This window comes from Bufo bufo, chromosome 3, assembly GCF_905171765.1.
Source record: "Bufo bufo chromosome 3, aBufBuf1.1, whole genome shotgun sequence".
Taxonomy (NCBI): Eukaryota; Metazoa; Chordata; class Amphibia; order Anura; family Bufonidae; genus Bufo; species Bufo bufo.
This window is the reverse complement of record NC_053391.1, coordinates 652,333,350-652,405,438: the sequence shown is the minus strand read 5'-3', so window position 1 is coordinate 652,405,438 and position 72,089 is coordinate 652,333,350. Positions and strand designations below refer to the sequence as shown.

General features: G+C 44.8%; 2 protein-coding genes across 2 annotated transcripts; both read right to left on the bottom strand.

Annotated features, from left to right (window-relative positions):
* Window positions 1-17,570: 17,570 nt before the first annotated feature.
* KBTBD3 (kelch repeat and BTB domain containing 3) lies at window positions 17,571-50,453 on the bottom strand. The gene is made up of 3 exons (XM_040426275.1): window positions 50,198-50,453; window positions 20,856-21,091; window positions 17,571-19,660 (listed from the first exon to the last, which is right to left on the bottom strand). Exons 1-3 carry the CDS (start codon window positions 50,324-50,326, stop codon window positions 18,058-18,060), a joined length of 1,968 nt encoding a protein of 655 aa, XP_040282209.1. The 5' UTR covers window positions 50,327-50,453; the 3' UTR covers window positions 17,571-18,057.
* A 14,098-nt stretch (window positions 50,454-64,551) lies between these two features.
* On the bottom strand, window positions 64,552-67,652 carry LOC120996389 (nicotinamide N-methyltransferase-like). The gene is made up of 3 exons (XM_040426274.1): window positions 67,462-67,652; window positions 66,981-67,188; window positions 64,552-65,432 (listed from the first exon to the last, which is right to left on the bottom strand). Exons 1-3 carry the CDS (start codon window positions 67,610-67,612, stop codon window positions 65,003-65,005), a joined length of 789 nt encoding a protein of 262 aa, XP_040282208.1. The 5' UTR covers window positions 67,613-67,652; the 3' UTR covers window positions 64,552-65,002.
* Between the last annotated feature and the right edge of the window lie 4,437 nt (window positions 67,653-72,089).

Below are 72,089 nucleotides of genomic sequence, written 5' to 3'. Positions count from 1 at the left end.
CAGATTTAGCTGAATATAAATTTGAGGCCTATTATTTAGGCGCTGGGTGACAGATATAGGTTTAATCACAGAATTAGACTTGGATCTGCACTGTAGCGTGTGTGTGAAGTTCTTGAGAATTACCCTATCAGCACCTTGAATCTAATATACCCTTTTAGGGATAGATTTCAAGTAGGCCTGATACAGCAGAAACCACTAATTTTGAGAATTGCAAATTTGGGAATTGTTTTTCAACCCAGAACAAAAACTGTGCTTTGACGGACACTAAATAACTTGACCAGCTAAAGCAGTAATGACAGATTTGGATTAATATAAATGTGAGGCCTATTTTTTAAGCGCTGGGTGACAGGCTCAACTTGCCCCTGATGTAGTATCAGGGCCGTCTTTACCAAGGGGCAAAAGGGGCAGCTGCCCCGGGCCCAGTTGCTCCTGGGGGGCCCAAGGCAGCTGCCTCTTGAGCCCTGCTAGCTACTGCCCCGGGTGTCAAGCTGTCAGCTACACAGGCATCGTACTGTGTTAAAGTTGTGATCAAGGACCTTAATGACATCATCACCATGTGACCAGTAACCTAGCAATTACTGGTCACATGGCTATGAGGTCATCACAGGTCCTAGCAGGAATTAACTGTGGAGCTTTTTTGTGTGAAGATTTCATCAGAAAAAGGTGACAGGGGCTGTTATGTTAATATACTGTAAACTACTGTATAGTGGGGTGCTGTATACTGTGTGGGGGCCTGTATACTGTTGGGGGCTGTATATTGTGTGGGACTGTATACTGTGTGGTGGGTTGTATACTGTGTGGTGGGCTGTATACTGTGTGGTGGGATGTATACTGTGTGGGACTGTATACTGTGTGGTGGGCTGTATACTGTGTGGTGGGCTGTATACTGTGTGGTGGGCTGTATACTTTGTGGTGGGCTGTATACTGTGTGGGGCCTGTATACTGTGGGGGGCCTGTATACTGTGGGGGGCTGTATACTGTGTGGGACTGTATACTGTGTGCTGGGCTGTATACTGTGGTGGGCTGTATACTGTGGGGGGGCCTGTATACTCTGTGGGACTGTATACTGTGTGCTGGGCTGTATACTGTGGTGGGCTGTATACTGTGGGGGGCTGCATACTGTGTGGGGGGCTGCATACTGTGTGGGGGCCTTATACTGTGTGGGGGCCTTATACTGTGTGGTGGGCTGTATACTGTGTGGTGGGCTGTATACTGTGTGGGAGGCCTGTATACTGTGTGGGGGGCTGTATACTGTGTGGGGGCTGTATACTGTGGGGGGGCCTGTATACTGTGTGGGGGGGCTGTATACTGTGTGGGAGGCCTGTATACTGTGTGGGAGGCCTGTATACTGTGTGGGAGGCCTGTATAATGTGTGGGAGGCCTGTATACTGTGTGGGGGGCTGTATACTGTGTGGGGGCTGTATACTGTGGGGGGCCTGTATACTGTGTGGGGGGGCTGTATACTGTGTGGGAGGCCTGTATACTGTGTGGGAGGCCTGTATACTGTGTGGGGGGCTGTATACTGTGTGGGGGGCTGTATACTGTGTGGGGGCCTGTATACTGTGGGGGCCTATATACTGTGGGGGTCTGTATACTGTGGGGGTCTGTATACTGTGGGTGCGGTATAGTGTGGAGTGCTATACTGCTGTACTGTATAGTGTGGGGGGCTGTATCGTGTATATTTTGGGGTGCTGTATACAGTGAGGTGTTGTATACTGTGAGGTGTTGTATACTGTGGGGTGCTGTATACTGTGGGCTGCTATACTGCTCTACTATATACGGTGGGGTACTGTATAGTGTGGGGTGCTATACTGTATACTGTGTGGTGCTGTATACTATAGGGTGCTATACTGCATACTGTGGGGTGCTGAGGTGCACTGTAACACTAGAGTGAGCTGAGCCCCGGTCTCCTTCCTGCAGAGCGGTGCCCACTTCCAGCCTGAGCCCAGCTGCCCAGAGCACTAATCCTGAGCCGCTGGAGTCTTCAGAACTGTGAGTATTTACAGTCATTCACTGTACTCTACCAGATGTGTGGATTTTTTGTGTGTGTGTGTTGTGGTGGAGGCCGTGATTGCCTGCTAAGGTGTGGGAAGGCAGGATCCAGGGGGCCCAAGTAAATTTTTGCCCAGGGTCCAATCAATATTAAAGACGGCCCTGTGTAGTATATGGCCAAAAAATAACCACACTATTGATGGTTAAATGCACTTGGGTGACACAGGCTCAGCCTGCACCTGATGTAGTATATGTCCAAAAAATAACCACACTATTGATGGTTAAATGCACTTGGTGGCAGCTTGTGCTGGCGCACCACAAGCCACAAAATGGCCGCCGATCACCCCAGAAAAAAGTGACTGAAAAACGCTCTGGGCAGCCTAAAAACACTAAGCAATTGAATAGCAGCAGTTCAATGATCCACAGCTGTAGATCGATCACTGAATGAAGTCTTTTGGAGGAGTTAATCTGCCTAATCTCGCCCTAACGTCGCAGCTGCAACCTCTCCCTACACTTGTATCAGCAGAGTGACGTGCAGCGCTACGTGACCCAAGCTTATATAGAGCCTGGGTCACATGCTGCTCTGGCCAATCACAGCTATGCCATTAGTAGGCATGGCTGTGATAGCCTCTTGGGGCAAGTAGTATGACGCTTGTTGATTGGCTGCTGTGCAGCCTTTCAAAAAGCGCCAAGAAAGCGCCGAACACCGGACCCAGACTTTTACGAAAATGTAAAAGTTCGGGTTCGCTCATCCCTAATCACTAGTGCTCATCACATGGTCCGTCACATGATTCATCACCATGGTAAAAGATCATGGGATGGACCATGTGATGAGCGCAGTGACGTCATCAAAGGTCCTATTCCTCAAAGATGAAGACAGAAGAGAAGCCGGGCTGCGCAAACAAGTGGATTAAGGTGAGTTAAATTATTATTTATATTTTTAACCCCTCCGGCCCCATTGTACTATGCATTCTGTATTCAGAATGCTATTATTTTCCCTTATAACCATGTTATAAGGTAAAATAATACAATCTACACAGCACCTAACCCAAACCCGAACTTCTGTGAAGAAGTTTGGGTTTGGGTACCAAACATGCCGACTTTTCTCACGCGCGTGCGAAACGCATTACAATGTATTGCACTCGCCGGAAAAATTGCGCATTTTCCCGCAACGCCAGTGTGAAACCAGCCTAAAACTACCTAGAAAGTGGCCATATTACCTTAGTGCTCCAGAGAGAAGGAGATTAGAAGGTCTAGAACCCACAAGTCCATGTACTGGACTCAGGCAGCAAGGTATCATGCACATTTATGGCAGAAAGGCTTTGCTGCTGTGGAGAGGGAGTATTGCTAAAGCAATGGTTTGGTGACCCGTATCTCAGCTTTTCCCCCTCAGTCCAGGAACTTCAGAAGGAATTAACTAGAACCTTATTGCATCGCTGTGGTTCTGCTGAGAGGATGTAAAGTGTCTTTGGAGACAGGGAGTACTGCTTTGCTGGTTTGAGTCAATTTTCCATCATAGTATACACTGCTCGTATCCAGTTCATTTTTCCATCACATAATACACTGCTCGCTTCCATGGGTTATGACCACCCTGTAATCCAGCAGTGGTGGTCGTCCTTGCACACTACAGGAAATAGCAGGGCGCTTTTTCCTGTAGTTTGCAAGCACGACCACCACTGCTGGATTACAGGGTGGTCATAACCCGTGGAAATGAGCAGTGTATTATGTGATGGAAAAATGAATCCAGCCAGCAAAGGAGGCAATATGGACAATCACAATACATTAGTAAGTGCCTTGTATTAACTTTTTCTACATGATAAATGTCACTTACAGAAGTGAGACAAGCCCTTTAAGGATAATTTACTGTACATACTAACAAGGTAATCTGAGGTTTGCACTGCACGGGTCACCTGGCAGTCCCTGGCACTACCGGTGAATAGGAATCTCTTAATGCCAGTTCACTCATTTTGGAGGAGGCGGAGCCGAGGCTGACTGCTTTCCGGCCCCGCCCCCCACACAGACCAGAGGTGTGGAGAGCCGGCAGGGGGGAGGAATGATGGAGCAGGGAGCCAATGCCGGTGTAACGTTACATCACCCTACTTCATGAGATTTCCCTACCTCGTAACTTCCGGTCGCACCGAAAATGACGTGAGGAGGCGTGCCGGAGTTGTGCCGATCTGCGCATGCGCAAAACAACGGTTTAGGGAAATCTCACAGCGGAGTTCAGCTGGACACCGGGACACTGCGCATGCGCCGGAGAGCCTCACCAGCCTTAGGGTAGGGAAAAATTACGGCCCAGTGCGCAAGAGCGGCTAACTACAGAACATCCATCCGATCTCCGCACCTGCGCAGTGTGGGGGTAGGGAGATCTGATGGCCATTTTTTCTGTTAAATAAATATATATATTTGCCGGGCCGCACCGGTACTTGAAACAAAGAGCACGTACAGGTGCCGGCCGGCAAGTACAGTTCTGGCACAACAAGTAGCAGTGAGCCGCATGTGGATCCTGGTGCCGACCTGCATCGTGTAGGTCATCTCCTAAGGCTACTTTCACATCTGCATTTTTTGCTGAATCCATCATGGATCAGCAAAAACGCTCACGTCATAATACAACCGGCTGCATCCGTTATGAACAGATCCAGTTGTATTATCTCTAACATAGCAATGACGGATCCATCTCTAAAACCATTGTAATTCAATGGGGGACGGATCCAGCACCATTTACTTACATTGTGTTTCATGCAGAGTCCGTCTTGCTCCGCATCCCATGTCGCACTCAAAAATGCCGCTTGCAGGTCTTGTGTGCGTCATGGGAACACAACCAAACGGAACACAATGCATTCTGGTGCACTCCGTCCCGTTCAATTCAGTTTTGTCCCCATTGAAAAACGGAAAAGCACTTTACTCCGGTATTGAGATCCTATGACGGATCTCAATAACAGAAAGGAAAAGCGCAGGTGTGAAAGTAGCCTAACGGCTGTAACAATCTATTAACAGGATTTTAAAAATGTAATAAACAATAATAAAAAAAAGCCTAAAATACTTTATCTTGTGCACACGTTACATAAAAACAAACCACTTATTTGGTATCCATAGGAGCAGAAGAAGCTGAACAATTAAATGCAGGTTATTTAGTGTCAAATGTGAACAATATAAAAATAAAAAAAATTATGTAATTCTATATTTGTGCCAAAACAGAAAGACATTACAATTTCCCTGTATACAATGGCCCCATGTAGTCACATGAATGAGCAAATAAATGAAATGTAGACAGACAAAAACAAAGCCATTTCACTGGTTATTAGGACCTAAAACCGGCATCTTCGCTACAATGGAAATGGAAACAGAACCACTAGGCTTATGTAACATACCAGGGACATTCATCATTTCACACTGGTCCTTCAAGTTGCTCTTTATGATCAAGGTCCTGAAAGAGGTTGTCCGGACCCTTAAAGGGCATCTGTCAGCAGATTTGTGCTAAGACAATGGCTGACCTGTTACATGTGCTCTTGGCAGGTGAAGACATCTGTGTTGGTCCCATGCAGGGGTGCACCACCAATGAGGCCAGGTGAGGTGATCGCCTCAGGCAGCATCAGGTAGAGGCAGCCGAAGGGCCATGGGCTAAAGGGAAGGAATTGGGAGTCACCCTTTCAGTTTTCGCCTCAGGCAGCAGAAAGGCTAAGTGGACCCCTGTCCCATGTTCATATGTGCCCACATTGCTGAGAAAAATGATGTTTTACTATAAGTAAATGAGCCTCTAGGAGCAACGGGGGCGTTGCCATTACACCTAGAGGCTCTGCACTCTCTGCAACTGCCACGCCCTCTCCACTTTAATCGACAGGGCCAGGCAGTGAAAACATTGTCACGTCTGGCCATGTCAAAGTGCAAAGGGTGCTGCAGTTGCAGAGAGAGCAGAGCCTCTAAGAGTAATTGCAACCCCCCCACACACACACACATTGCTCCTAGAGGCTCATTTGCAAATAATAAAACATTTTTCCCAGCAATGCGGGCATATATGAACATGGGACCAACACAGATGCCTTCAGCCGCCAAGTGCACATGTAACAGGTCAGCCAGTGTCATGGGTACAAAACTGCTGACAGATGCCCTTTACATATTTTTTTTTTTAAACACTCAGATCTGTGTAAAATAACAAAAGAAGTGATGCTCACCTCCCCGATCCATATTCCCACTCTTCCCAGACCCCACCAGTCTCTGTACTCCATGATTACCTTAGGACATGTGACTGCTACAGCTGGATTCTTTACATACTCAGTGTAGACGGCAGCAAATACACCAGAAAGTGAATATCACACAATAACCACAGAACAATTCGCTCTCAGCTGACTGGTACGGACTGTATACTTTAATGGGATATTTCACTTTTATATTATATAAATAGGCAACTTTTTTTTTTTTTTTTAAGCAAATAATACAACATATAGTAATCATAGAATAATCATAAAAAGCATACCAGTATATCAATACATTTATTGAAATATACAGTTTCTCATTTTACTAAATATATTTCATGGCTTGTAAAAGAAGAGCAGCCCATGAACTACCCGGAGATGCACTGTACACACACAGCTCGTCATGGACAGAAGCAGAGTGTAAGGGCAATTTAATAAGAGGATAAAAGCCTGGTTAAAGGGCTTGTCCACTTCTTTTATTATTGATTCATAGTAGCACTGGCACTGTGTAGTGGACACAGCTGGTTACTGCAGTGTTGCTCCAATTGCAGTGTTGCACTTACCAGCTCTGTCCACTGCACAAGGTACAGAGCTGTGTAGTTCTGACTCTGGAGCAACAAGGTAACAGCTGATCAGCAGAGGTGCTGATCAGATATTGATGGCCTATCTTAAAAAGATAGGCAATTAAAGAGGACCTTTCACCGCTCCTGACATGTCTGTTTTAATAGTTTCATGCATTCCCCATGTAATAACAATTCTGGAGCATCTATTCTTATGTCTCCATGATGTGCCATTCTTCTGTTCTTCTATTATTTCTACTAGAAGCTATGAATGAATTGCTAGCAGTCTGCAGTAAGGGTACAGAGGGGAGGTAACCAGTTGGGGGTGTATACCTGCACAGTCTGACTGTATCCGATCACTGCTGCCATTTTCAGACTGTGCAGGTACACCCTCCCCCCCCCCCCAACTGGTAACACCCGTCTGTGCCCTTACTGCAGACTGCTAGCAATTCATTCATAACTTCTAATAGAAATAATAAAGGAATGGCACAACATACAGACATAAGAATAGATGCTCCCGAATTGTTATTAAACAAGGAATGCATGAAGCTATTAGACCAGGCATGTCCAGAGTGGTGACAGGTCCTCATTAAAAGTAAAGTATTGGACAACCCCATTAAAGATCTTTCCAAGTATATTTTTATTGCTCCAATGCATAAAATTTAATAATGAGGCAACTTCATAAATAACTTTAAGAATGCCCTCAATACAAGAGAAAAGATAGGCACCACCTAACAAATGACTAGATACTGTAGGGTGCCACACAGACATACTAAACAAACACAAATAATGAATGTCAAGATTTGGGGCTACAAAAAATTAGCACACCGTACAGAGCCACTGTTAGCATGATAAACCTGTTAAACCAAGCATACAGCCTGGAAGGGTTGATCATGCTGATTATGCATATAAAGCTCTCAACATAGTAAGGATATAGCCTTTCATTATGCGTTAAATGAGGGGGGGAAACTAAAGGAAAAAAAAAAATCTAAATGTCCGTTCTAGGATTTGAACCTGGGACATCTACATGCAAGATTAACCTCTTGCCTCCAGGCTATAGCTTCATATTGAGAAGAGTTGCTTCTATACTTAAAAGGCTAATATACTGTATATTACTGTGTCTTTATAATCGTATATTGTGTCTGTGTTATAAACCAGTAATATGTATTAGCTTTCTAAGCATAGAAAACTTCTATTCTCAATATGGTAAGGCGTAAGTAGTATCTATGACATGCACATACTAGGACACAGTTCTGCCCTCACAAAGCTGATGTCTGGCCCTGTCAAACAAAAGGAGGCAAGAGTCTGCAAAGCACAGGGGTGTTACAAAATGCTCCAAGGATTCAACCCTGCCCCCTGGTGCTCCAATGTGCTCATTTTCATATAGATAAAAACATAGATATCTCTGCAGCCGTTTAACATAAAAAAATAAAAAAAATACCAGTCTTTTGCCTGTATCAGCATGATCAACCCTACTACCAGGCAGTACACCTGGTTTAATAGGGATGATCATGCTGACAGAGCTTCTTTAAGAATGTCCTACAGTTATCTGTTCCTATGCAGACCTATGTGTCTCCATGGTTACAGGCTACAAACAAACCCTGTGCAGTCTGATTCTGTAGTCCTGTATTACTTTCTTCCATCTGTTCTCACCCCACCTCCTTCTGCTGTTTAAAGATTAGCAAGAAGAGACTGCAGGATCCTCCTCAACAGCTTATCACATAGCAAAGAAAAAATGAGAGAGAGAGAGAGAGAGAGAGAGAGAGAAAATGGTCATAAAAATGATGCAGAGGTCAGCAAAAGACTCAAAAATGCAGGTCACACACAACATATGTGATTGCACTGGCTATAAACAGCTAAAGGAAGAACTGCCCCTCCCTCTCTTTCTTGATTCATAGGGCCAGGTTCCTGCATAGCCATTTTGTCTACCAGTGTTATTCAAGAAGGGGAGGGAGGGTCTGGCAGAGGAAGCAGGAGGAACAGAAGTTTACAGAGTGGACCTGAGTGTACTTAACATGCATTGATTTGCATGTGAATTAACCCTTTCCTGACATGGCGATTTTCCATTTTCATTTTCAATTCATGCCTTCTTGGAGCCATAACTATTTTATTTTTCCATTCATATAGCTGTATGAGGCTTGTATTTTGTGGGACAAGTTGCACTTTTTAATGTCACCATTTAATATTGCAGACGATGTAGTGGAAAGCTAGAAAAAAAAACTAATTGAGTTGAATTGGGGAAAAAACCCTTCACAATTGCGCCAGTTTTATAAGTTAGAGTTAGATTATTAAAATGTTCCATATATATAACGGACTTAAAACTGACTGATTTATTTAGTTTTTTCTTGTGTTTTAATGCTGAAAAAAATTAATTTGGGGGGAAAAAAAACTTTTTTTTTTTCTTTGCATTGCCATATTCTGACCCATAACTTTTTTACATTTCTATCTATGGAGATGTGTGGGGGCTCATTTTTTTTACAGGGCGATTTGTATATTTTATTGTTACCATTTTAGAGTATGACTTTTTGACCACTTTTTTGGGGAGGGAGATGGAAAAACTGCAAATTGGCCATTTTGATTTTCTTCTGTTACGGCATTTACCGCAAGGGATAAATAAGTTCATATTTTAAAAGTTTTGGCATTTTGGGATGTGGCGGTACATATGATCAATTTTTTTCATTGTTTATTTTTATTTTTGTTCTCCCCGTGTTTGCGTGGGTTTCCTCTGAGTACTGCCGTTTCCTCCCACACTCCAAAGACATACTGATCGGGAGCTTAGATTGTGAGCGCCATTGGGGACAGCTTGATGCTAATGTCTGTAAAGCGCTGCGATATAAGTGCATAAAATTAATAAAAAAGTATGGGGAAAGCGGGGTATTATTTTAATTTTTAATAATATTTTTGAAAACATTCCTCTCGGGGAAAGCTGCCTCTGATGCTGTGGTCACAATTCATCACAACATCTGAGGGGGTTGACTGTCTGGTATCGAGGTTATCAATATAATATATATATATATATATACAGTATATATATATATATATATATACACACACACACACTCACCTAAAGAATTATTAGGAACACCATACAAATACGGTGTTGGACCCCCTTTTTCCTTCAGAACTGCCTTAATTCTACGTGGCATTGATTCAACAAGGTGCTGATAGCATTCTTTAGAAATGTTGGCCCATATGGATAGGATAGCATCTTGCAGTTGATGGAGATTTGAGGGATGCACATCCAGGGCACGAAGCTCCCGTTCCACCACATCCCAAAGATGCTCTATTGGGTTGAGATCTGGTGACTGTGGGGCCATTTTAGTACAGTGAACTCATTGTCATGTTCAAGAAACCAATTTGAAATGATTCGAGCTTTGTGACATGGTGCATTATCCTGCTGGAAGTAGCCATCAGAGGATGGATACATGTTCTCATTCTGTTTACGCCAAATTCGGACTCTACCATTTGAATGTCTCAACAGAAATCGAGACTCATCAGACCAGGCAACATTTTTCCAGTCTTCAACAGTCCAATTTTGGTGAGCTCGTGCAAATTGTAGCCTCTTTTTCCTATTTGTAGTGGAGATGAGTGGTACCCGGCGGGGTCTTCTGCTGTTGTAGCCCATCCGCCTCAAGGTTGTGCGTGTTGTGGCTTCACAAATGCTTTGCTGAATACCTCGGTTGTAACGAGTGGTTATTTCAGTCAACGTTGCTCTTCTATCAGCTTGAATCAGTCGGCCCATTCTCCTCTGACCTCTAGCATCCACAAGGCATTTTTGCCCACAGGACTGCCGCATACTGGATGTTTTTCCCTTTTCACACCATTCTTTGTAAACCCTAGAAATGGTTGTGCGTGAAAATCCCAGTAACTGAGCAGATTGTGAAATACTCAGACCGGCCCGTCTGGCACCAACAACCATGCCACGCTCAAAATTGCTTAAATCACCTTTCTTTCCCATTCTGACATTCAGTTTGGAGTTCAGGAGATTGTCTTGACCAGGACCACACCCCTAAATGCATTGAAGCAACTGCCATGTGATTGGTTGACTAGATAATTGCATTAATGAGAAATAGAACAGGTGTTCCTAATAATTATTTAGGTGAGTGTATATGTGTAGGTATATATTAGCCCCTGGTGTCTGCTGTGTAAAACAGCAGGCACCCAGTGGCGCCATAATTATACATCTATAAAGGTGTATCTGTACGGCAGATGTTGAGGGGTTAATAGTTCTTTTTCTTCATAATTAAACAAAGGATTGCTAAGTGAAAGCTATCTTTACATTCAGATGAGCTAGTCCTACAAGGCATTGTGCCTTATTATAACACTGAATTTCCTGGTGACAAAAATCACTAGTGTATGGCCAGTAGCGTAACTAGAGGACCCCCTTCCTGCCAGAAACTTCTTCGGAAGCACCCTCCTCTCGTGGAGGCTAGTGAAAATCCCTCTCTCAGACAAGGCCCAACAGCCACTCCTTTAGTTTTCTACAGTGTCTCTGTATATAATGTCATTGTATAATACCGTTGAGTGAGCCCTGACAATAAAAAATTTAGTCTTCCTCCTGGGTGGGCCCCTTCTGTGTTTGGGCCCCAAAGCAGCCGTTTCTACTGCTTCCCCTATAGCTACACCCTTGTGTATGGCCACCAAAATATTAAAGGGGTCATGCCATGAAAAGTATTACTATGCAAAGGAAAGGGCATTTTAAATGAAGTATTATCGCAAAATACAGGCAATAAAAAGATTGTTCTGTTTTTTCTGTACATGATAGTTTCCTCTCTGGTAGTGCCCCCTACATTTTATCTATCAGATCCATCTTCTCCCACATTCAGAGGTGGACTAACATGCTCAGTAGCTTCCCTTCCCTCAGTGCTGGCGTAGTGATCTCAAAGTGCAGCGACCCAGACACCTGTCATTCATTCGTCTCTCTACTTCTAAGGCCGAATGCACACGGCCGTGAGCGGTCCGTGGTATCCCGGCCTGGCATCCTGCTGAGAGCAGGTGCGCACGGCGTCATTGGTTGCTATGCCGCCGCGGCACTACAGTAATACTCTGGTATGATCTATACGAGTGTATTACTGTAGTGCGGCGGCGCCATGAAGCGCACGGCGTCATAGCAACCAATGACGCCATGCGCTCCTGCTCTCAGCAGGATGCCAGGCCGGGATACCACGGACCGAACACGGCCGTGTGCATTCGGCCTAAATCCATAGAAACATGGCTATATCTCTCTCTAGACAGTAGAGAAAGAAATTGTGGGGGCATTAAATACCATATGTATCTCTGGGACTATATGTAAGGGACTATTTCATATGCAGGATAGGAATGAGTTAACAAGAGCTTATTGCAATGCATCCTGGGAAATACAGGCACTTGATGAGCTGCTACCCACCCACAGAAAGGTAAGCAAGTCCTCCAGTAATAAAAATCAGTTTTCAATATGTGGGATTATCCATTTAATTTGATGCAAATATGCCGTGTCTTTGCTCCTTATAGGAATATACTTGTGCGAGAACTAAGCAAAAATCATGTGTAAAAACATTGTTTTTGTCCAATCTAATATTTTTCAAATGGCGATATACTGTATGTGTATACGTGCGGCCCAATTTAGATCGGCTTAAAGGGCAACTGAGTTTCTAGAAAACTTTTGATAGGTCAGTGTCATATAAAATTTTTGATCATCAAGAGTCTGAGCACCGAGACACCCCCCACCGATCGCTAGAACGAGGACAGAGAAGCACTTACATATCGGTCTCTCACTCCGCGCTGCAGAGGATGGAATCGAGACAGGCCCATTGACGTTCAATGGCGTCAGTCTTGCCTCCGTCTCCTGCAGCGAGGATAGAAAGCGCACTATGCGAGTGCTTATCTTTGTTCAGTCTAGCAATCAGTGGGGTCTCAGCACTCAGACCCCTAATGATCAAAAATGTTGATGTGTCTCTATGTTATATTAAGAGAGATATCAACTGAAAACTCAGTGACCCTTTAAAGCACGTGTCCCTGAGGCACAAACAGGTCACTTGCTTTGGCCAGGTTATTATGAGGTCAGACTAATGGCGCTGAATTAATACTTTTCCCTAGGTGCAGGAAAGCCTAGCTACATCTCTGTATGTTCAGATAGCATAATCTGCATGAGGTAACAAAAATATATGAAAAAAGTCACATTGGACTTCTGATGGATAACAATAGAGATGAGCGAAGTGGAATTCGATCCAAATTTCAGGAAAAATTAGATTTGCAACAAATGAAAATTTCCTTGCGCTTTGTGGTAATGAATCGCAATTTTTCCTAAAATGGCGCCTACACTTGTGAGGACTGAGGACATGGGGTAAGGAACTCTGGGAAGGGCGGATCATCCAGATTGACATGCATGCAGCCAATCAGCAGCCAGCTAGCCCTGTGATGTCACAGCCCTATAAATACGGCAGCCATTTTAGATTCTGCCATTTTCCAGCGTTCTGAGTGCAGGGACAGACGTGAGAAGGCGCTAGGGATAGCAATAGGAAAAACTTCATTGCGAACAAAGAAACTGAAAAAACTATTTATAAGTGCAGGGAAAGAATAGGGAGGAATTATTTCACAGCATCTTAGTGCAGGGAGACACGTCAGAAGGCGCTAGGGACAGTGCTATAAAAGCAATTTACAAGTGCAGGGAAAGATAATTTGGGGGTCCAAATAGTCATTATACAGCTCTGTCATTCCAGCAATTTGTTTTTGGGGTGCAAGTGCTACATTGGAAAGCCTTTAGTGGCTTATATCTGTGGAAAAAAAATATATATATGCAGTTCACTTCTGCAGTTGTAACGCTCCAACGGGTGTGGATCCGCTGTGCCACTTACCGGTTTGGATTTGGGCCAAACTTGGGAGCGAAATCTAAGTGTTCCCCTGGTCTTCATCCTTTATCCCGCTCCAAGATGCGGAAGCTGGTCTTAGCTGCAGGGGAGACACCAGGTCGCTACCGCAAGAGTGGTCCCGGTTAAGTGGCAGCTGGTCGGGCAGGCCAGAACGCCCCAGTGCAAGCACTGGGGATACAGGCAGGTGGAGCGAGCCGTCACTGAATGGAAGAAACGCAGCAGCAGAGTCAGATGAAGTAGAGCTGAGTTAGTGATTTAGCAGAGCTGGATCCGTTAGAACAGCAAAGCTGAATAGCTCAGGTGCAGCAGGTGTAACGAGCTGAACAGCAGACAGAGGCGTGGTCGACAATCCGAATCATACACTCGAGAGCAACGAGGTACAGGAGGATCAGGCAGAGACGAGGTCAGGATACAGGCTAAGGTCGGAAGCAGGATAATAACATAGGAACTACGAGCTGGAACCTTCGCTGTAGAAAACTACAATATTGCTCAGGCATCACAGGAAGGGGGAAGCACCCTTATAAAGGTGGTGCCTGGCCGTGATTGGAGAGAAGACGGAATCAGGGGCGTGCACGAACCCTTAAAGAAACAGGACGCGTGCGGCTCCTACAAGGTGCAACTGAAGCTGTCGCCGCCCTCGACAGTGCAGGAAAGCAGATCCGGAGCCTGCAGCGGAGAAGAGGAGCCTTGTGTGCAGTTCGACTGAGGTACATAGCAGGATGCGCTGCACACTGGCGGCTGCCAGCTGCCATTGTTACAGCAGTTATATGTGGTGAAAGCGTCTAGTGGAGTATTTCAGTACCAAAAGAAGTTATTTGCGGTGAAAGAGTTTAGTGACGTATTTCAGTACTAAAAGAAAAATATATACGCAGTTCACTGTTGCAGTTATATGGGTTGAAAGCGTTTAGTGGCCTATTTCAGTACAGAAAGAAAAATATATACGTACTTCACTGGTTCATTTATTTCTGGTAAAAGTGTTTAGTTGCCTATTTCATTATAGAAAGAAAAATATATACGCACTTCACTTCTCCACACTATGTCACCTTGCCCTTCTGTGGTATCCTGATGCTGCTGCTACTGCCATCTCCACACTATGTCACCTTGCCACTCTGTGGTATCCTCCTGATACTGCTGCTGTCGCCACCTCCAGACTCTGTCATTAGGCGACTCTGTGGTTTCCTCATGCTGCTGGCACCTCCAGACTCGATCATTGTGCCACTCGGTGGCCTCCTCATACTGCTGCCAACTCCACAATCTCTCATCGTTGTGCTACTCTGTGGCTTCTTCATGCTGCTGACAACTCCACAATCTCTCGTCATCGTGCCACTCTGTGGCCTCCTCATGCTGCTGACACCTCCAGACTTTGTCATAGGTCCATTCTGTGGACTTCTCATGCTGTTCCAACCCTCCCCACCACTTCATGACTGGGCCACTATTTTGCCTGTCGGCCTGGCTGACATGATTTATTTGACCTTTCTTCTGATCTATCAGAAGGAAGGAAAAATTAGACGTATAACGGATCCTGTCTGTGTAGCAGCTGTAAGGCCTGTATGGTCCCATCAGAACTGGCTTATGATTTGGTAGTCAAAAGCAGGAGTGAGTACAAAACACAGAAGAGATGCAAATATTCCATTCACGTGTCATCTCTATCTCTATCTGTATTAGATCCACTACTGTGTTTTTTTGGCATTAGCAATACTGATGGATTATTAAGTAAATGCTGACCGAGTGAAGGTGTATGCTCCAAAGACAGGATCCGTTTTTTGTAGGTTATTGTTCTGACGGATCAGAGGAAGGGCAAATTAATCAGTGACGTCAACACAAACTTACTGCTGACGCCCTCTCCACTCTGTCCGGGGGGCTCTACTTGTATACGCGTTTAATAGAACAGGTTCTGTAGACATCTATGTGGAATCAGCTGGCGACGGTGTAAAAGGAGCGACGCCTGTCATCTGTATGTCATAGTATTATTTCACTACCAAAGCAGAGTCCCTATGCGTGTTACTGCAAGGCAAAGTGTTCTGCACCACTATAACGCTCTCAGCAGCCAGGAAATAGCCTTTTTTAAACATATTTCGCCGCAAATATTTTCGGATTAAACCAAATTTTTTCCCTGAAAAATTCAGCGAACTGGCAAATCAATTTTTTTTAAATTCGCTCATCTCTAGATAACAACCTAAATATATGTACTGTATTGTGTTAGGATTCTCTGAACCACCATGACTGGATGGGTAAATATGTGAAATAGATATATATATTTTTCTTATTAAATACCCTCAAAACTGTCACCTACAGTGTCGTTGAGTGACACCTGGCTTTGGCTGGTGCTGTTTCTTCTTTTATAGTGATCACGTTGGCTAGGATTCCGGATTCCTGGTATATGTCTAATGGATAAAAGGTACAGAATAATATGTCTAACAAATAGGGATGATTTGCTTATTGTAACAGATGCATTCTTATTTTTCTCACCTCGGTTTTAAAATTGATAATTGTCTAATTAGTTGCCATGGAGAACATCAGTCTTGTTATGTAAACTTTTTTCACAGAATTTTAAACAGTGTTTTACTCATTACAGTAGCAGTATGTGCTCCAGGGCTGTTATACCTACTATTCAAGGGGTTCTCCAGGTTTTTGACATTGATGACCCATCCTCAGGATAGGTCATCAATATCAGATCGGTGGGGGTCCGACACCTGGCACCCACGCCGATCAGCTGTATGAAGGGAAGGCGCGCATGCTGTCTCCCTTCTCTCTTTCTGCTCACCATAGACATAGCAGCAGCGGGCAAGAAGAGAGAAGCGAGATGGCATGCACGCACTGCGTGCCCCTTTATTTTAAGCAGCTGATCGGCGGGGGTGCCAGTTGTCGGACCACCGCCAATCTGATATTGATGACCTATTCTGAGGATAGCTCATCAATATTAAAAGCCCAGAGAACACCTTTAAACTAAATCAGGAAAATGTAGTCTGTGTCAGTAGAGAGGAGTTAAATGCTTAAAATTCAAGCTGGGCCAAGCAGAGAAAATTATTCTCGGGGCTCAAGCTCTAGCTATATCATCAATAAAGTCTAATAGGTTTTGAATGAAAGAAGTAGACCATAGTGGTAAATGATAAGCTTCAACGGCAGAACCAAATGTGTTTTTTTCTCCTGGACTTTTGGGGCCCACTATTGCCCCAGAGATTACAACCACCAGAAGATCCTCTGGTACTCTGGTGGGCCAGTCCAACCCTCTATAAAGCTTGTACAGCAGCACACAAAACACCTTATGCCTCGTTATGGTACCTCTCTGAACAGCATTGGTCAGTCTTCTCTAGAAGCAATACTTTCGGTAAAGAACACCCGCTTGTATAATACAGCACCACTGGAGCAGGCCACTTTCTTTCTGCATGAATGAGACAGAAAAAAAAACTCCATCTGGACAGTACAGCTCTATACAGACTTCTATGGGTGCCCGCATGTAAACAAGGAAAGACCTACACCAAAGTACCGTGACAGCACTTTGGGAACAACAGCAAAATCATTGTCTCAGGGTTTGTATTCATTTCAACAGAGGGCATAACCTAGGTACACAAACTATAAAATAGCCTAAAACATGCAATTTTCAGCATACCCTGAGGCACATCTCTCCCAGAAAGTTTGAAGTTACAGGAATAGGCCATGAAGTCAAGATGGACTTCTGGTAACCATATCAAAATGTTTCTTCACATTACCCTGTCTTTTACTTAGTGTTTTCTGGTTTGTAAGACTCATGTGCATGATTACTATGATTACATTCACTATATACTATGATATGTATATTCACCTTTTTTGCAGTACTTGACCCCAAATTGATCATGTTATCAATATCTTAACTTATTACGAGGTTCCAAGAAAGTACACAGAACCTCAGTGATGTAACTGGATCATTAAGAGCTGATGGATTGATAATCTTCCATGCACAAAGTAGCTCAGTGATGGAATTGGTCTCCAGTTGGTGGCTTGCAGTGCTAAAGTCCTATGTTCAAATCTGACCAAGCACAACATCTGCATAGAGTTGGTATGTTCTCCCCATGTGTGCGTGGGTTTCCTCCGGTTTCCTCCCACATGGCAAAGACATACTGATAGGGAACTTAGATTGTGAGCTCCACTGGGGACAGCTTGATGCTAATGTCTGTAAAGTGCTGAGGAATAGGTCAGCACTGTATAAGGTAGTAAAATAATTTTGTTTGGTAGACCAAAATATCTCATAAGTACACAAAATTCATAGACCATTCATGATCTTTAAGCATCTTCAGATACAACAGAACCAAAATAATGTATATCTGAAAAGACATCCCATAACGTGTTAAACTTCTAGTCCTTTCCAGGTTTGAGGACTTCATGCACTGTATGCATCCATCCCTAGCATTCAGTAACATTACATTTGAAATTCATTTACTGGATATTAATCATGTACATATGGCGTAGTCCCTAATGTTCATGAGCTTACAAATGGCTTACACCCCATGGATCCCTGCACTTATTGAACTGAATTACTTCACAGTAAAATTCTGTCAAAGCTCGGGGCATTGGAGAGACTTCCTCCCACTCTGATCGGTTGCTGTGGTAGACCTGAACTTCATCGGTGATTTCATCAGGGGCATAATCACCGCCCAAAATATAAATTTTGTCTTCAATACCCACTGCCCCTGCATTGAAACCAGCACACTCAAAAGACCCTTCTCCCTTCCACACGTAAGTCTCGGGGCAGAAGCTGTAAACTTTGTACGTTGAAAGGTCACAGATGTACAAGGTGCTGTTCACTGGCACTGCTTTGATTAAAGTTGCATGAAAAAATTGGCCAAACTCTGCGACAAGTTTACACCATTCATCAGTGTCTGCATTATACTTAAAAAAACAGTCAAGGGAAGGGTTAAATGCATCGGTTATCTCAACTTCAGAGCCTAGTACATAAATGACAGACTTGCACGCACTTGCCTCAGGGTAGTATATCCCTCTTGGCAATGGGGCGACTGACTTCCATTCCTTAGTTAAAGGATTATAAGCTTCGACACCTAGAAGACTTCGGATATTTTGTGCTCCTTTGGTTTTTCCACCAATCACAAACAACTGATTGAGGGCCATGACAGATGCATGCATGGTTCTTGGGTTTTTCATGGCTGGTACTTGAAAAGAGTTATTGCTTGAAGGACAGAAGCACCAGGTTTGGTCAGTGGCTTCATGGTGAGGCTCAGCAATATGAAGCCTCACTGCACGACAACAGCTACCGTTACATCCTCCTGTGATAAAGATCTTTTCTCCAAAACTAGACAAGCTAGAACCTGGAAGGTCAATGATGTGCATCTGTGGAAGCTCTAACCATTTATCAGTTTTGATATTATAGCAGAAAGTATACTGGGTTTCTCCATCATCGGCAGTTTTATGGACAAAAATATATTTTTCTGTAGTGGAAATGCGGGCATCAGGGAATAACCCTCCAGAACGTTCAATACATTGTATAGCATTACTGACCATCGATAAACAGTCCGTGCGTGTTAATAACTGCTCCTCAGTTTCTAGTATATTTTGAAGAACAGGTTGTGATAATTGGTGAAGTCTAACTTTACTTATCAATTGAGGGAAATATCTCTCTCTCTTTTCTGAGCTGTGTTTGGTCCATGCCAGAACGGCCAGGAGTACAAACTCTTCATCTGGAACATTCAAGTCATCATCCTGCAGACATTTTTCTAGAACTCCGACATTCAACATTAAGAAGTCTGTAGATTGTGTTAGCAATGAGAAATGTCGTAGGGCAAATTGTAAGGCACATTCAAACAAACGGGTAGACCCGTAGCTATCTGACAACGACAACAGTTGTAAACAATTACTGATGTCGATGTTCTTAATTAAAAAATCACTACACGCCTTTGCCAGTAGAGACACCTGGAGAAAGGAGGACATCTGGAACAGCATATCCACGTTTTCTTCTGTAATCTCTGCTTTTCCTGTGTAGGCGTAATCCAGAAATGCTTTTACAGCTTTTGTGGACAGATTGCTGATGGTGACACTTCCACCATCTCTTTCTTTCATATTTACTTCAAACATAGCCCTGTATATGCAAAATGAAACTCAATTAGTCATCATGAAACCTATCCAAACAGGGAAATTATTGTAGATCAGTGTTTTTCGCCTTCCTCTGGGTCAATATGCAGGATAGTCTGATTTGGATATCTTGTTTTCAGCCTTACAAACTATGCTACTGGAGAACCTGAAAGAAGTTACAGAAGTTACTGGAGAAATGCTACCTTGTTTATACCCCAATTTGCTCCTTAAAGAGGTTTCTGTGTCTATAAGGTTGAAGGTCCATCTTATATTTGTTGTTTCTGTAAAATCTGTTTTGTCACTGAACTTGGGCTTTAAAGGGGTTCTCGACAACCTCAAGGTACTGTGATAAGAAACTTATCCCATAGTTACCCTCCTGCTAGGATCATCAGCTGTAATCGGTGAGTAAACCGGACAGCTTCAGACAAGCGTGTGCGGCATCTGCATTTCCCAGACCAACCCCAGGTCAGCTGACCCAAAGTTACTGAATTGTAGTGCTCTTGTATGATGCGAGTTCCAGCCCGACCATGGGTCTACTGTCCTGTAATCAAATTATGTAGTTAGTACGGGATATTAGACCTGCAATCAGGTTGAAAGTCATGGCATCATAGATCACTATAATGTAGGAAATTCGAGTCAGCAGCGCTGTACTCAGCTATCTCAGCTAGAATGGAATGGAATGGATTGGTGGCATGCCTTTCTGACCAGCCACTCCATCCATTTCAATGGGGTCCACAGGGTACCAGGCACATGATCGGTGGGGATCCCAGCAATAGAATCCCCACCAATCTGATAGTTATCCCCTATCCTCTGGATAGGGGATAATTTATTCTAACCGTAATACCCCTTTAATATGTATGGGGTGCCCTGACTTTCCCTGAAGGCAGATGTCAGAATAATAAAAGAATGGTCTATTAGATTTCAACGTGTCTGATCTAGGCGTCTGGGAGCGACTTTTTCTCCTATCGCCATGCACAGCTGTGCTGTGATTATGGGGCATATGGGCCACCCTTTCCTAGACCTGTATAGAAGGAGGAGGTGAATCATAATGTGGTTGGCAGCACACCCATAGCAGAGGTGGCGCCAGAACTCCTAGCATAGCCCGTGAGGTTGCTGTATGTACACCCTTGGGTACGTGCACTGGAGGTTCAGAACCACTGCCCTAGATAAGCTAATGGACAAATATACCAAGAGGGTTGTACCTGAAGAAGTCACTGCTAGCTGCCAGCACACAACGGTGGCATGGAATGGATTCAGCATTCACGATTATGTTGAAATCAAAGAATATATTCTGTTCTCTGAAGTTCTGAAGCACAGTTAATATTTGCTGCCCATGACTTTCCACCACCAGAGAGACTGTCTTCTTTTCAGCAGGTAAAAATCCGTTGCACAATGCTCTCCCAAACGAATCCATAGTGAGCCAGGGGAGACGGGCAAGCTGTGGGGGCAAAAACATAAGTCAAATATGTTTCTACAGATTCTGCTTGAATAGTCAGAAACTGGATTTAATATAATGTGAAAGAGGACCTGTAATAGTGTTGAGTGAATCGAAGTCCACATAGTGGACTTCTCGATCCGAATTTCAGGGGAAATTCAATTCCCGTGAAGCCGAATTTCCTCATGCTTCGTGGTAGCGAATCAATTTTCCCTGAATGGCGATAAAAAAACTAAAATCTCTCATCCATTTGATCTTGATTGAAGATCTTGCATAAAATCCCATGTGTGGTGATGTAGGACATCATTAAGCCGCCCACATTTTGTGCTAAATCTTCAATCAAGATGGCGGCGGCCGGCTCGTCATGATCAAATGGATGAGGCAAGTATGATTTTTTAAAACATTATTACACTGTGTAATTACTGTCAGATTCCGCAATCAGCTATGGACATGGCATCTGGGAGGTATAATGACGGGGAGCGCCGCAATTGCCGCTCCCTGGCATTGCACCCAGTATTTACAAAGAAATGTGGTTTGTGATTAAGTAATTCGTCACAAAGCAGCCGAATCGAATTTTTTAATACTTAGCTCATCACTAACCTGTAACAATAAGGCAACATTCAGATGTAGCACAGTTTTCAGCTGCAAATGCCCGTATTACCTGTCATTATGTTTTACCCCCACAATCCACTGTTACGGCTGGATAAGTGAAAAATCGCCGAATTTAGAAGGTTATTTTTTTTCTCTTGGTACTGACCAGTGTCCCTGACCTGATTTCTGGTCATAGTAAAAATGCAGGTTACTATTAGAGATGAGCAAATTTCTCAAAAATTTCATTCGGCCGGTTACCCAAATTTTCTGAAAAGATTAGATCCGAATTTTTTTGTGGTAAATCGCTATTTCCTGGCTGCAGAGAGCCTGTATAGTGGTGTAGAACATTGTGCCTGGCAATAACATGCTTAGGGAGTCTGCTGTGTTAGTGAAATAACACTGAGTCCGTATGACACACAGATGACAGGCGTCGCTCTTAGAATCACTGCACACTTCACTTATTTGGGCAGTCACGGGGCCAAAACTGACCAAATTACTCAAGTGTGAACTCAGCCTTACAGGTCGTTGTTAGCGTCAAGAAGAAGTGCACTCCTTTTACGCCGCCATGAGCTGATTCCATATAGATGTCTACTCAACCTGTTCTATTAAACGCTTATACAAGTAGAGCCCCCCCGACAGAGTGGAGAGGGCATCAGCAGTAAGTTTGCGTTGACGTCACTGATTATTTTGCCCTTCCTCTGATCAGTCAGAACAATAACCCCCAAAAAACAGATCCTGTCTGTTGAGCATCCGCCTTCACTCGGTCAGCATTTGGTCAGTAATCCATCAGTATTGCTAAAGCCAAAAAAACAGTAGTGGATCCAAAAACAGAGATGACACGTGAATGGAATATTTGGATGTCTTTGTTATGTATCCACTCCTGCTTTTGGATACAAAATCATAAGCAGATTCTGATGGGACCATACAGGCCTTACCGCTGCTACATAGACAGGATCCATTTTGCATCTCATTTTTCCTTCCTTCTGACAGATCAGAAGGGTCAAATAAATGATGATGTCAACAAGGCCAAACATGGACACTAGTGGCCCAGTCACAGAGTGGGGAGGGTGGGAACAGCATAAGGAGACCACAGAGTGGTGATTTGGAAGCAGCATGAGGAGACCACAGAGTGGCACAATGACAGAGTGTGGAGGTGGCAGCAGCAGCATGAGGATGCCACAGAGTGTTGATGTGGCAGCAGCATGAGGAGATCACATAGTGGTGATTTGCCATAAGCATGAGGAGACCACAGAATGGTGAAGTGGCAGCAGCATGAGGAGACCACAGAGTGGCAAGGTGACATCACAGAGTGGTGATGTGGCAGCAGCATGAGGAGACCACAGACTGGCAAGGTAACAGTGTGGAGGTGGTGGCAGCAGCAACATAAGGAGACCACAAAGTGGCACAATGACAAAGTGTGGAGGTGGCAACTGCAGTATGAGGAGACCAGAGTACTGAGGTGGCACCAGCATCAGGAGTGACCTGGTGACAGAGTGGGGAGGTGGGTGGCAATAACAGTACCCACTGACAATGGTGGGCATAAGAAGGAGCACTTGGCATCAGATGTGTGGCATCGGGCGGGTGGCAGCATCAGAATAGTAGCTAAGGCAGGTACCCAGAATAAATCGGTCTCTTTTGTCAAGGTTTGGGTGAGGCAGCAAGGATTATTTAATCTGATGCATCAGGCATTGGTGGGTGAAAATCCTGACTGATCCACGCCTGATTTATCTTGACAATGGTCAGTCTCTCCACATTTTAGGTGGACACGAGAGTTCTCCTTGGGGTAAATATGGCCCCCGCCGCACTAAATACTCACTCTGATGCCACACTACTGGCTGGACAGGACAGCTTTTCCAGGGAAAACTCGGCCAGTTGCGGCCACTAATACAGTTTGGCTGCCCAGTAGTCCAGCGGGTCTTCAATGTTGGGTGGCAGGGTGCTGTCCAAGTATGCCACCACCTGCTGGTTCAGATTCTGCTCCAGGTCTAGCTGCTGCTGCTGGAGAGTAGTTTCTTCACTAGGAAGGTGAAGAAAGCTGCTCATCAGCGACTCTAGACTCAGGCTGCTGCTGATGGAACTGGTACTGCTCCTACACCGCCCCCCACAGCAGCCATGGCACGATAGCACAGAGGGCCCCCCCGGTCAGACCTGCGAGAGGATGGACGATGGCGCAGATAGGCAGCGGCCAACTGACTACATAGGATGTCTCTGTAGTAGTTCAGTTTGTCCTCCCTCTCAGCGGGTGTAAAAATGGCCCCCATTTTGGACTGGTAGCAAGGGTCTAACAAGCTGGAGAGCCAGAAGCCATCCCTCTACTGAATGGTGACAATTTGGCTGTCACTACCCAAGCAAGTGAGCATGCAGCAGGCCATTTGAGCAAGTGACTGAGGGACTCCCTGCCTCCATCTCCACTGTATACTGCCATGGTGTGCCTGCGTCATCTGCCTCGTCTCCCTCTTACTACTCCACCTGCTCCTCCTCTCCTGTCATCTGTGTAGAAAAACCACCCATTTTGCTACACATTGCTTGTTCTCCAATGTACTCAGCCTCCTCCTCCAGTTCAGCCCCCATGGGGCTCATGTGGCCCAGAAATGAAAAAAAGAGAGGAAAAAAAGAAACCTGTATATGGCATCAGATACCTCTAGAGAGGGAAACCTGCGGCTCTCCAGCTGTTGTAAAACTACAACTCCCAGCATGCCTACAGCTATCAGCCTACAGCAGGGCATGGTGGGAATTGTAGTTTTACAACAGCTGGAGAGCCACAGGTTGGCCAGCCCTGCTCTAGAGTGATAATATCCGACTAGATAATGATTAGTGGCTGGTTATGGGATATCTTCGATTGGTTGCCCTTAAAATCAATAGCAGTAACTTAAAAAACACACATTTTGGTAAAATGGTTGAATCATATAATGATAGCAATGTTATACATATGGTAAATTGATGTAATAAAAATGTAGGAATAAAAATGATTAAAGACACTCACTTCACCCAGGAGGGGCAGGGTGGGCTAAAGCTCAAGACACCAACTCTTCTTTCTCCTGCACCTGGGTCGCCTGAAGAGTAACCGGAATTAACGGCAGTCACACGTGGTAAATCTGGTTAATATCCTTTAATTTGCACATGGTAGGGGAAAAGTGCAGGCTTAACGCATTTTGGGGTAATAGGATCCCCTTCATCAGGAGCACTTGTATACCTGTGGCAGCCCTTTACCTCCCCAGTAACTAATCACACCTAGAACCATTATCTACGGTCCTTCCTTTGGCGCCCTGCCAGGATATCCCAGACCTTTTTTCTAAAGGGGCTTGTGACTTATCCCCTATTTCTTTTTTTCCCTCTTGTCCCCAATCTTTATGGCTGATTGCATACGTTCGCCCCAGGCCTCCTCTTTTTGAAACAGCAGAAACTTGCCGGCTATAGTGGCTGCTGTAGGTGCAAGCGGGCGCCATCTGAGGGCACTGAACAATGGTGTGTATGGCAATATTGTTAGTAGTGTTGAGCAAATCGAAGTATCTGAAGTGGACTTTGATCCGAATTTCAGGAAAAATGTGATTCGCCACAAAGCCGAATTCCCTCATGCTTCATGGTAACAAATGAATTTTTCCTAAAATGGCAGCTGAAAGTAATAAAAAAATAAATAAAGAATAAAAAAAAAAAAACCACCAAAAGGACCTGCGGCAAGTGTGATGACCTCACCACGTAATTATGCTGGGCGCGTGGTGATGTCATCACTGATGATGTCATCATGCGATTACATCATGTTCGCCGCAATCCTTTGGCGGATTTTCTTCAAGACAAGAGCGGATGGCCTCTCCGTGATCAAGTGGATGAGGGGAGTATTTCTATCTCTTTTTTTTTTACTCCTGACTAACCCCATAGCAGCTAAACACCATGATCAGTGCTGAACACGGCATCTGAGGGGTTAAATGACAGGAGGCAGTGTGATCACCGTTCCCAGCGCAATGGACTGGGGAGTGCAGGGGAGTCCTCTCCTGCATAACGGAAACGGGACGGATCTGTTATGCAGGCCATAGATTTCTATTATGACGGAATGAATAACGGAATGCCTCTAAAGGCATTCTGTTATGGTCCGTAGTAATGGAATTCCTAACAATTCACCAAAAAGTGAACAAATTTGAAAATATGAAACTCGCTCGTCTCTACTGTGTAGCCTCGTCTCTACTGTGTGGCTCACAATCACCGATAGCCTTATTCACACCATCAGTGTTTGGTTAGTGATTTCTATCAGTGAAGACCGGAAAGTCAAACCAGGAGTGGGTCTACAGACAGAACAGGATCAGATTTTCCCATTATACCTCATCTCTGTGTAGGCTCTATCCCTGGTTTGGCTCTTAATAATAGAACACTGACCAGACAGTATCCATGTGAATAAAGCCGTATTCCTGCATCAGCAGCCATTACCTACATACACTTCATTATACCTGAATAATTACACTCAAACCTTTATTAAACACCAAAATAATTTCAGTCTACAATTACTGTAACAATAAAGAAAATGGTATAATACTCTTCTTATACAATCAAAATGTTAACATAAACCACCATGCACATAACCTGATGACCAGGATTCTATTATTGCATTATTCAACACGGTTATGGTGTACACCAAGCATGAACCCCGGCTCCATCAAACAGGTCATGGTTGAAGAGGTTCTTCTCAGGGAGTGACACACTCCCCTAGCTTGTAGATTTCTACCAGTTCTCTTTCCTCTTCTTGAAGGATACAGAGACTGACTTCTAGAGTTTTTCCTTCTTAAAAAGTCACGGAGCAGAATTTGCTCAGCTTGCTGCTGTTTTGCCAGCTGCTCCACGCTGTCAGCAAGCTTGCCAAGTTGGTTTTTCATTTGGTGCAATAGGTGGTTCCTCTCACCTTCTACTCGTAGCAGGTTATCAGCTGTAGAACTGCTTTCATCAATGCACTTGTTGAAGTGGCCAACATCTGAACGATGAACATTTAGACTATGCATCATGCCCTTTCGAAAACGCTTTTGGGTGGGCTTCAAAACCTTAAGCAAACATGCACCATGGTTATGGGTCACGTTCGGCACATTGGGAGGTGAAGGTTCTTCTATGGAAGCGCAAGAGGGATGGAGTCTGGTTTTTCTTGGGCCATTGTGATGAAGAAGGTCTATATGATCAGTGGAGAAGTTCCTTGACCTTACAGTACTGGATTCCATGGGGAAGGTAGAACTGAGGTCAAGGAGCACTGACCATTTTTCATCTAGGAGATCAAGATTTAATGGTCCTTGTAGTTCTTCAGGTTCAGAGATATTTTGCAGCTCTCGAGAAAGTAAGTTTTGCCCATTTTGTGGTGTACACCATGAGGGTCCTGGAATGAAAGAGACTGTTAACAGTAGTAGAACTGGCTGGAAAGCATCACCAACATTGATCCATAGATGATTTATGACACTATGCTGAATGACTGCATCTGTACAAAGAGGTTTCTTCTCCCTCTGAGAACTCTGCATGTCTGATATATGTTCTGATTCAGAACACACATACATACATATATATATATATATATATATATATATATATATATATATATATATATATATATATATATATATATATATATATATAATAATTTTTTTTTTTTTTTTTTTTTTAAACCGCACATTCTAATGGGAGGAAAAACTTAAAGGGTCTGGCCCATGAACAGCAAATCACTTATCCACAATATAGGTTACAAATTTGCGAATGCCGAGACCCCATCAAGAGAACAGGGGTCCCCTGCGTGAATGGAGTGGTAGTGAACAAATAGATTAGGCTACTTTCACACTCACATTTGGTGCGGACCCGTAATGGATCTGCACAGACGGATCCGTTCAGATAATACAACCGCTGCATCCGTTCAGAACGGATCCGTTTGTATTATCTGTAACATAGCCAAAACGGATCAGTCTTGAACACCACTGAAAGTCAATGGGGACAGATCAGTTTTCTATTGTGCCAGATTGTGTCATAGAAAACGGATCCGTCCCCATTGACTTACATAGTGTGTATAGATGACCACAGCTCCATTGACAAGTGCTCTGCCATCTCTAGCGATCCCATAGAAGAGAATGGAGCAATGGTTACAAGGGACTCTGCAACCCCCATACTTCTGATTTGTAGTGGCATCTCAGCGGCCAGAACCCCAGTGATCATACATTTATCAACTATAAGAAATAAAATATAGTTTGTGGGCCAACCCATTTAGGGCATATTCACCTCATTTTTTGCAAAATTTCTCATTGATAGTGTTCAGTGTCCCAAATCCTTTGACATGGTGGACTTCCACAAACCTACATTCACGCACTGCAGAATGCAGGACATGCCGTGGATTTCACAGCATCCCCTAAATTTTTTTGTGAATCTACAGTAAAGTATATTGCAGTGTTAATGAAAATAGTTTTATAAAACCCTATAAACATTCTGCAAAGCTAAATCTGTGCAGATTTTAGTACATGTGGATTTTGCATCCTGTACACATTGGCACCCATACAAGTGTACAGGGCCCTCTGCATGTCTCCAACTCCTTATGGAGGCCCACTGAAGGATGGTGGGGTGGGGGCTGTTGAAATTCTTGTAAGCCAATTTTCTAGCATACAAAAGTCAAAAAATTTTCATAAGTGCCATTGTGTGCCAACATTTCTCTTTTCTAGCACTTTTATTCGAATGTGGTGGGTCATTTTCAGTCTGACATTTACCAAAATGTGCACCAAAAAATTGGCGCACACACTTGCTTGCTGGTGTAGATTTAATCTTCAGAACTCCCGAAGACTTTTTCGAATTTTTACCCTTTAATCATTCGGGAGCATTGTATGCCATCAGGGTTTGTTATCAAGACTATGAAGATTGTGCCATGTTTTATCAGATGCCATATTACAGAACTATTGTTTCCTAGAACCGAGATATGGCACAGTTCTGCATGCTGTTTTAGAAGCCAAAATCATAAGTGGATCATAAAAGGAGAGAAAGTATGAAGGACAGATATGACTCTTTGGAATTCAGTCCCGGTTTTGGCTTCCAAAACTGCATGCAGAAACCTGCCTGTGTGGGTTCATTCACACGACCATATTTAATTTTGCGGTCCGCAAAAAAATACGGATGCATTCCGTATTTTTCGGAACGGAACAGCTGGCCCGTAATGTTCTATTTTCTTGCAGAATGGATATACAGAAACAGAATGCACACAGTCATTTCATTTAGTTTTTTTTTTGCGGCCCCATTTAAGTAAATGGTTCAGCATATATAAAATATGTTCGGGTGCGTGAGCCCTTAGGGGATGGGACCCAGCCATGGTGTGGACATGCTGCACAAGGGTGCTAGATAGGTTGGATGTCCCTTGAATACAGCAAATTCTGCAGCTCTCCAGCTTTTGCAAAACCACATTCTCACCATTGCACCAATTCTGGCAGCGTGCATCTGTCAGGACCTGCTAGGAGTTGTAGTACCACAACAGCTGGGTAGCCACATGCTGCAGACCACTGACCTCATGCTCTACATAAAGGTACCAGGGCTGTATTTATTATTAGGCACAGTAGGGGTACAGTTATTACCCTCAGATTTTGAGAGGAGGACTAAAAAAAGTGAAATATTTTTGTATTAAAAGGCTGGTCCAGGATTCGATAAACATGGCTGCTTTCTTGCAAAGACAGCCCCACTTGTCAAATGGGTTGCCTCTGGTATTGCAGCTTAGCGCCACTGAAGTTAAGACTTGCCTGCAATACCAAACACAGTCTATGAACAGGTGTGGTGCTGTTTTTTGGAAGAAAGCAGACATGTTTTTCTAAAGCCTGCACAACCCTTTAAGAATATGCCGTGGTCCCACAAGGTGAAAATCCACACCCACGTGCTTGTTGGGCAAGATTCTCAAATAGATTGCAAGCTGGCTGTATGATTTTGGCAGCAAGGGTATGTTCACACATATTGCAGATTTGATGCAGTTTTCAGTGTGGTTTTTACAGGTACACGTTATTCAATAAGCGCCACCTCTAAAAACCTGCAACCACATTGCAGATACAGTTTTGATGCCACAAGTCAGCCACCATTTAGGAGCATAGCCCGATACCGCAGATTTACCTGCAAAATTGTGCCAGCTGTAACAAACAAATTGAGGCAGGGTTCCTCACATTTCATTCATTGCCTTAGGTCAGTGGCATTTCTGGCATCAGGGTTTCTGGGCACCAAAGATCAACACATCCAATTGCATCTGTGTCCTCCCCTGCCACCAGTTCCCCAGGTATCTTGTTATAATGCTACACAATCCATTTACTATACAGAACCACACTTACCAGCCTCTTCCCCAGGATACAGATTGTGAGGATGATCAGAGTCAAAGAATTCTATCCCATCAATGACTTTGGCAGGGAGAACCCTCTTGAGCTCCTCCTCATACTTTGTGTAATGGATCTTGAAGGCCGAGGGTCTACCATCGTGGTCTCCTAGAAGAATTTTCTCTCGGTTGAGTTTATTCTTTAGCTGCCTCCTTAGGGCATTAAATCTCTTCTTGCAGTGGTGGACATTACGCTGTTTTTTCCCCACAGAGTTGACGGCGTCACAGATCTCCTGCCACATCTGACTCCTCATGAGTACAGGGGTCCTGGACTGGCTTCTGCCCACTAGTTGCTCATACACTGGCACTATTTTGGAAATAAGGGTCATGTTCTCAAGCTTGGAAAACCTTGTTCTTCTGAGATGGCTTTTCTTCTTTGAAGGCAACAAGGTCATTTGAGCTTCATTGTCAGGTTTGATGCCTTGTCTGGTCTTCCAGGTTCTGCGTCTTCTCACCACCTTTACCTGATCTTGCCTTCCAAAGTGCCAATGTGAACAGGTCCCTTCCGGAGGATAAAGCTGCCCATCACTCTTAAGAGTCCCACTAGCCAGGCCTGTACTTTCTGGATTTAGAGCCTCCCTTGCATTCAAGGCTCTTGCACAATTTGCACCCCCTCTTCTCCTTCGTCTCCTCATTTTCTCCTAACAGAACTGAAGCAGTAGTGTCTACTGAAACTTAAAACCATCCTCCCTGCTTGAGAACAGGTGTGTTAATGAAACTGACCTTGAGTCACATGTGCAGGCTAAATCTCAGCAATCAAGCCTGGGATTAGAATGTGAGGATCACATATTATCGTATAGATCAGGGATCAGCAACCTTTGGCAATCCAGCTGCTTTGAAACTACAACTCCCACCATGCATACTTACTGTGCTGATCTTATAACGCCCATAGAAAAAAATAATAAGGATTCTGGGAGTTGTAGTTTCAGAACAGCTGGAGTGCCGCAGGTTGCCCACCCCAGGTATAGATGGTACATTCTGCTTTCACACATGCTCTTTTCAGGCAGTTTTTATATTTTATTTTTGAAGCCAGAACTAGGAGTGGATAGAAATAAGGGCTCATGCACACGGTCGTTGCCCGGTCGTGGCCGTATTGCAGCATGCATACGGCGGGTCCGCAATACACAGGCACCGGCCGTGTGCATCCCGCATCACGGATCGTGGACCCATTCACTTCAATGGATCCGCAATCCGAGAAATGGGAATGGAGGCACGGATCGGAAGTCCACGGAAGCACTATGGAGTGCTTCCATGGGTTTACTGTACGCATCTCCGCACCGCAAAAAAGTAGTGCATGCACTACTTTTTTGCGATGCGGATCGCGAACCCCAGTGAATGGGTCCGTGATCCGCATGCGGCTGCCCACGGTTGGTGCACGTGCATTGCGGACAGCAATTTACTGTACGCAGCACGGGCTCGGCCAGCACACGGTCGTATGCATGAGCCTTAAAGGTGAGAAGTAGAACCTTTCCTACATCATTTGCCCTCCCATGAGGCTGTGGTCATACACTGCGGCCGAAATCCATGCCAACATGGAGATCAACACAGTTCAGTGACTGCAACTGAAAGCACTTTCATTGTTAATGATCATGCCGTTCTGTTATGTGGCAAAACAGCAATTCACTGTGCCTGAGTGTGGGTTTTGGCCGCATTGCTGTTGTATTCAGGCATAGCGGACGTGCTTCGGTTCTTGTGCATTTTGCCCAAAAATATTAGGGTACAGACACACCGTCAGGTTTCTGGATGCAGATATGGAAGCCAAAATCAAGAATGAATTCAAATAAGAGGAGAGAAAATATAAAGGACAGAAATGACTTCTCTTTTTTGAATTCACTCCTGGATTTGGCTTCCAAGACTACATACATCTGACAGTGTGGCCGTATTTGATTTCTTCATTTCACTGTTACCAAAGTCATGTGGGAGTACTGGGCAGGTGGTGCATGTCGTCAAATTAAAAAGCCGGCCCAAAACCTGGCCTGGGCTATATTACTGTATATTTAGCACTTTAATTCGCCTTCACACAGTGGGGAACATTTACTAAACTGTTTGCACCTGTTTTTAGTCAAAAAATGCTGTTTTAGACCGTCTTAATTTTTTTTAGTCGCATTTACTACAGAAATTGCACCTGTTTTAGAGGCTTTTTCACCTTGTCCGACTTGTTTGACTTTTTTTAGACTAAGGGCTCTTTCACACTTGCGTTGTCCGGATCCGTCGTGCACTCCATTTGCCGGAGGTGCCCGCCGGATCCGTAACAACGCAAGTGAACTGAAAGCATTTGAAGATGGATCGGTCTTCAAAATGCGTTCAGTGTTACTATGGCAGCCAGGACGCTATTAAAGTCCTGGCTGCCATAGTAGTAGTGGGGAGCGGGGGAGCAGTATACTTACCGTCCGTGCGGCTCCCGGGGCGCTCCAGAATGACGTCAGAGCGCCCCATGCGCATGGATGACGTGATCCATGCGATCACGTCATCCATGCGCGTGGGGCGCCCTGACGTCACTCTGAAGCGCCCTGGGAGCCGCACGGACGGTAAGTATACTGCTCCCCCGCTCCCCACTACACTTTACCATGGCAAACAGGACTTTAGTGTCCTGGGAGCCATGGTAACCATTCAGAAAAATCTAAACGTCAGATCCGGTAATGCGCCGAAACAACGTTTAGCTTAAGGCCGGATCCGGATTAATGCCTTTCAATGGGCATTAATTCCGGATCCGGCCTTGCGGCAAGTGTTCAGGATTTTTGACCGGAGCAAAAAGCGCAGCATGCTGCGGTATTTTCTCCGGCCAAAAAACGTTCCGTTCCGGAACTGAAGACATCCTGATGCATCCTGAACGGATTTCTCTCCATTCAGAATGCATGGGGATAATCCTGATCAGGATTCTTCCGGCATAGAGCCTCGACGACGGAACTTTATGCCGGAAAAGAACAACGCAAGTGTGAAAGAGCCTAATTCAGAAGTTTTCTAACTTTTGCAACTATATTAAACTTTTGCAATTATGTAGGTGTGTCTTTTTTGCGCCTGAATTTGTTACAAAAACAATTTCTACCTCACCCCAGGACTGGTGTGCTTTTTTTTTCATCTATTTTCAGTGGTGAGTTGTGACTTTTTTTGCATTAAAAGTCGCACTTTCTTGGAGACATGCGATTTTTCTCTGCAGAGATGCAACTTTTTTCATGCGCAAATAGATTAGACCAGACTAAGGGTACTTTCACACTTGCGGCAGAGGATTCCGGCAGGCAGTTCCGACTCCAGCATTTATTTTTTCCATTTCGTTCACCATGACGGCTCAACCTGGAGATTGACCCCTTGACCTCTGTAGGGGCAGGAACACAGAGAGTTTAAAAGGCCACCACCCACTCTCACCCTCAGTGTTTCCTGTCCCTACGGGGACACCTCACAGAGAGACCTCCTGTGGGAGGTGAAAGATGGCAGTGTTTGTTATTTTTAAATACCTGTTGGGATCGCTTATCCCTTCCCTCTGCCTTCCGACTGCTCCGTCCTAAGCTGGGCAGAGGAGGACTATGGAGTGGATCTCGTTCCCGTTCCAGCGGGGGCCTGAATCCCTCCCCAATGCGCAGGGTCCCCCTTCCATCAGTAGGAAGCTGACCGCACACCATTGAACACGCTGCACGCGTACCCCTGTGTGAAGCCGCAGCGTTGCTCTCTGTCGGGCCGGCATGAGGTTGAGGGGGCGGAGCTAGGAGCCGGGATGCGCGTGCACGCGCGCACAAGGATGACATCAGAGGCCGCATCGATCGCTCAGAGGCGGCAGATTTGAAAAGACACCAGCGTCCCAGTGAGGCTCCTGCTCCAGATGTCGGCCCCTGATACCCCTGCAGACCAAATAGGCTCCACAAATGCCCCCTCGGCTACTCAAACCGTGAGTTCCCCTGTGGGGAAGAAAAATATGTATCATGTTGTTATGCTACCTTTTGCAATAGACCACTGATACCGGGTTGCTCCTCTTTTAGGGAACTAAGGCTAAAATCCAGAACTAAGGCTAAAATCCCTAGATGCGCTACTTGTGGCAAAAGATTGCCGGAAAATCACAAAAAGAAGCTCTGCCAAGCCTGCATTAATGAGCTTGTCAAAGAGGAGCAGCCATCCATACATAGCCATCCATAAAATCCTCGTTAGCCTCTCTCAGATCTGCCCCTCCTACTCCGCCTGCAGAAAAAATCTAGAGTGTCCCCTCCATCCTCCTCTGAATCGGAGGACATGGACGAAGATGCTTCCATCTCTAGACAGAACGTAGACGCACTGTCAGAGGGAGAAATAGTGGAGGACAGAAAAAAGTATTTCTTTTCATCTGAAGAGATGGAGGAATTATTGGGCGCCGTTAGGGCAACCATGGGCATTGAGGAGGTACAAAAACCTCGATCAGTCCAAGACGAGATGTTTGGAGGGCTCAGAGCTAAAAAATCTAAAGTATTTCCAGTGAACGAAAATATAAAGGATATGATCATGAATGAGTGAATGGACCCTGAGAGGAGGGGGAGTCCCCAGAGAATTCAAAAATAGATTACTGTTTGATCCAACCGATATAAAAATCTTTAATATTTAATACCGAAAATCGACGTCCAGGTAGCAAAGGTGGTCAAGAAGACCTCCCTTCCTTTTGAGGACTCTTCTCAATTACAGGATCCGATGAAGAGAAAGGCGGATTCTCTCCTGAAAAAATCTTGGGAAGCATCCCTGTTCGGTATAAAAACGAACATATCTGCAACCTCCGTAGCTAGGTCATTGTACTTCTGGCTTAGCGAACTAGAAAAACATTTTAAGAATAAAACCCTGAGAGAAGAAATTCAAAATTTCATTCCCCTCCTCAAATCAGCTACAGCATTTTTGGCGGATGCCTCAGCCGAGTCCGTGAGGTTTGCCGCCAAGGATGCTGCTCTCTCAAATTCCGCAAGGAGGGCCCTGTGGATAAAATCTTGGGGAGGCGATAGAGCGTCAAAAGCAAAATTATGCTCTATCGCTTTTTCAGGGGAATACGTACTAGATTCCATCCTCGAGAAAGCGGCAGATAAAAAGAAGGGATTCCCTGAGGAAAATAAAAAGAAGCCCTTTCGTCCCTTTAACACCCAATCCAGGTCCTATAGGGGGAAAGGGAAAAATGGTAGGTGGAGCTACCAATAAAGAGGAAAAGGCAGAGGGTTCCTTCTCAATCCCCAAAACAAACAGTCTGACAAACAATGACGCCAGAGTGGGAGGAAGGTTGAGGAGATATCTACCCCCTTGGGAAACCATGACCTAGAACCCCTGGGCCTTGGATATTTTAAAAAACGGTTACCGGATAGAATTTTCCTCAACCCCTCGAAAAAAGTTCTGGATCACCTCCCACAGCCCAAAAGTTCTGGGGAGGATTTGGCAGGGCGTCTTGCAGTTAATAGAGTCAGGTGTGGTGGTAAAAGTCCCCTGTTTAGAAGAAGGAAGGGGTTATTATTCCAACCTGTTTTTGGAACAGAAGCCAGACGGCTCTTTTCGTACCATCATAAACCTAAAGGGGTTAAATACGTCTATTGTATACAGGAAATTCAAAATGGAATCTATAATGTCTATCACTCCTCTAATCAAAGAAGGAGATTACATGACGTCCATAGATTTGACGGACGCTTACTATCACGTCCCCATACACGAAAATTCGCAAAAGTATCTCAGATTTGTACTGATAGACAGCACCAGAGTGGTAAACCACTTCCAGTTCACGGCTCTACCCTTCGGAATTTCTTCTGCCCCAAGGGTTTTCACAAAGCTAGTAGTGGAAATGATCTCTCCTCTCAGATCAGAGGGAATAAAAATCTTCCCGTATCTAGATGACTTCCTCATTCTGGGAGACTCGGAATGAGAGGCGTCCAGTCACACCAGTTACCTAATTGATCGGTTTTCAGAGTTGGGCTGGATAATAAATCAGAAAAAATCTTGTCTGGTCCCATCAACCAAGATGAAATTCCTAGGAGTACTTTTAGATTCAAAAATCCAGATGACGTCTCTTTCTCAAGAAAAACTAACAGCCTTCATAGGAAAAACAAAAACATTTCAGGGCCAAGCCAAGTGCTCCATACGCAATGCCATGAGTCTATTGGGAATGATGACCTCCTGCATCACATCAGTATTGTGGTCCCAGGCTCATACCAGGATAACCCAATCCTGGATCCTGAAGAATTGGGACAAGAAACAGTCCTCCTTAGAAAATAGAATATCCATCCCCATTCACGTAAGATCCGATTTGAATTGGTGGATAGAAAAGAGAAATCTGTCAAAGGGTGTAAGTTAGATAAAAGATCCAGAGATCCAAGTGTTCACAGACGCAAGCGGCACTGGATGGGGGGCGAGAGTAGGCTTCTCATAAAAGTAAAATCATCAAACTACCGAGAACTAAGGGCGATCTGGGAGATGCTAAAATCAGCTCAGAAAATAGTACTCGGAAAACACCTGAAGATTATCTCCAACATTGTGACGGCAGTAGCATACTTAAAGCACCAGGGAGGCACAAGGTCTTTAAGTCTAGAAAAACTGGCGGGGAAAATATTATTTTGGGCGGAAAAGAATGTATCCGCCATCACAGCAATCAATCTAAAAGGTACAGAAAATGTACAGGCCTCAGCAGAAAGACCATAGACCCTGAAAAATGGTCCCTAAATCCAGAGGTGTTCAGACAAATCTCCAAAAGGTGGGGAACCCCTCAGATAGACCTCTTCGCAGCAAGAGAGAACGCAAAGGTCAGGCACTTTTGCTCCCTAAACCCCAGAGAAAACCCTTGGGCGGTGGACGCCTTCTCGATCAGATGGACCTGGGATCTCGTCTATGCTTTCCCTCCTTGGGCATTAATTCCCCGAGTACTACAAAAGATAAGGTCCGACCCAGTAACAGTGATCTTAGTGGTCCTATACTGGAGAAAAAGAAACTGCTTCCCGATCTTAAGGGAATTAGCGCTGGAGGAACCATCGTGAATTCCCCTCCGGGAGGACATTTTATCGCAGGGTCCGATCCTACATCAGAATCCGGGCCTATTCAAATTGTCGGCGTGGATCCTGAGCGCGAGGTATTAAAAAGCAGGGGTCCGACGAGACCATGGTTTCAGCGGGGAGTGTTTCAGTTTGCAGATATTGTGGACCCCTTCACTAGGGACCTTCTGCCGTTTTCTACCCTCCAGACCAAATATGATCTCCCCTCCTCCTCCAATTACTTTTATATCCAGATCAGTCACTTTGCACAGTCCATTTTTCAGGGGTCACAGTCTCCCTCCCGACTCCCTTTGAACACCTTTGCAGGGAAGGAGTACACGCGAAGGGTCTAATTTCTGAAATCTACTCCATATTGCTGACTCCCTTCCCTGATCGGGTTCAAAGGCACACCTACATGGTACGGTGGGAGGAGTACCTAGGGAAGGCCTTACCGAACGCACTCTGGCACCTTATATGGAGGGCAGCGAAATCCTCTATGTCGGTACTACACCAGGAGAACCAATATAAAATTTTTATGTACTGGTACCACACTCCTGACCTCCTCCATAGAATGAACCCAGTAGTCCCGAGAGATTGCTGGAGGTGTGAGTTGCATAGGGGTACATTGCCTCATATTTTCTGGGACTGCCCCAAAATACGCCCCTATTGGACTGGAGTAGGCACCCTCCTGAGTGATATTTTCGCACTGGAAATCCGACCTGACCCTATGTCCTTCCTGCTTAATGTGGTCCCCATTCAAGTTAAAAAACACTCACTTAAGTTATTACTATTAATACTAACAGCAGCCCGTTGTTTAATCTCCCGATCTTGGAAAAGCCCTGATCCACCACGGGTTTCTATTTTGTATGCAAGGGTGACAGAGGTCCGAACAATGGAATACTCCACGGCTATGTTTCAGGACAAAATTGTACTCTTTAACGCCATATGGGAGCTGTGGGATAACTACTGGGCCACGAGGCAACCTTAACGACCTTGTGAGAAAGATGTTTCCCCCCCCCCATTGTGTCATTGTCTTCTTATTTGTCTTGTCTTTTGAATATTAGTTTGATGAAGCATTACTTATTGAGAAGCTCTGGGCTCTCGGGCCTCTAAGACACCTTCACTACTACTTGATGTCTTATTGGTTCTAGGATTTGCTGCTCAGTAGTACTATCTTGGACTGATTAAAGATAGACACAGTTTCTCTTAGTTCACTTTATTGTTATATTACTGCTCGGTTTTTTATTCTCCATCATCGCATATTATCGAGTGTTATAAATCCTCAATCAACATGAATGGGATGCTTTGCATGTTTCATCTTTTACCTTGTACTATTGTGCATGAATCTAATGTAGATGTGCATTGTCATTTATATATTCTTTAATAAATATCCAATTATATAAAAAAATAAAATAAAATCAGGGGTCTGTCCGAAAAGGTTATCAATACCCTTAAATCCAGCAGGAAAAAAGTCACCTCCGCGATATATCTCAAAATCTGGAGAAAATACTGCAACTGGCTGGGTCAGAACCATCCGGTAAATTCTCCCCCAAGCATCATAAAAATTCTTGACTTTCTCCAGAAGGGGCTGGATTTGGGTCTGAGACCTAGTACACTTAAAGTACAGATCTCGACCTTAGGATCATGCTATGACACAGACTTGACCAGCCATAGATGGGTGAGAAGATTCGTAAGAGTTGCCTCGAGATTAAGACCATCCATAACCCCAAGGACCCCTCAGTGGGACTTAGACCAGGTTTTGAAAGGATTAATGAAACCACCATTTCTGTAAAGCACCTGACGCTCAAGACTGCCTTTCTAATAGCCTCAACGTCAGCTAGACGTTTAGGAGAGATCCAGGCGCTCTCCTGTCAGGAACCCTATCTTTCGGTATTTCCTGATAAAATAGTATTGGAGTTGGATCCAGGTTTCCTTCCAAAAGTCATTTCAGACTTTCATAGAGACCAGGAAATTGTCCTCCCGTCATCCCTAAGGAGGGGACGAGTACATCTGAAGATCAATACTAACTCCTAGATGTCCGAGATACTGTCTTACAATATGTTGTGCCTTTTCATAGGTAAATACATTCATATCCAATTCATTATTGTCAAGGTGGATGTTCATTGCCTTTAAGAGCCATGCTCGACTATAGTTGCAATTTTGTATGTCTTGAGTAGGCCAAATTAAGGTCACACAAATGTTTATACTCTTCAGTGTTATCCTTCCCATGAATGTACCAGTCTGAGAAGATGCCTCCTTGTTTACTTTTAAATTTATGACGGGCGATAAAGATAAGCTCTGTGCAGCTGGTGATAATTACCTATACAATTAGGCATTTATTAATGAAGCAAAATATATGATATGTATGTATTCATTTAATGAGCCTTAGTTAGTCCTTAGCATAAGACAATCAGTAGGACATATATATATTTGTTTATATTATATTGTTATATGTACGAAGGCAACATGTATCCAGTATATTGTATATATTTCTCATTAGAAGAGTGTCTGTGAAGATGTGTATTTTGTAACAATTAATCACATCTTTGGTATGACAGAGGAGGTACTGATATCTCTGTGAGAAAACAAGGGCATTTACGATCCATAAATTAAGTGTGAGAAACATTTAAAGAGACGCCTAGAGGTCTGTCTCTAATTGCTACAAGTGTCAGAATTAATCCCTATGGTTTCTAAGGTCAAAATGTATATTCAGACCTACATAAGTTAACCCTTTATACTATGATGCAGATAGCTTATACAGCAGTGCCACCTAGGTATCAGTAGGTGACATTACAACAGTAGCAAAAGTGCATTCTGGGTAAGGTTATGATGTCATATTTTTTATCAATGGTCACGCCCATCCGACAATGATTGGAAAGTTCCAAACCAGGAAGGTGTGTCTAACTGATAAGTTTGGGATCATAAGTCATACACAGGAGGTGAAGGGGGAGAAGGAGAAAGAGAAAAGAAGAGAAGTTGAGGTTTATCAAGATGAAGGCCATAATGAGATGCGCTATGATGGACCACCCAGCTTTCCTAGGAGCAGAAGTGAGATTCCTACTAGGACTTGGTAAGAGACACAGAAAATGATATTTCATTTTATTAAGACTAATTTGATAGTGTGGGTGAAATTATACCATCTAGATTGGCGAATAAATAAATGATTAAATTAATTGATCATCTCCATATTGAGATGTAGTCTTAGGATATTGTGAGGCTTCATTCTACCTGCAGAAGAATCTAGACTCATAATCTAGCAAAGCATTAAATAATTGCTTTTATATATATATATATTTGATAGAACATTCTTCGCCAAACTAAGTGATGGATTCCCACAGGAAAGATTTATTTCAAATCCTTTCCATTTAAGATCCTAGATCCCTGTTATTTGTCTTAATAGTCTTACCAAAGTTATACAGTAGGTGAACCCGATTTTGTGTCAATCTCGCTGTATTTCTCGGCGAGATTGAGCACATACGAGCCCCATCGCGGGAGCCAGCGCCGAGCTGGCTTGCCGCGATGGAGAGCAAGCGCGTCATAGAAGCGACGGGAGATCCGACTTGGATTCCCGCCAATTCTACACGTGTGCGGCGTTTGTTATGAATCCTGAGGGGGAAGTCCCCGCCGGATTTTAAATAAAAATCCGGCCTGGGTCCCGCCCTCAGGAGCATACCGGGCCCTTAGGTCTGTTATGGGTTGTAAGGAGAGCCCCCCCTACGCCGAAAAAAACGGCGTAGGGGTCCCCCTACAATCCATACCAGACCCGTATCCAAAGCACGCTACCCGGCCAGCCAGGAAGGGAGTGGGGACGAGCGAGCGCCCCCCCCCCCTCCTGAGCCGTACCAGGCTGCATGCCCTCAACATGGGGGGTTGGGTGCTCTGGGGCAGGGGGCGCTCTGCGGCCCCCCCACCTCAGAGCACCCTGTCCCCATGTTGATGAGGACAGGGCCCCTTCCCGACAACCCTGGCCGTTGGTTGTCGGGGTATGCGGGCGGGAGGCTTATCGGAATCTGGGAGCCCCCTTTAATAAGGGGGCCCCCAGATACCGGCCCCCCACCCTAAGTGAATGAGTATGGGGTACATCGTACCCCTACCCATTCACCTGCAAGAAAAGTGGTAAAAACACAAATAAACCACACAGTGTATTAAAATATTTTATTTTTCTGCTCCGGAGGCCGCCCCCTGTCTTCTTTATTAGCTCTTTTACCAGGGGGGTGCTCTTCTTCTTCCGATATCCCGACGGGTCTTCTCCGCTATCCGGGGGGGTCTTCTCAACTCTCCGGGGTTCTCCTTCTGTCTTCTCCTTCTGTCTTGTTGTCTCCTTCTGTCTTCTGTCTCCGGGGGGGGCTCTTCTTCTTCCGATATCCCGACGGGTCTTCTCCGCTATCCGGGGGGGTCTTCTCAACTCTCCGGGGTTCTCCTTCTGTCTTCTCCTTCTGTCTTGTTGTCTCGGCGCACCCCGATTCTTCGTCTTCTCTTCTTGTTTTCGCCTCTCTCTGTTGTTGACTCGGCGCACCCCGGTTCTTCGTCTCGCGAGACGAAGAATCGGGGTGCGCCGAGTCTCGCGAGACGAAGAATCGGGGTGCGCCGAGTCTCGCGAGACGAAGAACCGGGGTGCGCCGAGTCAACAACAGAGAGAGGCGAAAACAAGAAGAGAAGACGAAGAATCGGGGTGCGCCGAGACAACAAGACAGAAGGAGAAGACAGAAGGAGAACCCCGGAGAGTTGAGAAGACCCCCCCGGATAGCGGAGAAGACCCGTCGGGATATCGGAAGAAGAAAAGCCCCCCCCGGAGACAGAAGACAGAAGGAGACAACAAGACAGAAGGAGAAGACAGAAGGAGAACCCCGGAGAGTTGAGAAGACCCCCCCGGATAGCGGAGAAGACCCGTCGGGATATCGGAAGAAGAAGAGCCCCCCCCCCGGAGACAGAAGACAGAAGGAGACAACAAGACAGAAGGAGAAGACAGAAGGAGAACCCCGGAGAGTTGAGAAGACCCCCCCGGATAGCGGAGAAGACCCGTCGGGATATCGGAAGAGGAAGAGCCCCCCCCTGGTAAAAGAGCTAATAAAGAAGACAGGGGGCGGCCTCCGGAGCAGAAAAATAAAATATTTTAATACACTGTGTGGTTTATTTGTGTTTTTACCACTTTTCTTGCAGGTGAATGGGTAGGGGTACGATGTACCCCATACTCATTCACTTAGGGTGGGGGGCCGGTATCTGGGGGCCCCCTTATTAAAGGGGGCTCCCAGATTCCGATAAGCCTCCCGCCCGCATACCCCGACACCCAACGGCCAGGGTTGTCGGGAAGGGGCCCTGTCCTCATCAACATGGGGACAGGGTGCTCTGAGGTGGGGGGGCCGCAGTGCGCCCCCTGCCCCAGAGCACCCAACCCCCCATGTTGAGGGCATGCAGCCTGGTACGGCTCAGGAGGGGGGGGGGCGCTCGCTCGTCCCCACTCCCTTCCTGGCTGGCCGGGTAGCGTGCTTTGGATACGGGTCTGGTATGGATTGTAGGGGGACCCCTACGCCGTTTTTTTCGGCGTAGGGGGGGCTCTCCTTACAACCCATAACAGACCTAAGGGCCCGGTATGCTCCTGAGGGCGGGACCCAGGCCGGATTTTTATTTAAAATCCGGCGGGGACTTCCCCCTCAGGATTCATAACAAACGCCGCACACGTGTAGAATTGGCGGGAATCCAAGTCGGATCTCCCGTCGCTTCTATGACGCGCTTGCTGGGATGTGCTGTCGCTATCCCAGTGAGTGCGAGATCTCGGCACCACATCGCCGAGTATCAGCGCGACGCTGTCGTGCTGAAAACACAATCTCACAAACACCTACTGTATGTGTGAAAATAGTCCAGGATGAGGCGGAAGGATACAGTTATCTCTTCTAAGTTATATCCTTGAATGGATTTGCCCATCTTGAAGTCATGTGATGTGTAGTTGGTTAGAGGGGGGGGGGGGGGCAGAATGTATTTAGCATTCTATATTGATGTCTAGGATTAGACATGCCCATCTTGATATCATGAGGTTTTCTCTGAACAGAAGTAATGTATATAACTTATGTTCCTATTTTGATATCCTAACCTAATAATAGCTTGGTTATAATGTGACAAGTTATTTCCACTCACATGTATTGTTAAGCTTGTAATGCTTTATATTAACGCTATATATATTCATTTGCATGTATCATTGTATTTATTTACTTATATATGTTTATAACCTTGTAACCAATAAATCTGCATATTTTTTATAATAACTGTGTTTTATTGTATAATGCAGAACTACATTTTATCATTAACATCATCTCACGTCAAAAAGAACTTATTTATCTGAGGAAATAGTCGGACTCAGATGTGAATTGTATCAATTAGGTTGTCTACAATTCACCAGGTCATGATTTTAAGAATTTATGACAAATTTTATAAATTTAATTTTTTTTATGATTAATAATTTTTATGACCATAATGAATAATTCTTAATTGAATTATTACCCCCCGACAAATACCTAAGGGCAACAGAGGAATTCAGAAAAGAGGATAATCTTCTCGTTCAGTTTTCTGGTCCAAACAAAGGGAAGAAGGCATCCAAGGCCTCCATTGGATGCTGGATCAAGTCCACCATATCCTGCTGCTACCAGATGGCGGGCCTGGATAGTCCTACAGATATAAGGGCCCATTCCACAAGAGCGGTGGCCTCCTCATGGGCAGAAAAAGGAGGTGTTTCCTTAGATAAGATCTGCAGAGCAGCCACCTGGTCCAGTATAAATAAATTTGTTAGGCACTTATCGTATTAACGTTTTGGCTTCTGCTGACTTGACCTTCGGTCAGAAGGTCTTGCAAGCAGTTGCCCACCCTACTAAATAATCTTGTAGTTTTCCAGGTTGAGCCGTCATGGTGGATGAAATGGAAAAAACATAATTAGACTTACCGGTAATTCTGTTTCCTTGAGTCCACCATGACGGCTAGTATATTTCCCCCCCTAAGAATTTAAAGAGGGGTTAGAGTATGAATTAATACAAAAAAAAAAAGAGATTATATATAGATATAAAATTAAGGCTGCACCCACTTGGTAATTTGGAAAGCACTGAGGTGAGAGTGGGTTGGGTGGTGGCCTTTTAAACTCTCTGTGTTCCTGCCCCTACAGAGGTCAAGGAGTCAATCTTCAGGTTGAGCCGTCATGGTGGACTCAAGGGAACAGAATTACCGGTAAGTCTAATTACGTTTTTTTTTTCGGTCTGCAGACTGCAATGCTGGATCGTTTTGCCGGAACACTCGGGGCCGGATCCGGCCTTGATGCATTTTAATGGGAAAAAATGCCGGATCCGGGCTGTGTTCCGGAATTTTGAACGGAGATAAAACCGCAGCATGCTGCAGTATTAGCTCCGTCCTGAAAAGTCAAAAAGAATGAACTGAAGACATCCTGATGCATCCTGAATGGATTGCTCTCATTCAGAATGCATTAGGATAAAACCGATCAGTTCTTTTCCGGTATTGAGTCCCTAGGACGGAACTCAATGCCGGAAAAGAATAACTCTAGTGTGAAAGTACCCTAAGGCCAAGTTCACACATCAGTTATTTGGTCAGTTATTTTCATCAGTTAGGCCTTGTTCACATTTCCGTGTCAGTGTAACGTCCGTGAAAAAAAGCGTACGTGTTTCATCCGTGAAGCTGTCCGTGAAGGATCCGTGGTTGGTCCTTGTGTCAGTTTTTACCATCAATGTGTCATTCGTAATTCATTGGCGTTGCTCAGCTGAAAAAATTAATTTCCAAAGAATCTCCTATTAGTCTTCAGTGAAAAACGGACACAACACGGATGTGTCAGTGATTTTCATGGACCCATAGACTTCAATGGGTGTGCTTGGTCCAGATCAAAGTAGTGCATGTCCCCATGATTTTTTTAGTGACCCACGGTCAGTAAAAAAATACAAAAATGTGAACAGACACATTTAAATCAATGGGTACATGTGCTGTCCACAGAAAATGCGGACAGAACACGGCAGCGAAAAACGGAAATGAGAACAAGGCCTTATTGTGAGCCAAAACTGGGCGCGGGTCAAAAACACAGAACAGGTGATTATCTTTCCATTATACATTATCTCTGAGAAGCTTCACTACTGGTTTTGGCTCACAATAACTGGTGGAAATAACTGACCAAATAACTGAAGTGTGAACTGGGCCTAAGTGAATATGAGCCTGTTTAACTTAGAAACAACCACCAGAGGTCAGGCTAATAACAATACACCGATTCTAACTAATCAACGGCTGTGAGACTTTTGATAAATACTAGTCAAAAGAACAATAGATGAATGAAGTCGATAAATGTGCCTCAACAACTGCTAAAAACACTCAAATAAAAAAACAAAGAGCAAAAACAACAATGATAAATGACCCACTATGTGTTCCTCTCCTCAGGTCAACAAACCCTCAGGTTTTAGAGACTCACAGTTCTCTGCATGTACTTGGAGAAAGATCTACAAGAATCTTTATGGCCGAGCAAGGGGTCAGTCAGCAAGGTAACCTTATTTTAAAGCTATTCAGTGGAGGTTAATGAGTTAAGACACCCTACACACTTGAACACGATTTGTCCAACCAGAAAAAAGGGTGTGCTGTCCATTCACTGCACTGACCCTAGGGAGCAATGACCTGAACATAGAAACATAGAATGTGTCGGCAGATAAGAACCATTTGGCCCATCTAGTCTGCCCAATATACTGAGTACTATGGATAGCCCCCGGCCCTATCTTATATGAAGGATGGCCTTATGCCTATCCCATGCATGCTTAAACTCCTTCACTGTATTTGCAGCTACCACTTCTGCAGGAAGGCTATTCCATGCATCCACTACTCTCTCAGTAAAGTAATACTTCCTGATATTACTTTTAAACCTTTGCCCCTCTAATTTAAAACTATGTCCTCTTGTAGCAGTTTTTTTTCTTTTAAATATTCTCTCCTCTTTTACCTTGTTGATTCCCTTTATTCCACTACCACTCCCATCTTCTGCTCCAGCTGAAGGGCTAACTGCAGGTCATCAATATCCGATTAATAAGGACACAACATCCCACATCCTCATCGATCAGCTGATCCCTGCATCCTTTGTTTGAAACAGGAAACATAGCTCCGTTCAAAGTGTAGTGGCCGCTCTGGGTTACTGCAGCTCAGCTCCCATACACTCCAGTGTCAGATGAGATGCAGAAACCCACTACAGCCTATGCTTTCTGCTCTATTTAAGAGCTAGTTCCTGTGCTGGAGGCTGCAGGGAACAGCTGATTGGTGGGGGTTCCAGGTGTCAGACCCTCATCAATTGGATATTATTGACCTATCCAGAGGACAGGTGACCAATACCAGGAGCCTGGAAAACACCTTTAACAGTCCATTCACACGTCCGTGAATGTGTCCGCACCTGGACTAATTCATTCTCTATGGGGCTGGAACGGATGCGGACAGCACACAGTGTGCTGTCCGCATCCGCATTTCCGGAGCGCGCCCCCGATCTTCCGGTCCGTGGCTCCGGAAAAAAATACAACATGTCCTATTCTTGTCCACAATTGTGGACAAGAATAGGCAGTTCTATGGGGGTGCCGGCCGGGTGTATTGCGGATCTGCAATTTGCGGATCCGCAATACACTATGGACGTGTGAATGGACCCAAACTCATTGCACTTTAATATAAACCTAGTGCATTATTTCAACACAGGTAGGCTGTGACACATCGGAGTAATATATGTGGAGTACCACTTTAAATTGAATACGTTTAATTAAACCCTCTTTCCACTATTAATGTTTTATTAAAAAAATAAAAGTTTACAATAAAAAAAAATGAACTGTCACAATTGGAACAACCAGTAGAATATGCACATTTAATAGAGGTCAGGGGTTAAGTAGTCGTGACCCGCTATTTGAAAACTCAGTGGTGTCTAAACTTTTCTACTACTGAACTGAGTGAACCTTGTTGTATTTCTTATTTTACTTCATTAAGATAATGAGACACTTGGTATAAAACAATGCTGATGGTGCACTGCTTTACTGGAAGGATGTCAGGTATTTGTTGCAGCTATAGTCCCGTGTGTATGGAGGGGACGCTTTAAATTTACTTATCATAGTGGGGATGCTCAGACTAGGTTCTATCCCTGTATACGCTAAATTCTGAGCGCTGGGAGAACCCTGACAGGCTGTGATCGGAGCACCCGCCTGAAAATGGCGACCCCCAGCCGCTGGAACCTCGGGTCTAAGGCTATGAATCCCTAACAGGAGTCCTTCCTAGTGTACAGATGTCCGACGCGTTTCACCATAAAAGGTTATGGTTCTTCGGGGACAAAGAATATAACGTCGGAGCGCCAAGTGCAGTGGCAGCGCTCCCGCACGTATCATAAGGCAGTGGCAACATGTGGGTCTATGTGTCTCTTTTTTTATAGCGCTTACAGCCCTGCCCATCCGATTAATTAGCCTATGGGCATCATGCGAGCGCTCCAGAGTACCCACCCACTTACTTGTCACAACAATCCGGAGAGAATGCGCGCGATCCTTGAGCCGCTGTGATCAGCTATGCCCAATCTACAGCGCTTCGCTTGTAACCGGAAGTGACATCAGTGGTGGGCGTGTTAGTTACTATGGGGATCTAATACTGCGTCCCCGGCAGGTCCTTGCAGGACAAAGTATTTATGTGTGTAGCGATCGGCAACATTTATCAAGAATCTGCTAGGTGGGTATAAGCGTTTTAGGCCCTTCTTAGCAGACACAGAGTCCATTCTCTGAAAAATACATTGAGGTGAAAATATTAGCACATTATTCTGTGAGTCATTAATGCAATGTCATATAGGGGTATTTATGGGAATCCAACATATTCAAATCAAGTATATATGGCAGATGTCATATTTGGGCCGGATAGATGTACATGTCTATTACAGCCATGGCTTATATGAGATATACTCATTCAGACCCTTCTGTGTCACAGAATTTAGTCTGTATATCCACTTGGTTTCAGCCCTCAGGATCATCTTGTCCCAATCTCCGCCTCTTTGGTTTGGGGACATGTTGTATCCCTACAAATTTGAGACCGCTAATATCACCTCCATGACATTGCAAAATGTGGCGTGCCACCGATGTGTCCTTGTCATTGACATGGTCTCTTATCCGTCGCCTGAATTCCCTTTTGGTTTTGCCCACATAGTCTAGTGGGCAAGTGCATTGGGCCAGGTACACCACACCAGTTGTGAGACAGTTTACAAAGTCTCTGATGGTGTATTCCTTGTTTGTGTAGGAACAGACAAGTGTTTTTGCTTTTCGTATCTGGCTACATGCTGTGCAGCTACCACATTTAAATGTCCCTAAAGGTTTTCTAGAGAGCCAGTTACCAGGTCTCTCAGGTGGCTGGAAGTGACTATTAACTAGTCTGTCCCTCAGACTACGTCCCTTTCTAAATGTTATCTGGGGATATGACCCAAGCACCTTGTCCAAATCTGGGTCAGCTTTTAATATGTCCCACTGTCTGGAAATGACTCGCTTTACTTCTCGATGTCCACCATCAAAGGTGCCAATAATTCGAATATTGTTCTGGCATACGACGGTCTCTGTTCTTTGTTTTTTGGGAACAAGGAGTAGGTCCCGTTTTTCTTTGCAAGCAGTTTCATAGGCCGTATGTAAAACTCAGTCGGGACTGCTCTCTCCCTAAACCTCATTCTCAGATCTGCGGCCTGTTTTTTGAACTTTTTCATCGTGGAGCAATTCCTCCGAAGTCTGAAATATTGGCCTTTTAGGAATTCCTTTTCGTAAAGGGAAAGGATGTGCGCTATCCCAGCGGAGAAGGCTGTTACTTGCCGTACTTTTGCGGTATACTGAGGTGGTTATGCTCTGGTCTGGGCCTCTTTCAATGAAAACATCAAGGAATGGGAGTGCATATTTATCACATGTTGATGTGAAATTGAGACCCATATCATTGTTATTAATCACCTCCACAAATTCTGCAAAAGACTCTTCGGTCCCTCCCCATAGAACAAACACATCATCTATGAACCTCAGCCACAGAACTACCCTATCCTGCCACTCTTCCATTTCTTCAGACCCAATGGCGCTCCGACGTTATATTCTTTGTCCCTGAAGAACCATAACCTTTTATGGTGAAACGCGTCGGACATCTGTACACTAGGAAGGACTCCTGTTAGGGATTCATAGCCTTAGACCCGAGGTTCCAGCGGCTGGGGGTCGCCATTTTCAGGCGGGTGCTCCGATCACAGCCTGTTCAGGGTTCTCCCAGCGCTCAGAATTTAGCGTACACAGGGATAGAACCTAGGCTGAGCATCCCCACTATGATAAGTAAATTTAAAGCGTCCCCTCTAACAAAGAGCCGCACCATACACACGGGTCTATAGCTGCAACAAATACTTGACATCCTTCCAGTGAAGCAGTGCACCATCAGCATTGTTTTATGCCAAGTGTCTCCTTATCTTAATGAAGTAAAATAAACGTTATGTTTTAGAAATACAACAAGGTTCACTCAGTTCAATAGTAGAAAACCAGTAGAATAACGTTAAATTATTATTTATACTGCACAGTGCAAAAAAAATATAAACATTAGTGAATAAATTATGTACGCCCCCAATCAAAACTTCAACCTGTCTCGAAAATAAGCCCTCATAACAGCTACATAGACAGAAAAGTAAAAAAAAGTTATGGCTCTCCACAACACAAAAATGACTATTTTACATCAAAGATATAAATTTATTGTGCAAAACCACTAAAACTTAAAAAATATACAGTAGGTATGGCGCATTCGTCCCGACCTAAAGAAAAAAGATAATTTGGTATTTTTATATCAGGGTAAACAGCAAAAAAATATGCAAAAGGCAGTGTCAAAGTAGTATTTTTTTTTTTACAACCCACTAAAAAAGTGAATCATATAAAAATAATCAATAAATTTAATGTACAGCATAGAGGCGCCATTGATAATTCGTGTTGCAAAAGCAAGCCCTCAAACAGCTACATAGAGGGAAAAGTAAAAAAAAAGTTATGGCTCTTAGAATGTGACAACAATGAAAAAAAGGCCCAAAAATGCATTGTTAAGGGGTTAAACTCTTGTTCAGCCATAAATACCTATACGGTATGAACTGTATATATTCAGACACGCAGTATATGCACTGAACATACACCTAGGCATGCGTATGTATTCACGTATGAACAGACACGCACACATCCCTACATGATATGTACATTATAGCAGGGAGAATAGTGACTGTACCTGTGTGGAGGGCAGGCGGGCAGGCGGGCGGGCAAGCAGTATCAGGGCAGGCACAGCCAGAGCTGCATCTGTTACATTTAAATGGCCAGACAAACAGCTGACATTGTAACAATGTATCAGCAGCAGCATCACAGGAGCAGCGGCCAATCAGGAGGCCCGTTACATCCATCCCATTGTTACCTCGTCCCTCACTGGCCTCCATTCCAGCTTTTCTGATTGGAGGATGGTTTCTCGGATGGTATTGGATGGAAGGAGCAGCCCTGAGAGCAGAGGACGGGGATGTCAGGCTGCACTTATCACAGAGGTGATTTCCTGCCTGCCAATAATGATGGAATGGGTCATTAAATATTCACATTTCATGTCATAAGACTCAATACGGTGCGGTTTGTATGTGCCATAAGCTGGTGTAGAAAAGTTGAGTTTGTCACTACATGTAATGTAGCAGAGCTGAGTTTTTCTTTTTCTTTTTTTCCGCACGGCATATTATCATCGACAGATGTAGCGAATGTTAACTTGACACTTAAACATGATAAATGGCAGCAAACTTTAGAGAGTCCCTGTACGTTGGTAAAACTTTTGATAGGTCATAGCGACCTATAAAAAGTTTTGGTGGGTTTTCGTGCCAAAGGCTAGAAGACGGAGAGAGAAGTGCTCACGTAGGGGGAGATTTATCATTCCCTTTACATCTGAAATGTGATGTTAAGGGTCCGCAATTTGCTGACCACACATGGCCGGCCCTATGATAGAAATTCCTATTCTTGTCAGCGATTGCGGGAAAGAACAGGACACGCTCTACCTTTTTTGTGAACTACGGATGCGGACAGCACACGGTGTGCTTTCTGCATCTTTTGTGGCATGAATTGAAATGAACGGGTCCGCACCTGTTCCGCTAAATTGTGGAACAGATGCGGACCCAGAACTACGAACCGTAAAAAAAAGTCGCGGGTGCGACTTTTAAAAAAAATGTTGCATCTCCCCTTTTTTGCCTTCCTCGCCACTTTTTTTAAATAGGGTTTGGCCAGAAACAGCAACACATTTATCTTCAATTACGACAGTTTTCGGGCGTAAATGAAGACAGAAATCTGCGGCAGCTCTGAGCCGTCGTAGGTTTCTGGTTAGGTGCACGGATTGCAGGAGGGTGCTCCTAAATGGTGACGAGGCATAAATTAGGCACATCTTCCGGCAGTGCAGGTTACATCAATACAGGGGGAGAAAGCAGCAGTCTTGATACATCTCCCCCATTGCGCTTTGTCTCTATTGACTGCAGGAGACGGAATCGAGACGGGTACATAAAGTTTCTACTGAGTTTCGATTTTGTCTCCTGCAGTGTTCTGTGTGTGGTTCTCTCACCTTGTTCTAACGATCGATGGGGGTCTCAGCACACGGACCCCCACTCATCAAAACTTTTGATATGTCGCTATTTCAGAGGCTTTTCTTGTGTTAAAAAGAAGCTGTCCCCTTTCCTGACATGTCCGTTTTAGTAACTACTTACATTCCCCATGTAATAACAATTCTGGAGCATCTCTACTTATGAGTCTATGATGTGCCATTTGTTTATTATTCCTACTAGAAGTTATGAATGAATTGCTGGCAGTTTACACTGAGGATCCAGGAGGGTGTTACTAGTTGGGGGGGGGGGGGGGGGGAGTAGTCCCTGCACAGTCTGACACTGGCAGCACTGATTGGATAGTGGGTACAAAAAAAACCACAGATAAAACAATAGTCCTTAAAAGGACTGTTGGGTCTCTAACACCTTTCAACACTCAAAACTCCCTAAAAAAAAATCCACAATTCCTCTCCCTCCACTATCTGTCCCTTCTTCTGCAGCTCATCCTGACTAAGGCCTAGTTCACACGAACGTATGGCTTTTATAGTCTTTTGCGGTCCGTTTTTCACGGATCCGTTGTTCAGTTTTTGAGTTCCGTTGTGTTTCCGTTTTTCTTTCAGTTTTTCCGTTCCGTTTTTCCGTATGGCATATACAGTATACAGTAATTACATAGAAAAAATTGGGCTGGGCATAACATTTTCAATAGATGGTTCAGAAAAAAACGGAACGGATACGGAAGACATACGGATGCATTTCCGTATGTGTTCAGTTTTTTTTGTGGACCCATTGACTTTAACCACCTCAGCCCCCAGTGCTTAAACACCCTGAAAGACCAGGCCACTTTTTACACTTCTGACCTACACTACTTTCACCGTTTATTGCTCGGTCATGCAACTTACCACCCAAATGAATTTTACCTCCTTTTCTTCTCACTAATAGAGCTTTCATTTGGTGGTATTTCATTGCTGCTGACATTTTTACTTTTTTTGTTATTAATCGAAATTTAACGATTTTTTTTGCAAAAAAATGACATTTTTCACTTTCAGTTGTAAAATTTTGCAAAAAAAACGACATCCATATAGAAATTTTGCTCTAAATTTATAGTTCTACATGTCTTTGATAAAAAAAAAATGTTTGGGTAAAAAAAAAATGGTTTGGGTAAAAGTTATAGCGTTTACAAACTATGGTACAAAAATGTGAATTTCCGCTTTTTGAAGCAGCTCTGACTTTCTGAGCACCTGTCATGTTTCCTGAGGTTCTACAATGCCCAGACAGTACAAACACCCCACAAATGACCCCATTTCTGAAAGTACACACCCTAAGGTATTCGCTGATGGGCATAGTGAGTTCATAGAACTTTTAATTTTTTGTCACAAGTTAGCGGAAAATGATGATTTTTATTTTATTTATTTTTTTCCTTACAAAGTCTCATATTCCACTAACTTGTGACAAAAAATAAAAAGTTCTATGAACTCACTATGCCCATCAGCGAATACCTTGGGGTCTCTTCTTTCCAAAATGGGGTCACTTGTGGGGTAGTTATACTGCCCTGGCATTCTAGGGGCCCAAATGTGTGGTAAGTAGTTTGAAATCAAATTCAGTAAAAAATGACCTGTGAAATCCGAAAGGTGCTCTTTGGAATATGGGCCCCTTTGCCCACCTAGGCTGCAAAAAAGTGTCACACATCTGGTATCTCCGTACTCAGGAGAAGGTGGGGAATGTGTTTTGGGGTGTCATTTTATATATACCCATGCTGGGTGAGAGAAATATCTTGGCAAAAGACAACTTTTCCCATTTTTTTATACAAAGTTGTCATTTGACCAAGATATTTATCTCACCCAGCATGGGTATATGTAAAAAGACACCCCAAAATACATTCCTCAACTTCTCCTGAGTACGGGGATACCAGATGTGTGACACTTTTTTGCAGCCTAGGTGGGCAAAGGGGCCCATATTCCAAAGAGCACCTTTCGGATTTCACTCCTCATTTTTTCCTGAATTTGATTTCAAACTCCTTACCACACATTTGGGCCCCTAGAATACCAGGGCAGTATAACTACCCCACAAGTGACCCCATTTTGGAAAGAAGACACCCCAAGGTATTCCGTGAGGGGCATGGCGAGTTCCTAGAATTTTTTATTTTTTGTCACAAGTTAGTGGAAAATGATGATTTTTTTTTTTTTTCATACAAAGTCTCATATTCCACTAACTTGTGACAAAAAATAAAAACTTCCATGAACTCACTATGCCCATCAGCGAATACCTTGGGGTCTCTTCTTTCCAAAATGGGGTCACTTGTGGGGTAGTTATACTGCCCTGGCATTCTAGGGGCCCAAATGTGTGGTAAGTAGGTAAATGACCTGTGAAATCCGAAAGGTGCTCTTTGGAATGTGGGCCCCTTTGCCCACCTAGGCTGCAAAAAAGTGTCACACATCTGGTATCTCTGTATTCAGGAGAAGTTGAGGAATGTGTTTTGGGGTGTCTTTTTACATATACCCATGCTGGGTGAGATAAATATCTTGGTCAAATGCCAACTTTGTATAAAAAAATGGGAAAAGTTGTCTTTTGCCAAGATATTTCTCTCACCCAGCATGGGTATATGTAAAATGACACCCCAAAACACATTCCCCAACTTCTCCCGATTACGGAGATACCAGATGTGTGACACTTTTTTGCAGCCTAGGTGGGCAAAGGGGCCCATATTCAAAAGAGCACCTTTCGGATTTCACAGGTCATTTTTTACAGAATTTGATTTCAAACTCCTTACCACACATTTGGGCCCCTAGAATGCCAGGGCAGTATAACTACCCCACAAGTGACCCCATTTTGGAAAGAAGAGACCCCAAGGTATTCGCTGATGGGCATAGTGAGTTCATGGAACTTTTTATTTTTTGTCACAAGTTAGTGGAATATGAGACTTTGTATGAAAAAAAAAAAATAAATAAATAAGCATTTTCCACTAACTTGTGACAAAAAATAAAAAATTCTAGGAACTCGCCATGCCCCTCACGGAATACCTTGGGGTGTCTTCTTTCCAAAATGGGGTCACTTGTGGGGTAGTTATACTGCCCTGGCATTTTCCAGGGGCCCTAATGTGTGGTAAGTAGGTAAATGACCTGTGAAATCCTAAAGGTGCTCTTTGGAATGTGGGCCCCTTTGCCCACCTAGGCTGCAAAAAAGTGTCACACATGTGGTATCGCCGTATTCAGGAGAAGTTGGGGAATGTGTTTTGGGGTGTCATTTTACATATACCCATGCTGGGTGAGAGAAATATCTTGGCAAAAGACAACTTTTCCCATTTTTTTATACAAAGTTGGCATTTGACCAAGATATTTCTCTCACCCAGCATGGGTATATGTAAAATGACACCCCAAAACACATTCCCCAACTTCTCCTGAGTACGGCGATACCAGATGTGTGACACTTTTTTGCAGCCTAGATGCGCAAAGGTGCCCAAATTCCTTTTAGGAGGGCATTTTTAGACATTTGGATACCAGACTTCTTCTCACGCTTTGGGGCCCCTAGAATGCCAGGGCAGTATAAATACCCCACATGTGACCCCATTTTAGAAAGAAGACACCCCAAGGTATTCAATGAGGGGCATGGCGAGTTCATAGAAATTTTTTTTTTTTGGCACAAGTTAGCGGAAATTGATATTTTTAATTTTTTTCTCACAAAGTCTCCCGTTCCGCTAACTTGGGACAAAAATTTCAATCTTTCATGGACTCAATATGCCCCTCACGGAATACCTGGGGGTGTCTTCTTTCCGAAATGGGGTCACATGTGGGGTATTTATACTGCCCTGGCATTCTAGGGGCCCTAAAGCGTGAGAAGAAGTCTGGAATATAAATGTCTAAAAAATTTTACGCATTTGGATTCCGTGAGGGGTATGGTGAGTTCATGTGAGATTTTATTTTTTGACACAAGTTAGTGGAATATGAGACTTTGTAAGAAAAAAAAATATAAATTCCGCTAACTTGGGCCAAAAAAATATCTGAATGGAGCCTTACAGAGGGGTGATCAATGACAGGGGGGTGATCAATGACAGGGGGGTGATCAATGACAGGGGGGTTGATCAATGACAGGGGGGTTGATCAATGACAGGGGGGGTGATCAATGACAGGGGTGTAATCAATGACAGGGGGGTGATCAGGGAGTCTATATGGGGTGATCACCACAGTCATTGATCATGCCCCTGTAAGGCTTCATTCAGACGTCCGGATGCGTTTTGCGGATCCGATCCATCTATCAGTGCATCCGTAAAAATCATGCGGACGTCTGAATGGAGCTTTACAGGGGGGTAATCAATGACAGGGGGGTGATCAGGGAGTCTATATGGGGTGATCACCACAGTCATTGATCACGCCCCTGTAAGGCTTCATTCAGACGTCCGGATGCGTTTTGCGGATCCGATCCATCTATCAGTGCATCCGTAAAAATCATGCGGACGTCTGAATGGAGCTTTACAGGGGGGTAATCAATGACAGGGGGGTAATCAATGACAGGGGGGTGATCAGGGAGTCTATATGGGGTGATCACCACAGTCATTGATCATGCCCCTGTAAGGCTTCATTCAGACGTCCGGATGCGTTTTGCGGATCCGATCCATCTATCAGTGCATCCGTAAAAATCATGCGGACATCTGAATGGAGCTTTACAGGGGGGTAATCAATGACAGGGGGGTGATCACCACAGTCATTGATCATGCCCCTGTAAGGCTTTATTCAGACGTCCGGATGCGTTTTGCGGATCCGATCCATCTATCAGTGGATCCGTAAAAATCATGCGGACGTCTGAATGGAGCTTTACAGGGGGGTAATCAATGACAGGGGGGTAATCAATGACAGGGGGGTGATCAGGGAGTCTATATGGGGTGATCACCACAGTCATTGATCACGCCCCTGTAAGGCTTCATTCAGACGTCCGGATGCGTTTTGCGGATCCGATCCATCTATCAGTGGATCCGTAAAAATCATGCGGACGTCTGAATGGAGCTTTACAGGGGGTTGATCAATGACAGGGGGGTAATCAATGACAGGGGGGTGATCAGGGAGTCTATATGGGGTGATCAGGGGTGATCAGGGGCTAATAAGGGGTTAATAAGTGACGGGGGGGGGGGTGTAGTGTAGTGTAGTGGTGCTTGGTGCTACTTTACTGAGCTACCTGTGTCCTCTGGTGGTCGATCCAAACAAATGGGACCACCAGAGGACCAGGTAGCAGGTATATTAGACGCTGTTATCAAAACAGCGTCTAATATACCTGTTAGGGGTTAAAAAAAACACATCTCCAGCCTGCCAGCGAACGATCGCCGCTGGCAGGCTGGAGATCAACTCTCTTACCTTCCGTTCCTGTGAGCGCGCGCGCCTGTGTGCGCGCGTTCACAGGAAGTCTCACGTCTCGCGAGATGACGCGTATATGCGTGACTGTGCGCAGGGCTGCCACCTCCGGAACGCGATCCTGCGTTAGGCGGTCCGGAGGTGGTTAATAGAGCCACGGAACGTGATTTGTGGCCAACTATAGGACATGTTCTATCTTTCAACGAAACGGAAAAACGGAAATACGGAAACGGAATGCATACGGAACACATTCCGTTTTTTTTGCGGAACCATTGAAATGAATGGTTCCGTATACGGAACACAAAAAAACGGCCCGTTACAGTGAGTGGCAATACTACCCTGCACGTTTATTGGCTGCGTAGTAGCCAACAAACGTGCGGGGAGGAGACTTGAGCATCGCGCTCGAGCACACGCGGTGTTCGGCTGAAAAAGGTGTTCGGCTGAGCATGCTTGCCCAACACTAGTTGGCAGGTTGGCTCAGATAATTTCCTCCCTGATAGCAGAACCTAAGGCAGCAATTACAAAAATTTGCACAGTCCTCGAAGAGTTGGATAAAAAGCAGAACTATCCCAGTTTTGAGGCTGAAAAGACTTTTAATAAAATTACAGTAGGTGGGACTGTGTGTATCAAAACTTCCTGGCAGACCTATATACGCTGTAAGCAACAAAATGTTAGAGCAGTGGTACTTAAGTACTTTTTGTAAAGGTCCACATACCTATGTCTGCTGTCGGGTAAAGGTCCGAGCAGAAAAAAATGTAAGGAGAGACAGTATCAGTGGTGCATACCATGCTGCAGCTATTTGTTTCTTTATAATAAGCCATTCCTCTAATTCTGCCGAATCTCCTTAGTGCCATCCCATTCAGTAAGGATGCTGACTTAGTGCCCCAATGCAGCAAGAGTGTCCCCTTAGTGCACCCTTAGACAGTAATGATGCCCCTTAGTGCTCCTCAGACAGTAATGATGCCCCCTACTGTCCTTTAGACAGCATGATGCCCTGTAGTACCCCCCATGCAGTATGATGCCCCTAAGTGCCTCCTCAAAGTAAGATGTCCCCTAAGCCTCCTCCTCACAGCAAGATGATCCTTTGGTGCCCTCAAACAGTATGATACTCCCTTAGTTGTCCCCACACAGAAAGTGGCTAATCTAAAGGACAACAATCTGTGTGGAGTTCATTTAAAGGGGTTATTCAACCCCTATAATGCCCCCTCCAACTGCCCAGGCCCCTCACACAGATTGTACTTGCCTCACCTCCCGGCACCCGCGTAGTTTCTGAGGCCCGCATGGTCGCCGCTGCATCTCCCCGTCACATGGATCAAAACATCCGGCGAAGGGGGGGGGGGTTTAGCCAATAGTTGGCCGCGACAGGAACGAGCCTCCCTAGCGTCACCAGCAATGCTAGGGAGGCTCGTTCCCGTCGCAGCCTGCTATTGGCTAACACCAAACATCTTCCCCGTCGCCGGATCTTTTGAACGACGCAGGTGCCGTGGAGCGAGTTAAGTACCATCTGTATGAGGGGCCCAGGCATTTGGAAGGGCATTATAGCGGTTGAAAAACCACTTTAAAGCGGTTATCCCATGACTAATGTAAAAAAATAAAAATCAGACATCATACAGGGAGTGCAGAATTATTAGGCAAGTTCTATTTTTGAGGATTAATTTTATTATTGAACAACAACCATGTTCTCAATGAACCCAAAAAACTCATTAATATCAAAGCTGAATATTTTTGGAAGTAGTTTTTAGTTTGCTTTTAGTTTTAGCTATTTTAGGGGGATATCTGTGTGTGCAGGTGACTATTACTGTGCATAATTATTAGGCAACTTAACAAAAAACAAATATATACCCATTTCAATTATTTATTTTTACCAGTGAAACCAATATAACATCTCAACATTCACAAATATACATTTCTGACATTCAAAAACAAAACAAAAACAAATCAGTGACCAATATAGCCACCTTTCTTTGCAAGGACACTCAAAAGCCTGCCATCCATGGATTCTGTCAGTGTTTTGATCTGTTCACCATCAACATTGCGTGCAGCAGCAACCACAGCCTCCCAGACACTGTTCAGAGAGGTGTACTGTTTTCCCTCCTTGTAAATCTCACATTTGATGATGGACCACAGGTTCTCAATGGGGTTCAGATCAGGTGAACAAGGAGGCCATGTCATTAGATTTTCTTCTTTTATACCCTTTCTTGCCAGCCACGCTGTGGAGTACTTGGACGCGTGTGATGGAGCATTGTCCTGCATGAAAATCATGTTTTTCTTGAAGGATGCAGACTTCTTCCTGTACCACTGCTTGAAGAAGGTGTCTTCCAGAAACTGGCAGTAGGACTGGGAGTTGAGCTTGACTCCATCCTCAACCCGAAAAGGCCCCACAAGCTCATCTTTGATGATACCAGCCCAAACCAGTACTCCACCTCCACCTTGCTGGCGTCTGAGTCGGACTGGAGCTCTCTGCCCTTTACCAATCCAGCCACGGGCCCATCCATCTGGCCCATCAAGACTCACTCTCATTTCATCAGTCCATAAAACCTTAGAAAAATCAGTCTTGAGATATTTCTTGGCCCAGTCTTGACGTTTCAGCTTGTGTGTCTTGTTCAGTGGTGGTCGTCTTTCAGCCTTTCTTACCTTGGCCATGTCTCTGAGTATTGCACACCTTGTGCTTTTGGGCACTCCAGTGATGTTGCAGCTCTGAAATATGGCCAAACTGGTGGCAAGTGGCATCTTGGCAGCTGCACGCTTGACTTTTCTCAGTTCATGGGCAGTTATTTTGCGCCTTGGTTTTTCCACACGCTTCTTGCGACCCTGTTGACTATTTTGAATGAAACGCTTGATTGTTCGATGATCACGCTTCAGAAGCTTTGCAATTTTAAGAGTGCTGCATCCCTCTGCAAGATATCTCACTATTTTTGACTTTTCTGAGCCTGTCAAGTCCTTCTTTTGACCCATTTTGCCAAAGGAAAGGAAGTTGCCTAATAATCATGCACACCTAATATAGGGTGTTGATGTCATTAGACCACACCTCTTCTCATTACAGAGATGCACATCACCTAATATGCTTAATTGGTAGTAGGCTTTCGAGCCTATACAGCTTGGAGTAAGACAACATGCATAAAGAGGATGATGTGGTCAAAATACTCATTTGCCTAATAATTCTGCACGCAGTGTATAGTACATGACAGTATTTCTCTAACAAAGCTAGAACCAGCCCTGTACCTCACATGCATCCAGAGATCTCCCCACTCATTGCTCTGCTAGATTTACACTCACCTAAAGAATTATTAGGAACACCATACTAATTTGCCTTCAGAACTGCCTTAATTTGCCTTCAGAACTGCCTTAATTCTACGTGGCATTGATTCAACAAGGTGCTGATAGCATTCTTTAGAAATGTTGGCCCATATTGATAGAATAGCATCTTGCAGTTGATGGAGATTTGAGGGATGCACATCCAGGGCACGAAGCTCCCGTTCCACCACATCCCAAAGATGCTCTATTGGGTTGAGATCTGGTGACTGTGGGGGCCATTTTAGTACAGTGAACTCATTGTCATGTTCAAGAAACCAATTTGAAATTTGTGACATGGTGCATTATCCTGCTGGAAGTAGCCATTAGAGGATGGATACATGTTCTCATTCTGTTTACGCCAAATTCGGACTCTACCATTTGAATGTCTCAACAGAAATCGAGACTCATCAGACCAGGCAACATTTTTCCAGTCTTCAACAGTCCAATTTTGGTGAGCTCGTGCAAATTGTAGCCTCTTTTTCCTATTTGTAGTGGAGATGAGTGGTACCCGGTGGGGTCTTCTGCTGTTGTAGCCCATCCGCCTCAAGGTTGTGCGTGTTGTGGCTTCACAAATGCTTTGCTTCATACCTCGGTTGTAACGAGTGGTTATTTCAGTCAACGTTGCTCTTCTATCAGCTTGAATCAGTCGGCCCATTCTCCTCTGACCTCTAGCATCCACAAGGCATTTTTGCCCACAGGACTGCCGCATACTGGATGTTTTTCCCTTTTCACACCATTCTTTGTAAACCCTAGAAATGGTTGTGCGTGAAAATCCCAGTAACTGAGCAGATTGTGAAATACTCAGAACGGCCCGTCTGGCACCAACAACCACGCCACGCTCAAAATTGCTTAAATCACCTTTCTTTCCCATTCTGACATTCAGTTTGGAGTTCAGGAGATTGTCTTGACCAGGACCACCCGCCTAAATGCATTGAAGCAACTGCCATGTGATTGGTTGACTAGATAATTGCATTAATGAGAAATAGAACAGGTGTTCCTAATAATTCTTTAGGTGAGTGTATATGTAAATAGATGTGCCCCAAGAATCTATATATAGATATATGTGCTTAAATGTGGCCAGTAATGTCCCCCAGTCACTGCGCCCCCCCCCAGCCTCACCCCAGGAGGTGGAGATGGCACCAGATGGCCGGACTATTATGTCCAGTCTCTGGTGACTTCAAAAGGCAAGGGATCAATAGATTCCGGTGCCTTTTGTTAAACATCCCCAGCAGGGCTGGAGATGGTTAACATAACCGAGATAGGGGAACAAAAGTTCCCCTCCCACTGTTTGTTGTATATCCCCGGTGCGGTAATTACAGCACCTGGGATATGCAGGCGCTTCACAGGCGGAGGATCAAAGAGATCCCCGCCTGGTAGCCGTCCTTAGATGCGCGTGCAGGGACGCGCGGGATGGTGCGGTGACGTCACTTCGCCGCGCCAGCCCACGTGTCCTTGTCTGTAGGTGTGCGCGTGCGCACGCATGCAGCGTGGGAAAACAGGAGCGAACACAGCCACAGCGCTGTGCTCAGGAATATTCCCCCAGCAGAGAAAGAGCGCAGGAAGCGCTCAAGAAGGAGTAACCCCTGCAGACACATTGAAGAGAGGGATGGGAAAGGAGAAAGGAAAGCAGCAAGCTGGCTAAGTATCATTACTTGCCCTGCCTCCTATACCTGTACCCCAGCATTAACCCCTAAGATGTGACCAAATTATTAAGAAGCATTGAGCCTTTAAATAATTTTGGTGCACCTCAAGCCACAACAAGCTAATGCTATACCCCTAATCCCTGTACCCTCCCTGAACCCCTGCATTAACCCCTTCACTGCTGCTTTGACCTCTGCAGCAGTAACCCCTTCACTGCATTGCACTAACCTGTAACCCACGGCTACAGCCCTGCCCTGCCTATATACCCAGTAGGGACAGTGTGTAGTTAGGTGGGTGGGCGCTGTAATGTGTGCGTAAGTGAGTATAATATTTAGGTAGATTTGTGGGGTGGAATATTATATTGTGCTGTGTGTAGTGTAGTTAGGTGTGTATTGTAGTGTTGCTGATATTACTGTGTGCGACTATAAGTATATATATTTATATGTCCTTGATATAAATATATATAGATATATATTTATAGCAATGATTAGACTGTAAGCGTGCAATTGTTTTAATAAATATTCCTTTTATTATTCATAGTGCAGCAGATAGTCATTTATTGTAGTAGTCAGTGTAGAGTGAGGCAACAGAGGTAGTTCCTTTTTAGGTATAAATAGGCGGAGTCACCACTAGACGACTCGCTATGATATGCTCCCAATGACGGATAGGTGCGGTTTCCAGAGCGCGGCCACCACTCCATTCACTTCTGTGAGCCAGCGCTTGGCTATTTTCGGTACTCCCATAGGAATGAATGGTGGGTAGCCGCACATGCGCTGTGCGCCCTCCTGCACTTTGCAGGCTAAGTATAGGTGCAAGTTTCAGAGATGTGACCCGCACCAATATGACATTGAGGGCATATCCTAGCGATAAACCTATTCCCTACACCTCTTTGAGGGAACTCTGCATTCAAAGAGGGAAGCCCGCCATGCTGGGTCCTCCTATATTAGCCAGACAGGAGGGTGACTGCAATAAGCATCTCTTGCTTTCGAAGACCCTACAGCTCCCTGCATTACAAACATTGCAAATTTATTTTAAAGTAGTTTTCAGGAGTAAAATATCTATCCTTGGTCATCACCATCAGGTTGGTGGGGGTCTGACTCTCGGCACCTCGTCGGTCAGCTCTGTGGGCACTGTGGCCACCTCACAACATACCATCCACAGCGTTGTACATTGTATAGTGGCTGTGCTTGGTATTGCTCGAATGGGACTGAGCTATACATAGGCCAGGTGACCGATGAATGTCACTGGCCCAGGAAGATCCCGCTGAGCTCACCGGAGCACCTCACCCACTTCAATCAGCTGATTGGCATGCATGCTATGAGTCTGACCCCCATGATACTAAACTCCCAGAAAACCCCTTTAAGATTATTTTATATCTCTAAAATGTATACTACTAAATCTCTATATTACCATTTACTGTATCTTAAAGGGTTATTACCATCTTAGAAAGTAATGGTATATCGCTAGGATATGTCACTACCAGTGATGGCCAGTTCGCCGTGTTCGCCCGCGAACACATGCAGGCTGCACATCTTTTCTCAAAAGTCCGGCGAGGCACAGGTAAGCCCTTACCTGTGTCTGTGCCGCGAGCCGGTCTGAAACAAATGCGGTCACCGGGAGCAGGCAGTTCCGAGAACAGCCCGATGAAGGCCCCTGGTGGCTGTTTTCAGAACTGCCTGCTCCCGCTGACCGCATTTGTTTCAGACCGGCTCGCGCACAGGCACAGGTAAGGGCTTAGCTTGGCCTCGCCGGACTTGTGAGAAAAGATGGCATCCCGCATGTGTTCGCGGGCGAACTGGCCACTACTTCATTTTGGTGAGCGTCCAACTAGGGGTGAGCGATATGGCCTAAACTCTATATAGCAATATAATTTTAAGCATGTGCGATATATATCGCAATATATTCTATATTTCGGGGGGGTTAAACTTTTTTTTTACTTTTTATTTAATAACTATTGGCCTCCTTAGGGGCTAGAACCCTTGTCCTAGTCACCCTAATAGAGCTCTATTAGGGTGAATAGGACTTCACACACTCCCTGCTGCTCTGTGCATAGTGCACACAGCAGCAGGGAGCTGACTATGGCAGCCAGGGCTTGAGTGGCGTCCTGGCTGCCATGGTAACCGATTGGAGCCTCAGGATTACACAGCTGGGGCTCCGATCAGAAGCTTCCACCCTGGGGCCACTGCCACCAATGATTTAATCGTGTGGAGGGGGGGCCCGCAATTAATATAATACTTAGAAGAGGGGGAGTAGAAGGGAGGGGCTGTAGCCACTGCGCCACCAATGAATATAGTTAATATGCCTGAATACAAACGTAGCCTGCATGTGCCGGCCATATCCCATACCTGGCCTCTATTACTGCGCGCCGTGATCCACCGCAATTAACCCCTCAGGACCTGATGGGTTAATTGCGGCGGATCACGGCGTGCAGTAATAGAGGCCAGGTATGGGATATGGCCGGCACATGCAGGCTACGTTTGTATTTAGGCATATTAACTATATTCATTGGTGTCGGAGTGGCCACAGTCCCTCCCCTTCTCTCTGTTCTCATTGGTGGCGCAGTGGCCACAGTCCCTCCTCCTCCTACTCTGTTCTCATTGGTGGCGGAGTGGCCACAATCCCTCCCCTCCTCCTCCTAGTCTGTTCTCATTGTTGGTCAGCGGCAGCCGCACACAGTTGGGAGGGAGGGACTCCCTCCTTCTGCACTGTGCCGGCTCAGGAGAACATGGTGCGTGCCGAGAGCGGCACATGCCATGTTCTACCGCGATATGGCGATATAAACAAAATCTCTATCGTTGGCCAAATTAATATCGTTTATATTGCATATCATCTATATCATCCACCCCTACATCCAACCTCTGACATTCCCATCAATCTTGAGAATGAAGGAGCGGTAGAGCTGATTTAGCACTGCACCCACCACCCAGCTGTTCAGGGAACTTCAGCCTCCCTCCTTCATTTTAATCAGGCTGTGCTGCAGTTCACACCGCAGAGGATGGTTGTGGTGCCACTATGCAACAAAAATCAGTTAGTATTGGCAGGAGCCCCTAAAATTACCCCCCCCCCCCCACTAATCATTAGTCATTTTATGAGCTGAAAATAACCCTTTGATGACTGCTACCCTAAATAGTAACTAATCTAGCAGATATCTGAGTGATTTGTGACCTTTGCCCTCTACAATTTATTTGATATATTTTTTGTTGCCCATTAAACCTCCTTAACTTTAATTGCACTAATGAGATAAAGTTGATCGTATTCAGTTATGTCATTGGCAACCCTGCTGTCAAGTATCTCAACATGTTCTATGGTGAAGCCTGTATCTTCTACAGTCTCCCTAAGAAAGACTTCATCATAGCTTAACGTGTAAAACCTATGTTCCCCAATGGTGAAAAACTTCTCATTGAATGCCCCTAGCATCAAGAGATGACCGCCTACGTTTAAGAAGGTTGAGAACTTTCTCATGTTCTCACAAAAACTCTTTTTGTCTTTGCTGATATTCTGTATGCAAAAAAAGCTCATCAGGCAGTCGGCTTTCGGGAGGACCACTGGGTCAGTTGGGTTTTCTTTGCTCAGGTCACATTTTAGAATATACCGGATTTTACATTTGAGAGACTCCTCTTTTTCTATCCAATTCTCACTGGGGAAACAAATGAAACAATTAAAGCTAAAACCAAGTTCTATGAAGCAAAAACTACAATAACATCAATTATTAATATACTGAATATTGTAAATGTAAGAAACCTAATGTTCCTGTTGGTTTGCACTCGCAGCCTATCAGGAGTAACTGGAGCCTAGAGAGATGAGTAACCTACTCGGTGGCAGATATATAGATGCCTCCACCTTTACCTTAGCTTGAGGGTTTTCCAGGATTATTGCCCTTTGTAGTTAGCCCCCATAGCAGTTGGTAGCTAATAAAAATACTACTTCTTCGGTGCAGTGAATACTAAAGAAGTTTCTTTTCAATTAAGGTTGGGGGACCACATGGATGTTTACTAACTAAATAAATACCTTCAGAAGTATCTGGTGGGAATTGAACCCTGGACCTTCTGTATGGCAGGCAGCCCCTTTACCTCTACACTATAAAAAATGCCCCATTGTAAAAATAGGATTTTCTGTGCCTAAAAAGCTTCTAAATATATGACCATTTTCTTTCCATAATATTACATGAATAGTATTACTGTTTAGTAGTTTTTTAAGCACTTTTACAGTATTAGGCCCCTTTCACACAGGCGAGTATTCTGCACCCGCACCGAATACCGACCCATTCATTTCTATGGGGCTGTTCACATGAGCGGTGATTTTCATGCATCACTTGTGCGTTGCGTGAAAATCCCAGCATGCTCTATATTCTGCGTTTTTCACGCAACGCAGGCCCCATAGAAGTGAATGGGGTTGCGTGAAAATCGCAAGCATCCGCCAGCAAGTGCGGATGCGGTGCGATTTTTACGCACGGTTGCTAGGAGACGATCGGGATGAAGACCCGATCATTATTATTTTCCCTTATAACATGGTTATAAGGGAAAATAATAGCATTCTGAATACAGAATGCATAGTAAAATAGGGCTGGAGGGGTTAAAAAAAAATATATATATATAATTTAACTCACCTTAGTCCACTTGCTCGCGCTGCCCGGCATCTCCTTCTGTCTCCTTTGCTGAACAGGACCTGTGGTGACGTCACTCCGGTCATCACATGATCCATCACATGATCTTTTACCATGGTGATGGATCATGTGATGACCGGAGTGACGTCACCACAGGTCCTGTTCAGCAAAGGAGACAGAAGGAGTTGCCGGGCTGCGAGATCAAGTGGACTAAGGTGAGTTAAATTTTTTTATTTTATTTTTTAACCCCTCCAGCACCATTTTACTATGCATTCTGTATTCAGAATGCTATTATTTTCCCTTATAACCATGTTATAAGGGAAAATAATACAATCTACAGAACACCTATCCCAAACATGCGTACCAAACATGCGTGATTTTTCTCACACGAGTGCAAAACGCATTACAATGTTTTGCACTCGCACGGAAAAATCGCGGGTGTTCCCGTAACGCACCCGCACATTTTCCCGCAACGCCCATGTGAAAGAGGCCTCTCTGCATAGGGCAACAACTTTTTGGAAACCCAGTCTAAACCCCAGCGTTTATCTTAAATGATGATAATGATGAATTCTTGTGGATTACCTGTCAGCTTCCAACCCTGTAAAACAGTCTGAGATATGGGACCAGTCGAAAGCCTCCTCTTTTCCATGCCACCAATTCTCAGTTTCCTTAATGCTGCAATCATTTTCCTCCAGAAGTATTATTTCCTTGAAATACTTGCAGATTGGCACCAGGTGGCATATGAAAGGTCCAGCTGAATAGTCAATCAGTGTAGTTCCAGAAATCTTGCCTGTTGTCGTCAAAAACAGAAGAAGTCATCAGCCTACACTGGCATTAAGTGGTCTCCAGTTTCATGGCAGCACTAGCAAGCTGCCATGAAAGTAGGTGTTTGCGATGTTATGTTCACCATAGTAGACAATATGGACAATGAATAGTTATCACTACTCAGAAAATGTCATGGCTTTCCAAGACAAGGAATATGGATTACTATGTAGACTTTCTTATTATACGGGCATGCACGGCCCATCCATGTGACAGAGACATACGACCATGCAGTACGTACCTGATGACACCAGTTTTAGAAGAGTCCTTATGGGAAATAGAGTGATGTGTTCATATAACGTCTTATCTAAATCAGGAGAAAAATACGTGGTAAGAAGAGCCTTTGGGTTATATTCATGTACATGGTAGTGCTTGTGGCAATCGGGATCCATCCTGTATCCACTTAATGTTTTTGTGCTGATGTGATCTGAAGCCCTGCTTTATATATCATTTGGAGAGCAACACAAATAATCAAACAGACATTGAAATAACAAAGAAGTCTTAGATCACAAGGTGATATCAGCAGGATCTAAATTGTTTGTTGGTCCTACATAATTTTTTCTGCATGTTGTTACAAAGTCTCCTGATGTCTTCTAAGCTTCCGGGTGTCTGACAGAAACCAGTTGAGGATACAAAACAAAACAAACCCACAGAAAAGTGGTCAGTTTTAGGGCCCTTGAACACGACCGTATGCCCTCCGAGACATACGGTCCGTGAGCGGGCCATATGTCCCGGAGCGGCATTGATCGTGTGCAGGGGAGGGCACACCACCATAGGTTACTGTGATACTGTGCACGTCGGGCCGCCCGAGGGACTATTGTCCTCCACTCATATGATCTTATGAGTGCAGGATAAAAGCACCGCAGGCAGCCAGACGTGCACAGCATCATTGTAATCCACGATGCTGTGTGCTCCCGTGTGCATGATCATTGCTGCTCTGGGACATATGGTCTGCTCACGGACCGTATGTCTTGGAGGGCATACGGTTGTGTGCAAGGGCCCTTAACCTGGAAAACTATGGAGTCCAAAGCAGATAACAAGCACCTTGGAAAGAGAAATAACGCCTTCATACATATACCCCCTGGAAAGTCTTCCAGAGAATCCTAGTTTCACAGCTCTGCCATCTCTGGAATTGAAATCTACCAGGGACGGTACCCTGTCCATTTTCAGGCAAGTAAACTAAGGGGAAAAGATACCTGCATCCAACAATCTAGCCAACTATTGGGGATGAGCGTTTAAACAAATGCTTGTTTGCAATAATTGACCTGTGTAAAAGGTGCCAGCGATCGTATGAACAGAGATTTGCTGCCCAAAAGCAATCAATCTGTATGGGAATGAGTAGCGATACAGAGGAGATGATTGCTGCATGTAAATGTCGACAAATATCGAGAACATTGTGTTCATTTCCAATAATTGCCAGCTCAATCGGCCCATTTAAAAGAAACTTAAAATGGTATTCTGAGATTTTTTAGCTGGTAACTAGAGATGAGCGAATTTCTCAAAAATTTGATTTGGCTGAATTTTTCTAAAAGATTCGAACCAAATTTATTTGCGGTGTATCACGTTAAAAAACAGCTATTTCCTGGCTGCAGAGAGCCTGTATAGTGGTGTAGAACACTGTGCCTTGCAGTAACACGCATAGGGAGTCTGCTGTGATAGTGAAACAATACTGTGAGTCCGTATGACATGCAGATGACAGGCGTCGCTCTTAGAATCACTGCACACTTCACTTATTTGGGCAGTTACGGATCCAAAATTGACCAAATAACTCAGTGTCAACTCAGCCTTACAGGTCGATGTTAGCGCCAGGTATAAAGAACCGTGCAGAGGCCCAAGATCCAACTGTAGCGTGAAAGAGCACACTCCTTTTACACTGTCATCAGCTGATCCCACATAGATGTCTACAGAACCTGTTCTATTAAATGCTTGTACAAGTAGAGCTCCCCTGACAGAGTGGAGAGAGGGTAGATAGCAGAAAAGGTCACAGCAACATATCCAGTGTATCTGTTTATTGGAAGCCAAGAGTGCACACACAAAGAAGTTTCGGCTATGCAGTAGCCGTTATCAAGTATCATACTGCTTCCAATAAACAGATACACTGGATATGCTGCTGTGACCTTTTCTGCTATCTACTACTGTTCCTGGGACTGCTGTGGATCTGTGGTCCCATCGCAGCTGGTACATTCCTTGGTTGGTCGAGAGGTCCATTTGTGCTGCTCTGCAACTTTCTTTTTTCGCAGAGTGGAGAGGGTGTCAGCAGTAAGTTTGTGTTAACGTTACTGATTATTTTGCCTTTCCTTATGATCCGTCAGAACAGTAACCCCCAAAAAACGGATCCTGTCTGTAGAGCCTCCGTCTTCACTCAGTCAGCATTTGGTCAGTAATCCATCAGTATTGCTAAAGCCCCCCAAAGAACTGGAGTGGATCCAAAACAGAGATGACACGTGAATGGAATATTTGCATGTCTTCTGTGTTTTGTACCCACTCCTGCTTTTATCTACCAAATCATTAGCCAATTCAAAAAGGGACCATGTCATACAGGCCTTACAGCTGTTACATAGACAGGATCCGATGTGCGTCTCATTTTTCCTTCTGACCGATCAGAAGAAGGGTCAAATAAATGATTATGTCAACCAGGCCAAAAAGGCAAAATAGTGACCCAGTCATGGAGTGGGGAGGGTGGGAGAACAGCTTGAGAAGTCCACAGAGTGACCCAATGACATAGTGTTGACGTAGCAACAGCATGAGAAGACCACAGAGTGGCCCAGTGACATAGTGGGGAGGTGGCAGCAGCAGCATGAGGAGACCACAGATTGGCCTTTTTACATAGTGTTGAGGTGGCAGCAGCATAAGGAAGCCACAGAGTGGCCCAGTGACATAGTGTTGAGTTAGCAGCAGCATGAGGAGACAACAGAGTGGCAAAGTGACATTGTGTGGAGGTGGCAGCAACATGAGAAGACCACAGAGTGGCACAATGACAATGTGTGGAGGTGGCAGCAGCAGTATGAGGAGGCCATAGAGTGTCCCAGTGACATAGTGTTAAGTTAGCAGCAGCATGAGGAGACAACAGAGTGGCAAAGTGACATTGTGTGGAGGTGGCAGCAGCATGAGGAGACCACAGAGTGGCACAATGACAATGCGTGGAGGTGGCAGCAGCAGTATGAGGAGGCCACAGAGTGTGGCATCAGGCGGGTGGCAGCATCAGAATAGTAGCTGAGGCAGGTAGCCAGAAGAAACCGGTCTCTTTTATCAAGGTTTGGGTGAGGCAGCATGGATGATCTAATCTGATGCATCAGGCATTGGTGGGTGGAAATCCTGGCTGATCCACGCCTAATACATCTTGACAAAGGTCAGTCTCTCTAGATTTTGGGTGGACAGGCGAGTTCTCTTTTGGGGTAACTATGGCCCCCGACGCACTAAACACCCAATATGATACCACACTACTGGCCGGGTAGGACAGCTTTTCCAGGGCAAACTCGGCCAGTTGCAGCAACAAATCCAGTTTGGCTGCCCAGTAGTCCAGCGGATCTTCAATGTGAGGTGGCAGGGTGCTGTCCAAGTATAACACCGCCTGCTGGTTCAGGTTCTGCTTCAGGTCTAGCTGCTGCTGCTGGTGAGTAGTTTCTTCACTAGGCAGGTTAAGAAAGCGGCTCATTATCGACTGTAGACTGAGGCTGCTGCTGATGGAGCTGGTACTGCAGCCATTGTAGTGGAACAAGACAGCAGAGCCCCCCCCCCCCCCCCCCGGTCAGACCTGAGAGAGGATGTACGATGGCGCAGATAGGCAGCGGCCAACTGATTACCTAGGATGTCTCTATAGTAGTTCAGTTTGTCCTTCCTCTCAGCGGGTGTAAAAAAAAGGCCCCCATTTTGGACCGGTAGCAAGGGTCCAACAAGGTGGAGAGTAAGAAGTCATCCCTCTGCCGAATGGTGACAATTCGGCTGTCACTACCCAAGCAAGTGAGCATGCAGCGGGCCATTTGCGCAAGTGACTTGGAGGGACTCCCTGCCTCCATCTCCACTGCATACTGCCACAGTGTGCTTGGGTCATCTACCTCATCTTCCTCATCTCCCTCTTGCTCCTCTGGCTGCTCTTGCTCCTCCTGTCCTGTCACCTGTGTAGACATGGCTCATGTAGCCGTGAGATGTAGGCGCCACGTCTCCAGTCCCCTGACCAGTCAGATTTACCAGCATCTGTTCAAGGATATGAAGCAGTGGAATGATGTTGTTCATCCCGTAGTCCTGGCGACTGACCAATAACGTGGTATCCTCAAAGGGCCTGAGCTCACGCATGAGCTGCCACTGACATCAAAGGTACATTGGGGAGTACTCCTGTCCACTTGGATCATCAAGAAATTGTTTATGGCCTTTCTCTGTTTGTATAGTCAGTCCAACATATGGAGGGTGGAATTCCAACGGGTGGAAACGTTGCATATCAGCCTATGTTGGGAGATGCTGTTCTGCTGCTGGACGATAGAGATGGTCTTGCGGTTCGCCCCCGACGGTCGTTTCGTAGCGAACTTTGCGTGTTCGCGATTCGCCGAACATGCAAACATATGGAGAAATTTGTCCCCGCCATATTCTTTTACATTGTAAAGAACTTTTACCCATGACACATCCACCAGGTGGTACAGGACAGCCAAACGAGACATTTCAGCACATGGACATACCCACTACCTTATAAATAAACCTGATCTGGCCGCCATTTTACATTAAGTGTTTTGCCAGTTCACGGAGAGGTTGCTGTGTGGAGCAGGGACAGGCTGTTAGGGACACCAAACGCTAGCTAATAGGGCCACAAAAGTCATTTTAAGGACTGGTATAGATGTACTATCGATAGGTGTGATACACAGAGGGGTGCGATATACT

Bases quoted from the DNA above. Each gene is read 5' to 3' on its own strand.
- KBTBD3 (XM_040426275.1), bottom strand. From the start codon at position 50,326: ATGCTGCTGCTGATACATTGTTACAATGTCAGCTGTTTGTCTGGCCAT. The intron at 21,092-50,197 runs GTACAGTCACTA...TTGCCCCCACAG, and splicing joins CCCGCCTGCCCTCCACACAG to CTTGCCCGTCTCCCCTGGCT. The intron at 19,661-20,855 runs GTACAACCCTCT...TTGCATATACAG, and splicing joins GCTAGCAGTGACTTCTTCAG to GGCTATGTTTGAAGTAAATA.
- LOC120996389 (XM_040426274.1), bottom strand. From the start codon at position 67,612: ATGGATCCCGATTGCCACAAGCACTACCATGTACATGAATATAACCCA. The intron at 67,189-67,461 runs GTACGTACTGCA...TGACGACAACAG, and splicing joins TCTAAAACTGGTGTCATCAG to GCAAGATTTCTGGAACTACA. The intron at 65,433-66,980 runs GTAATCCACAAG...TTGTTTCCCCAG, and splicing joins ACAGGGTTGGAAGCTGACAG to TGAGAATTGGATAGAAAAAG.